Raw genomic sequence first — 61,404 nt, forward strand, 5'->3', positions numbered from 1 at the left:
TTCCTGTTCATTCTTAATCAACCTTTATCTGGTCCTGTTCATTCTTAATCTGCTCTTCTACAACCTTCTTCTGTTCCTATTCATTCTTTTTCTGTTCTTATTCAACATTAATCTGATCCCATTCATTCTTCATCAACCTTCATATGTTCCTATTCATTCTCCATCTAGATGTTTCTGTTTATCCTTCATCTGTTCCTATTTATTCTTAATCCGTTCTTATTCAACGTTTAACTTCTATTCATTCTTAATCTAAACGTTCCTTTCATCCTTATATTTTCCTATTCATGCTTAATCTGTTCCCTTTTATTATGTCATTCAGAGTATTCCAATAAAAATGGAAATTAAGTGAAGACTTCTATTTCCTCTCTGAACCGCTTGGCATTCTTAAATAAACAAAATTCCCCTTAAAATATTTAGATAATTAATTAAGTCTTGGGAATTCCAAATTTGTTCTAACTTTTACGGATTTTTTAAATAAAAACAAATCTTCTTACGCTTTTCATTTGTTTATTCCACTTCAAAAAATAACCCTCCCATAATTTGTTTTTATAAATTTCTAGACAGCTATTTGTTACATTATCTTTATTTTTAATTTGTAATAATTTAGGTCATTTTCTGTACTGAAGAGGATATAAAATATATCGAAATTAATTTCCAAACCCGAGTTTTTCTACCTGCGAGAGTAAAACCTTTTTTTTGCCCGTTTAGACAATTTACATTCTTTCAATTATCCCGTAAATTTTGAATATGCAAGGCAGATTTTCTAAAACTTCCGTCTATACTTTTATAAGCTCTTTAAACATTCAATAACTGGCGGAAATTAATGCGGCTGCAATTAGTCTTTTAATTCCCATGTTTATTGGAACACCCTGGGCATCCATGTTTTCACTGATCTCATTACATTAACTAGAAAAACTGAAAGCACTCTCATAACACACAACGATAGAAATGTTCAGACTTATAGACAGGGCTTTGAAAAGAAACTTAAAAATAGTTTTGAACTTAAATATTAACAAGATTAAAATATCAAATCTGACATAATCATTTTGAATAGTTCTAAGTGAACAATCATTGTTTACGCTTTAAAATCACTCACAAAACACTCGGAACAAAATAAATAACATTTAAGTACACAAGATTAAATCTATAATTTATCAAACAAATATACGAACTACAAAGTTACTATTTAAGACAAATAGCGCAACACAGCATCAAGTTTCGTTTGAAGCATTAAATATGAAACTTTTTCGTCTTTTTTAATTCATTTTCTTCGTTTTTTGTAACAAGACATTTAGAGATACCAGGAAGTCCCAGCTGAAGGGGTTGAGGTTGTTCAGGGAGGATAAATGGGGACTTCCTGGGCGTCCAGAATACTCATACTTATATAGGTACATTAACTCAGGTTTAAGTAGAATTCTATCCAAAAATGGTTAAATCGTGTCGTTTTATCACAGACCATACTTTTCATCATGTGTGCATTAAACATGGCTTGACTAAAAGGATACTTCCCAATACATAGAATAACTTAAAATTTGTATCAACAAAATGCATGGACAATATCTCGGCTGATGGTAATGAAAGACTAAGTAACTTGGCAAATAGTTCGAATCGCTGAGTTTACGAAGTTAATGGTTTCGAACAGGTGATGTTGCAATCGAGACATGTAGCTCCGACAACTCCATACACACAGTCTCATCAAACAGCTCCCTGTGGATCTTTGAGGGAGTAGATGTGGAGTTTGGAGCTCCTGCTCCCAGTCCGCAAATATATCCGTTATACTTCATATCATCCAGTCCTTCACTAAAGTAATCATGGTACATCTTGAAGAAGACCTCCCCTGTGAGCAGGGAGTCTGACCCTGCTTGATGCTGGGAACCAATTCGTTTCACACGGAGCTCGTTCGCTACCTTCTGCAAACCACCGTTGAGATTATCAGTAGATGCCATGAGGTATTTAATGTCATACATGTTAGGGAAATACAGTCGTAGGGTTTCTAAAAACTCAGTCTCAGATTCTGGAAGCTGCTGGCAGGTTAACTGGCTGAGTAGGTACCCGAAGTCATAAGCACTGTGGAAGGTTAACCAGGTTACATTATCCATGAGAACAAGTCCAGAGCTTAACAACATCTCGGCAAAGGCAACGGGTTCAATCCCCTCTGTGGAATGTTGCTCGAACTGTATTCCTGAATTCACCAGAAGATCAATGGAATCCTCCGCGTACAGATCGTCATTAAGAGAAAATTTAAAGTTAAATTGCCAGGTACACACACCAGGGGGCCGATTACCCTCTCCGTCAAACAGGGTCATACCCAACTGGATCATTTTTAATAGATCTACATTGCATTTGACTAGTTGATACTTGTACTCGTCCATTGTGGAAAAATTTCCGATGGGCTTGGCGACAATACCCGGAAATTCTGTGTCCATGGCGACAAATGGATAATCGCCAACAAGTCGACATATTTGCGAGAACGCGTCGTAAAGGTTGTAATTCCAGACTTCTCGGATTTCTGGAACAATAATGCTGAGATCTAGATCCTTATCACTACACTCTCCCGTCGATATGGCATCCTCGTTTTCTGACGAGGACTCACTATCGTATTCAGAAATTGTTTGGTTTTTTCTCTTGTCCAAGATTTGAATCGTCTCCTCCTCGTCGCTTTCTATCACATTAGATTTCACCATAATTGGGTCTTTATAGTCAAGCAGCATTTCAGCGTTGTCCTCTCTTGGCAGAGGTCTTCTTTGTTCTGTCCCCTTCTCCCCAGTTTTGTGGTCTAACATCGTCTTATTGGATGAAAACTGAAACTCGGGTTCTCATTGGTCAATAGGTAATCAGCTGGGAAGGTGAAGGGAACTTACAACACGGAGTTATTTGCCAAGATTTATTTTTATCACGTTGTCAAACAATATGTTCATCCTATATTAACATTTTGATATTTGTGATCTTCAGCTCATCAAAATTACTGATCGAAATTACTATATTTGAAAACATTTGAAATGTCTCAATTTAGATTTGTAAGATTTATAAACCACTGGCCATATTAATTAGTCGAAATTCATATTGATGTGCGTTATATTCTAATTTTTTTGTTTTGCAGAACAATATCCCATCCTAATATTACCGAATAAAAATAATAAGCCAAAAATTTACTTAGTAAATTTTTTATTGTTTGTGTTTTCCGCGTAAAAATTTGCAAGTTCCCTGATATGTGCGTCAATGCTTGGGCTGGGCTGCCAGCCTATCCCCTCCCCCAAGCAGCTTCACAACTTAACCTTCCTCCCCCCGTCAAAATGGGCCGTTGGTGGGGGGAGGGGATGCCACTGAAAAGGGAGGGAGAGTATAAATGCGTAAAAGTTGACACTACAACTTCTAAAATAGTAAATTTTCAAAGAACAAACTCTCAGTCTAACAAAAAATAATTAAGCAGAGTATAAAATATACCAATCATGAATTATATTACACTTTGAAGTCAATTGATAATCGTAACTCGTAGAATATAACCAATTGCACTAGATCTAATTTTCATATCATCGCGTACGGATCAAAAACTGCAGGAATTCCGCGGAATATATATATTTTTAATTAAATTATTCCAAAAAGGTTGTTTTTAAATTTTTTTTAATAAAAAAAAATTCAAAATGTTTCAAATGTATTAATAAATCTGTGGATTCAACATAATTTTCAAACCAACTACGGATAGATAAAAAGACGAAAAGGCCTTAGAATATGAAAACAGAAATTAAAAGAAATATGAATATAGACATGTCTGAATAAAGAGATGAAACGAGATATCAATAGAGAGATGTGAATAATGTATGTTGAGATGAGCAATGAGATTAAAAAAAATGCAGAAGATAACGATAAATAGGGATATTAATATATATATATATATATATATATGATCACACATTCTAGATAGATACATAGATGGATGCATATGGAACGAAAGAAAAGACATATGAATAAAAAAACAGATTTGAATATATATATATATATATTTTAGACAAATGAATAGATAAATAAACAGATATGAAAATATATATATTTTAGTTAAATGACAGAATAGATAAATAAACAGATATGAATATATATATATATATATTAGACAAATGAATAGATGAATAAACAGACCAATGAATAGATAAATAAACAGATCAATGGATAGATGAATTAACAGACCAATGGATAGATAAATAAACAGACCAATGAATACATGAATAAACAGACCAATGGATAGATGAATTGCATGCTCTACGACTACGAATAGATAGATAATTATAAAAATATTTCTATGTGTACTTTATTTCTCATGGTAAGCACGTCTCTGGCTTAAGGCCAATACAGTGCAGTCATGCTTCAGCCTAACCAAGCCTTACTGCATTTTCTAACCAGGCCATAAATAGATCGAAATATAGCAAGATAGATAGAATGAATTTAAGAACAAACAGACAGATAGAAGTATAAATAGCTAGTATATAGATATATATGCAGATAAGTAGGGTATACATGGAGGGGGACAATAGTCCTCTTGCCCCCCCCCCCCCCCCCCCCCCCCCCCGAGCATCTCAAGGTTAAAATCAGGTGTGGTGGGCAAAAAAAGAGCTTGCCCTAATCTGCAGTTTATTTTCAAATTTAACTTTATTTTTTCCCTTTTATCTAAAATCGCTACAGTTACTTGATAAACAATTATAGTTATGTAACAAATGCCTTACTCCAATAATACTTTAGTCTGTATCAATCAAGAAACAATTCTCTCTGTATTCTTAAGTATGTATCAATATAGATACAACTCGCTCTCAAACTCGAAAGTATGTATTTATCGACACACAAAGCTATAGGACTCTATAGTCTCTACCAAGCAATATTATATATAATATAGTTTTTTTTTTATATATAACTATAACAGATATATTAATAGATAAAAAGTTAGATAGATGATAAATAACTAGATAGATGATATATAGATACATAGATAGATACTAGATAGTCCATGGGGGTTCAAACGATTTGTCTCTGTGTCCAGGGGTTCGAACGATGATTAGTGCAGGAAGTGCTTAGGATCCATTTAATTTTGATACGGATCCGGATCCTGAATCCGACCTGAAAAGAAATGGATCCGGATCGAGGTCATAAACATTTCTTTAAGTTAAACTGTTTTTTTTAACAAAAAAAAATTAGCTTAAAATAATTTTTCTTCTTTTTCGTTTTTTTTTTCTGTAACTCCATGAACGGGCGCATTTCAATGTTTTCATTTACTTCACACAATTACGACGGTAAAATGCGTCAAGATTCAGCAGTGATTAGATTTCAAAATGCGTCAAGATTCAGCAGTGATTAGATTTCAAAATACAGCAATCAAACTTTAATCGGACAATATCATCTCACGTTACAAACATGAAATCGTCATTCGTTCGTGATTTAGAATTAGAAACACCCTTTTATGAAAAATGTAAAACACAAAGAGAAAAAATATTTTACATCATGTCACAAAATTTTTTAATTTACGTAGATTTTAGATGTATGATGGTATGATGATACAAAATTTATGTATATTTTTTAAAAATGGTAAAATTACCATTATTAAAAATGTGTTAACGCTAGTGGGTATGTTTTTTGTGGATATTTTTCAACAATTTTGTTATTTTATTTCTATTTCGTAAACCTGTTTCCACTAAACAATGAAACGCAAGATGAACATTACGTAGATTCTTTGTCCACATAAAACACAGTATACTCTGTATACAACTTTATATAATTAAACCCAACCAAGACTAGAGAATAATCCAGAGAGCGCAATCTCTTTTAAATCGTTGCATCCATTCCTTTCATTCCTTTGCTATTCCTTCCCATATATAAATGTAATTCATTCTTCTCATAGTCTTTCACATTTTATTTAGTCCTTTTGTTCTACCTATATTTACCTATATTTACCTGTATTTACCTATATTTACCTATATTTACCTATATTTACCTATATTTAAAGCTGGTGGCATAGATACTTTTCCTCCCATATCCTGCCTTCCTACTCTCAGTAAAATTCTTGAAAAAATTGTTGTTTCTCAACTAAATAATTACCTAAACCTTAATTATATCATTTATAAGTATCAATTTGGATTTCAATCTACACTTTCTACTTTACAACCTCTCATGCATATCCTGAAATTTATAACTGAAGCTCTGAATGAGAACGATTTTGCAGTTGCCATTTTTCTGGATCTACAAAAAGCGTTCGACTTAGTTAATCATGATATTCTGCTTCTAAAACTTGAAAAGATAGGCATTCGCGGGATACATCTTAAATGGTTTGAGAGTTATTTAAAGAACAGGAAGCAAGTTGTTATGGTTAACGGAGTTTTATCTGAATTCTACTGCAGTATTATCATGTCTGTTCTTCAAGGTTCAATCCTGGGTCCTATTCTATTTTTACTTTTCATCAATGATATGCCTTTATCTAATTCATTACTCAATATACTATTCGCAGATGATACAACTGGTTTAGTTAGAGGTCCCAATATTGCTGACCTAGCTTCTGTTATAAACCTTGAATTGCAAAAAATGGGAACCTGGCTTAGAGCTAATAAACTTTCAATTAATGCTTCTAAAACTAAAATAATGGTCTTCCATCCAAAGAACAAGTTCGTTCCTGATGTAGATTTTTTCTTCAATAATAATGACATCGGTAAATCTGGAAATCCTGATCTTATTTATCCAATTGAACGTATTCTAAACTCGTCTAAAGTTCCTGCATACAAAGTTCTTGGTGTGTATATTGACGAAAACTTGTCATTTGATTTTCATATCAGCCAATTAATCTCTAAACTTAATCGGTCTCTCTACATGATAAGAAACGCTAAAAACTTTCTCTCTCTCTCAGGTTTAAAATCTTTATACTATGCTCTTTTCCATCCTCACTTACTTTACTGTCTACCTGTCTATAGTTGTACTAGTAGCAAGATTCTTAACTTGATCCGTATTAAACAAAAGCAAGCTGTGAGAATTATCTGCAATGCTAAATATAACGCCCATACTGAACCCTTGTTCTTTAAGCTTAATATTCTGCCCCTTGATGATCTTATTTTACAGCAAAATATGATTTTTATGTTTTCTTATGATAGAAATATCTTACCAGGATTATTTTTTACAAAACTCTGAACGAGGGTTGAATCCAGGACTTAGAAATGCTGATGATTATTTTGTACCCGGAGTCAGATCTGAATTTCTTAGAAGATTCCTTTTTGTATCTGTTCCTTCTGCATGGAATAATTTTCCTGTGGTAATTAAGCAGTTCGAATCTAAAAATATTTTTAAATCTGCCTCTAAATCTAAAGCCTATCTTATTGATAAATTACAGGGGTTCACTTGTGAAAGGCTATTGTGTCCTTGTTTTTTAAACACTAGTTAAGTAGATTTTAAAATTCCAACCTTTCATGTATGTACATCTCTTTCTTCACCTAAACTTAAAAACTTGAATATAATCTTCGTGCAATAAATATTTGATTTGATTTGATTTGATTGATTTTCCCTTTCCTTAAATTCTTTCACCATGCAATCCTTTCCCCTTTCATGCAATCCTTTTCCCTTTCATTTAATCCTTTCCCCTTTCATGCAATCCTTTTCACTTTCATTTAATCCTTTCACTTTTCATGCAATCCTTTTCCCTTTCATTTTATCCTTTCCCCTTTCATTGAGTCAATGTCCACTTTATTCAATCCATTCTTTATATTCATGATCCATATTCCATACATTCAATTCCTTCTTCTTTTGTTTAATCCATTCTTCTTGCATTCAACCCCTTCTTCTTTTATATACAATCTCCTTTTATTCAATCTATTCTTTTTCATTCAATAATTCTTCTTTCATTCAATTCTTTTTCCTATCATTCAATACATTCCTCATTTAGTAAATACCCTACTCCAGAATGTTTTCTTTAACCTGTTTCTGTCCAGGTATAATCCAGTTTCACTTATCTATTAATGTCTAAAACCGGATACAATCAGGTTAACTATCAATGTCAACCAGGACTCAAACTCTTAATCGATCAACGCCGCTTGCACTGGGCACGATCTCGTACACTATCAATGTCTCAACTGGGAAACGATCTTGAGCTATCAATGCTTCAACTAGGACTCGATCTCGTAAACTATCAATGTCTCAACTAGGACACGATCTTGAGCTATCAATGCCTCAACTAGGACACGATCTCGTAAACTATCAATGTCTCAACTAGAACACGATCTTCACGACTACTTTGGCGAGGACTATCAATGTCTCAACTAGGACACGATCCTCAACCTTTTTATCAAAACAGGGAACGATTACGGAGTTACTATATCAACAAATCCACTCTTCTTTCATTCAATCCATTCTTCTTTCATTCAAACCATTCTTCTTTCATTCAATCCATTCTTCTTTCATTGTATCCATTCTTCTTTCATTGTGTCCATTCTTCTTTCATTCAATCCATTCTTCTTTCATTGTATCCATTCTTCTTTCATTGAATCCATTCTTCTTTCATTGAATCCATTCTTCTTTCATTGTATCCATTCTTCTTTCATTCAATCCATTCTTCTTTCATTGCATCCATTCTTCTTTCATTGAATCCATTCTTCTTTCATTCAATCCATTCTTCTTTCATTGTATCCATTCTTCTTTCATTGTATCCATTCTTCCTTCATTGAATCCATTCTTCTTTCATTCAATCCATTCTTTTTCATTGAATCCATTCTTCTTTCATTCAATCCATTCTTTTTCATTTAATCCACACTTCTTTCATTTATTCCATTCTTCTTTCATTGTATCCATTCTTCTTTCATTCAATCCATTCTTCTTTCATTCAATCCATTCTTCTTTCATTTCATACATTTTTCTTTCATTCAATCCATTCTTCTTTCATTCAATCCATTCTTTTTCATTTAATCCACTCTTTTTTCATTTATTCCATTCTTCTTTCATTTATTCCATTCTTCTTTCATTAAAATCATTCTTCTGTCATTCATTTCATTCTTCTTTTATACAATCAATTCTTCTTTCATTCCATCCATTCTTCTTTCATTTCATACATTTTTCTTTCATTATATCCATTCTTCTCTCATTCAATCCATTTTTCTTTCATTAAATCATGCATTGATCTTATATACAAACTTTTCTCCCTTTATTAAATCAAAGCCGCCAATGTTCCAAGTAAATTGTCTCTCTGCTGAGTATACTGGGTAAAGTGGGTGAATACTAGGTATCTATGGTTTTCTGGCTTTCATTCCAAATATTATATAGTTTGTATACAGTATACAGTGCAACTGTTTAGTGAACTTAATATATCAGCTTAATCTAGCTGATATCCTGTTACTAGGATTTTATGTAGGTGTAAAGTTGTGAATATGAAATTGAAGGAATTGATTAAAAATAATATAAAAGAATAAAAGAAGAATGGAAGAAGGAATATTAAAGAGAGGAAAAATGGAAGGATGAATATTAAAGAGAAGAAGAATGGAAGTAGGAATATTAAAGAGAAGAAGAATGGAAGGAGGAATATTAAAGAGAGGAAGAATGGAAGAAGGAATATTAAAGGGAAGAAGAATGGAAGAAGGAATATTAAAAAGAAGAAGAATGGAAGAAGGAATATTAAAGAGAAGAAGAATGGAATAAAGGGATATTAAAAACAGAAGGAGGAAAAATGCATTCTGCAGCACCACAGAATCATGCAAATTCAATTATTTATTATAAATTGAAAAATAATGATCATAATGAGTTTTATTCTTATTATTATTTTATCTATTATCTTGCAGTGAGCACTTGCATAGGGTGTACACCAAACCAAATCTTCCGTTTCAAAATTGGTAATTCCAACATTATCCAGAAATATGAACAATCCCTTTTTTCAGAAAACTTAAAGATTGCTACCGCGGTGGAGCAGGTTTGTAAATAAGTTATTTTTAAATCAGCAATTATTTCCAAACAATTTGTTAATTGAGCGATAATTTTCAAAAAAAAATCCTAATTAAAAAAGATTTTTTTTTGTATACAACAATTTTCATTTAATCCCGCCCCTTTTAAAAATAATAATAAATGATAAAAATAATTTGTAATTTTTTACTTAAGGAATGTCATTTACTCCCAGACAAATTAGAATCAATGGAAATTTAAACCCCCGAGGGATTCAATGATACGTTTTTACAATAAAAAGTCCAAAATCCAAATCCAAAACCAAATCATACAAATGTAATGATAATGAAAAAATGTGTTGATTAAAATATTTCTACTTTGAAATTAAATATGTCGAATCATCATTTCGACTAAACTTCGTATTTATATATATAGAAAATCATTTAAATAAAAAAAATCAAATATTTTAACTATTACTTTTGTGTCATCAAAATATCTTAAATTTGGTTATGAAAAGTTCAACATATGAGGCTATTTCAAATTTATTTATTTTTACTCAATATTTAAATACAGTGCGTATCATAAATTTATTTTTTCTCAACTTCTTGATTTAATAAACACATACACATTGCACACCATGCACATGATTGCATACACATTGCACCATGCACATGATTGCATACACATTGCACCATGCACATGATTGCATACACATTGCACACTGCACATGATTACATACACATTACACACTGCACATGATTGCATACACATTGCACACTGCATATGATTACATACACATTGCACACTGCATATGATTGCATACACATTGCACACTGCACATGATTGCATACACATTGCACACTGCACATGATTGCATACACATTGCACACTGCATATGATTACATACACATTGCACCATGCACATGGTTGCATACACATTGCAAACTGCACATCATTGCATACACATTGCAAACTGCATATGATTGCATACACATTGCACACTGCATATGATTACATACACATTGCACCATGCACATGGTTGCATACACATTGCACACTGCACATGATTGCATACATTTTCAATCAAGTTGCAAAAATATAATGATTATAAAGTTTGATAAAAGTATCCATTTCAGATTCTTGTGACGATTTAAAAAAAATTATATTTTTATAGTGTGAGGTGGGGAGGAGCTTGGGAGGAGGGGCAGAGATGAGAGAAAGGTAAAATGGCGGATAAACTGGTTATACAAAGACGACTTTTAGAAAAAACATTTTTATAACAGACCACTGAATTTAATTCTTTTAAACAAATGTTCAAGTTATAATTCACATTAATATTAAATTAAAACAGCATTCAGTAGAAATTAGATTTTATTTCAGATAGTTTTCTTGTCCCACTTTTTATGCCTTTTACTTATCTATATAATAAAACAAGACATTTGATATATATATAAACAAGACATATGTTGCGTAAAGCCGGCAAAACGGCTGGACCGATTGGGCTGAAATTTTTTTGTGGAGATTCATGGGTGGCCGGGAAGTTATAGGCTATAAAATTCAAAAAAAAAATTTTAAAATTTTTGTTGAATATTTTTTTTCCACGGGCAACGCCGGGTTCTTCATCTATGTAATATCACATTCAACTAAAATTTTAATTTAAAATTTTATTTAAGTTCAATTTAAGATGTATGATTAAAATCTATATAGCTCCTCTTTTTATTTAATTTAAGAGAAATTGAGATAAACTAAAATATTTGTTGTGAATTTCTAATATGAAACCGGATAAATTAGCTTTTTCTCATTCTTGTGTGCAAAATCAAAGCTAAAGGATCTACAATGTCACAAAGTTGTACTAGTATATATTCAACCTTCTCCCACTGCGCTGTTTATAGTATGCACTGATATCCCTTTTGATATAAAGAACATTAAAATAACATAATATCCCGCCATGGCAGTAAATAATGAAGAAATAATAATTAAAAGTTATTTCAATGAAAACAATCTTTTTTGTAAATTAGAAATGGCGAAACATCAACAAAATATGAGATGATCGAGAACTCACCTCCTCCCACCAGCATGGAAAATCAGATTTATTTTCATTTTCTAATAATATGCATTTTTCTTCAGATTTTAAAAACAAAGAATAATATTACCAATTAAAAATTGAATTCTAAAATCTGAATTTTGACCGAAACAGGAAGAACCAAAGGTAATCATTAAAAATCAAAAATTTCTAAAAGAATATTCCGACAAAGGCAAGCAAATATGTTAAAGCAAACATGTTCAAGCAAACATGTTAAAGCAAACATGTTAAAGCAAACATGTTAAAGCAAACATGTAAAAGCAAACATGAAGCAAAAATTAGTTTACTCTTTGCAATTTTTTTTTCAAAATCTTAACAATCCCTTCAGGGGAAAACCTAAAAAATCTAGGAACCTTATAGGGCGGAAAATTTAATACATAACTCATTATGTCAGGTTTATAGGTTGACGCCCTTTAATTCAACCTTATAAAGTATTTTGCTTTTGTATTGTTAATGTTATATTGTTATGTTTTACTTTTATTTCTGATATAATTTGTTTGATTAGGGGAAAATATACACAACAGGGGTTCCAGGAAAAGCTGTTGGACACAGAAAACTAATGAGAAAAAATAGTAGACCTAAGGTATAGAATAGTGGACCTAAGGTATAGAATAGTAGACCTAAGGTATAGAATAGTAGACCTAAGGTATAGAATAATAGACCTAAGGTATAGAATATTAGACCTAAGGTATAGAAAAGTAGACCTAAGGTATAGAATCGTAGACCTTAGGTATAGAATAGTATACCTAAGGTATAGAATAGAAGACCTAAGGTATAGAATAGTAGACCTAAGTTATAGAATAGTAGACCTAAGGTATAGAATAGTAGACCTAAGGTATAGAATAGAAGACCTAAGGTATAGAATAGTAGACCTAAGGTATAGAATAGTAGACCCAATACTCATATTGTGCTTGGCTCAATTTACTTAATCAGTAATTTAATAAGTTGCTAGTAAAAGTATTTGCTTTGTAACCACATCAAATACAATTAATACTAGCTTTAATGTCGTCTTCCTATTCTACATTTTTCTGGTTATTTCTATAAGTAAACCCAGGTTGTAAAACAATAGACCTAAGTTTCATACAACATAGAAGATCTTAGTGAACATAATTCTTGTGAATTCATGAATTTTTAGACACGGAAATATAATTTTTTTATCAGAGTTTGGGCCTTCGAGACTCTACATCTGGTAATATTGATGTTCGGAACAGGAAAATTTCAATGAAGGTTAAATATATTTTGATTAAAAGGGGCTTCAATTAGAAGATTTTATCTTAAAGTAGGAAAGTTTTATATTTCAAAATCATATTTTTTTACAGTTTTATTTTCTTCTTCAGAAATATATATAACACCTCCGAAAGCTGGTCATAAATTGACCCCCCCCCCCTCTACGTCATACAGTCGTCATCGTATATATTAATACAATGAAGATGAGTTCCGATTTAATTTTTGATTTCTACCAAGCCTTCAAACAGCATGGAAGCCTCGAGTAGCTGCCAATTACCAGATTCTCATTTTTTACTTGTAAAATTGTAATTTGAAAATAGCTTGTTTGAAATCAAAATTTAAATATAAAGGTCGTCTTCATTGCAGTGATATAAACGCCGACTACTGTAACTGAACAACCCCGACCTTATCCACTTTATCTGAGGCCAGAGGCCGAATTTAAAGAATTTAAGTCGCGGCTTAAATCCGCCAAAACCCGGTTTAAATTGAAACATTTGATACAATTTTAAGTGAAACCAATCATAATTAAGCCGCGGCTTAAATTTAAACCACGGCTCAAATTCTTAAAATTCGGCCACGGAGCTTTTAAACCTTTAAAAAATATACCCGATTTTTTGTTGGTTCGGCGGGTTAATCCCTAGATAGTCATGTCGAATCTTAATTAAGCCAAGAAAGCTCAAATTGATCAATTCTGGTCTAATACTAAAAATATTTCTAAATAAAATTACATTTAGCCCTTGGGTTTATTTCTTGATTAATTTAGACATATTAATATTTTATTTAAAACCTTAATTTTCAGGCAAAACTTGGTGCTTTTTAAATAAAAGTAAAAAAGAATTGAGTTTTTGTCAGGAACTCTGATTTTCTAATCTTTGTAACCCAATTTTGCAGACCTTTGATAATTCAAACTATAAATTTTGTTAGATCAAATCGTTAAGTTTAAAATATTAACCACTAGGTTGAAAATTTGATTTTATTGCAAAAACTAAATTGCTTTGAGATGAATTTCTGAATGTTTATTCAGGATATAAAACAAATCCTACCAACCTTTCTTATTCTACTCTTTACTCTGGTTGTCAGTCTTACCGTCATTCCATACGCATTCTCTACTGTCATTAGGTAACCTTTTAAAATAATTAGAATACTATTTGTAAAAAATTATTTTGTTATTTTACCAGTCAATTGAAAGCAGTTGAGGAGCTTGAAGCATGGCAAGCAATGAAGGCAATGAACAACTCAAATTGTTCATCAACAAATGAAGAATCTTGAAGACTAAACAGCTTTCATAATTTAAAAAATTATATATTTTAAAATAGTGCTTTAACCCTTTCGCACCCAAGAGGCCATTAATATAGTAGAAATATATAGTAACAGTGTCAGAATTTAATGAATTTGAGCGACTTCTCAAATCCCACAAAAACCGGTTTCAATTGAGCGCCGGCTTAAATCTTGAAAAATTGAATACAATTTTAAGTGGAACCAACCATATTTGAGCCCCGGCTTAAATTTAAGCCGCGGCTCAAATTCTTTAAATTCTAACTCAGGAAAGCCAAAAATTATTTTTTAGTCAAGAACAGGTTCTAGAAAACCCTAAAATGGGAAATTCTGCAACACTGGCCAAAAATAACTTTCTGGACACTAACATCCTTTTCTTCCTCGGTGCAAGAGGGTTAAATCACTCAAAACGAACTTTAAAAAATCAATTAAGCATTCCTCAAAAAACAAATGAATTTTAGTAGAAGTTAAAATGATACTTGTGGTATAGACCCAAATCTTATATTTTACATTCATCTTTTATCAATCTAACGTTAATATTTTTAGGTCAATTTAATATTTCTTCAACTGCAGTTTATGCCAAAACTTCGGAGACATCAAAAATTTTTTTAAAATGTCGATTTGAGAACACTTTAATGGCTTTTATACTATTTAAATCTCTGTTATTGTCAAAATAAATAAGTAGTCATGAAATATTCAGGATTAGTTTAAAGAGCTCCATATAATTATCTAAGTAAACAACTAAATATCTGCAGCATTTCAATATCATTAGGTTCAGAAAACGACATACTATAAATTCTTTTGATACTCCGAACTAGGTAAAACTAAGTATGTCCGGCCGCAGTTTAAGGTAGGACCTGACATCTTAAATCCAATAAACATCTTAAAATAAACCTTATATAATAAATAAAATGTCAAATAAAACTGTAAAAAATAGAAGTTATGTAAAATCTACAACACTATGGAACCTGACCTAAAGGAATCCGACCTATCGAAAAGTTTGGAGTAAATATTTGTAGAAAATATAGCGTAGTTTGTTAAAAATAGTGTAGAAAATATCGAGCAGTTTGTAGAAAATATCGAATAGTTTGAAAAAAATATCAAGTAGTTTGAAAAAAATATCGAGTAGTTTGTAGAAAATATCGAGTAATCCCCGTGCATTTTACCGATTTTAATCGACTCCCCATTATCACTACGTCACGTGGATTTGACGGTTTTGTCAATATTTCAGTAAACTGTGACATCATTTTTTAGCCTTTTTTCTTAAATACTTTTTTGCCGGCAAATACATTTTGAATAAAAAGTATATGCCAAACAAATCCGTAAGGTAAAAGATTGTTAAATTATAAACCAAAACGCGTATGATTTCAAATAGAAGAAACCGAATGCCTCTAACTCTGGTTAGTCCGGTGTGACGTATAACCCAAACCCGACTTCACCTATCTTAAATTTTAACCTACCCTTTTAAAAAATCTGATACAATTAATTAGGTCGGAAAACCCCTTGGTCGGATGAGCGGGTATTATATCTACATTTAAAATGTGGGATCGCGAAGTAATGGCTTAAACTCACTCATCTCATCTAAATAGCCGTTATATTTTTTAATACATTGCAATAAATTGTTTTATATTGTATATTGTATATTGTATATTGTATATTGTATATTGTATATTGTATATTGTATATTGTATATTGTATATTGTATATTGTATATTGTATATTGTTGTTATTTGAAAATTTGCTCAGTTTTAAATATACTCTCAAACAATTGTTTTATTTATTTATATATTTTGTATTTGTAAAAACGTGAATACATGTATTATTACTAGCTCGGGAACCCAGCTTTGCCATGAAACAAAGTTATAAAGTTTTCTTTATTAGAGTCAACCTGTTCTACTAAGAACTTTTAAATCAGGCTATGAACAATCCCTTTGGTTCTACAGAGTACCCCGATCAAGATTTGATACAAATCGGCCCAGGGGTTCCTGAGTTATGATCGAATATACAAACAATCAAACAAACAAAGATTACTACTTTATATATATATAGATGGAAATTCATTCAGAATCAACGCCATCAAACCATTTCTGGTTGTATTGATCGGCTAGCCTTCTCTGGAGAGAGAATAAGTCTCATCAGTAATCACCCCAAATGAATTGAGTCTTGCCACAAACTCAAATTTTAAAATCCTAATATTTTTTAAACCTGATGGTGTAGATTTGCTTTTAATATTTCAAACTTTGATCTATAGTTATAGTTTGAAATATCAAAGGCCTACGACATTGGGTTGCAAAGACATGATTAGAAAATCATAATTTGTGGAAAAGACTCAAATCCTCTGATTATATTCATATTTCATTATCAAAAACTTTGTTACGGAGTAAAAGTATCACATATTGATATTGAAATTTGAAATAAGAAAAAAGTATAATGATTAAGACTAAAACCAAAATTGAAAATAATCAATTTTCACAAAGAAAATTACATTTATCTCACGCATTCAGCCATAAACTTATAGGGCTACCGTTGTGAAGACGACATACCACTCGTAAGGGGACTGTACATGTACAGTCCGAAGTGAAGGAGACTATAAAAGTACAGTCCCTCGTGAAGGAGACTGTACATGCACAGTCCATCGTGAAGGAGACTGTACATGTACGGTCTCTTGTGAAGGGGACTGTACATGTACGGTCCCTCTTGAAGGGGACTGTACATATACAGTCTCTCGTGAAGGAGACTGTACTTGTACAGTCGCTCTTGATGGTGACTGTACTATACATGTACAGTTCCTCGTGAATAGGACTGTACATGTACAGTCCCTCGTGAAGGGGACTGTATATTATCTGTGTTATAAGTTCAGAAATGAATACATACATATATAATTGATGTTTTATTAACACGAAAAAAATTAATACAATTATAACGGCCAAGATATAGTAGTCGCCTGAAGCACCTTTGGACCGACCTGAAACAGAATGTGAATGTGATTATTATTCATAAATATTTGGAAGCTTACAACCGGCCATTTAACTCTGATTGTATCATCTAAACTATGCATTGGTAGAATATAAACTCTGATTATATTATCTAAACTCTGATTGTATTATCTAAATTCTGATTGTATTATCTAAATTCTGATTGTATTATCTAAACTCTGATTGTATTTATAAACTCTGATAAAATTATCTAAACTCTGATTATATTATCTANTGATTGTATATTATCTAAACTCTGCAATTGTATTATCTAAACTCTGATCTAAAATAACCTTAGCTGAGTAAAGATGAAGAAGTGCTTGATGGAGCTGGTTCTCGTAATAAACCAGGGATCCATGCGGACTGTACAACAGCTTGTAGTGCTCAACAGAATATATATATTTATTGATTAAAGGGACTGGACTAAATGATTAAATGATAGACCACATTTTGAAAATCTCAAGACCAGGCGTTTTCGATATTAGATTTTTACGCTGGAATACTGCAATAATAGTGTTTATGAAAGATGCCGCATGGATCGAAGACGGTATAAAAGTCGTCATTGAATTCCCATGTTTATTGGGACACCCTGGATATTTATCATTTATTTTTAAACAAGGGGTGCACTTAGTGAAATTGTAAAAGATTCTATTATTATTTTTAAGTTTGGCACAAGATAATCATGAAAATCTTTTTATGTTTTTAGAAATTTCATTTTAATAAAAGTACTTGTTACCTGGTCCACAATTGAAGATAAAATGTCAATAATGCTTTTCACTGAGTAATCTTTTTGCTTTAGAATTTTCTTTAGATTTTCTTCACATCTTTGTATTCGTTTGATCTAGATACAGCAGTTCATGATTACTCTGAATTATTTAGTTGACAATTGAAAAAGATTTCAAATTTTTTCCGGATAAATTTAGACCCGTAAAGGCCTTAAAAATTATAAATCATTAAAAACTTTTGGATATTAATGGCTGAAGTTTCGTAACCAAATTAAGGAAATATCAGCCTTCTATATGCTTGACAGAGCTGTGTGTAACCTGTTACGAAATGAGTTTTCCACATGGAAAAATTGTTAATGGTTTATTATACTTACGAAACATTTCCTGAAGCCTTATCTTCAGGAAATGTTTCGTAAGGCCTTTACGGGCAAAAATTTCTGAGGAAAAATTGAAAACCCTACAATTGAACCAACCTGATAATTTCTCTTGTTTTGTATTATTTAGTTGACAATTGAACCAACCTGATTATTTCTCTTGTTTTGTATTATTTAGTTAACAATTGAACCAACCTGATTATTTCTCTTGTTTTGTATTATTTAGTTGACAATTGAACCCACCTGATTGTTTATTTTGTTTACTGGAATCTTGTAAAGCTGGGATGGGAGATCATTAAGCTGTGTTGGAAGGTCTGGCAGGGTCGGCCAATTCCTCTGACAGCTGGTGCAGTTACAGGTAAAATTGTACTTCTGCAGACTCTTCTGCCGTTCCTGTTGTACGCATATGTATTAGGTATGTACAATGTGCATGTATTTATTATGTAACCATTTTACATGTATTTATTATGTATGTAAATTGTGTATGTATTTTTTTTACGAGCATAAGTTTATTTAATCATGTTTTTACATGTTGTTACAATCTGCATGATGTGCATTATGTATATATATATATATATATATATATACATGTTTTATTATCATTATCAATGTACATGTGTAACGTAAATGCAAAGAACTTGTTAAAAATAGCTCTCAGTTAAAGATGATACCTGGATATCAGATGAAGAGAATGGTTTACAATAAATATCAGATATTTCTTCACCTTTCCTAAACTCAAAAAAAGTTTCAAATTTCAATAATTTTATTTTAAAGAATTTAGTGAAGTATTATAGGGAAAATAACTATATTTTGATAATCCGCATCATTTGAACATTTGATTAAAATTACATTATTTTAAAAGAATTAATATTATCTCCAAACGTCAATCTTGTACTTAAACTTAAGATCCATATATTCTTAATCTTAAACTTGAAACTTCTACGATCTATATATTCTTAATCTTGTACTTAAAACTTCTACGATCTATATATTCTTAATCTTGTACTTAAAACTTCTACGATCTATATATTCTTAATCTTGTACTTAAAACTTCTACGATCTATATATTCTTAATCTTAAACTTAAAACTTCTACGATCTATATATTCTTAATCTTAAACTTAAAACTTCTACGATCTATATATTCTTGCCTGATAGGTTTACAAGCAAAACCAAATGTCCGAGTACTAGTTGATACTCTCCTAAAAAAAGTTTTAAAAATGTCAGTTTACTTAAATTCAAAGAAAACTATAGTACAATGAGAATTAATAAACTCTGGAATAGGAAGACGACTTTTAGACTAAAGTTATGAATAGTCCAATGAAAATGAGACACAGCATTTGTTTAAGTAGTTCCTAGTATATAAAACTATTTGCGTTGTTGCAACATCAAACACACTTAATTATTGCTTTAATGTCGTCTTCCTGTTCCTCAGTTTTCTGGTTCTCACTGTATTAATTAATATTTATCGAAAAGCAAAAGAGGGTTCAGCTGCGTAGACGTGGTTGAACAACTTCTTTTGATCTCTGATTTATGTTGAAGAGAGGTGATTCAATTTACTTTACTACTTCTTACAATCCATTAAATGTGGTCCGAAAAATATTTAGTTGTTTAACCTATAGTTAGGATCACAGGAGTGGTTGATCAGAGCAAGAGTAGGGTTGGTTACACGACCAATTCTCTGCACGTGGTTTTCATCAAACCCAGGCCCAGTCTTCTCAACCTTAACGTTCAAAAGTCACTTATATGGAAAACCACATTTAAAACTAATCAATTTTCAAACATAAAACATGCATATATGATGCATTCAAGGGTACCGTTGTGAATCGGACTCTACAACTGGAAACTCATTTGAAGCTATGTTTACTGTCCCTTTAAAGATATTTTTAAATAATTCTAACTTGAGTTATTTCGTGAGTATTGTAGAATGCCGCGCGCATAAAATGATGAAGAATGCGCGCAGCATTGATTTCGTCTTCTGAAAGTTTGAGTTCAGCTGATTCGCCTGAACCAAAATATTCTGCTACTCGTAGAACTCTAAACATTCATTCATTATTTACTGTAGGAGAAAAACAAGAAGAACGTTAACAAAAAATAAGACAAAGGAATTGAGTCTTTGCCACAAGCTCTGCTTTTCTAAACCTTATATCTTTGGATTCCAATGTCTTAGACCTTAGATATTTCAAGCTATGAATTCTCTTAGATCAAATAATGTAAGTTTGAAATATCAAAGATTTACGACATTGGGTTCCAAAGATATAGGGGTTATAAATTCAGAGTTTGTGACAAAAACTCAATTCCTTTACAATTTAAGTTTTGTTGAGACATGAATGAATCCCTGATGAGAAAAACAACCACGTGAGCTTGCATCATTAGCTCAGGAGCCTTCTTATTTGCGCTTCCATCATGGGTCACCAGGGAATGAAAGTTCAAGATGTCCTGGAGGGCAAAATTGAAAAAAATGAAAAATAAAAATTTAAAAAAATGAAATGAAATAAAAAAAGTTTGAAAATTAATAATAATTTTTTTCGAGTTGAGACCTAAAAAATCAAATATTAAAGTAATTAAAACATTTGAAAAATATCAAAATTTTTAACTTTGAATAATTAAAATGTCCGATGCTTTTAAGTTTGATCAGAACCTGAGATGAGTAAACTGCCTCCCCCTCAAGGCCTTGAAGTTCATTACGTCCGAGAAAAACATCTGAATCCAGTTCTCAATGATGATTTTATTAAAAGTGGTTGTACGCGTAATTTCAAGTGACCCTCCATGTAAATGCCCGATTTACAATGGTACCCTTGAAAGCTTTGCCTGATGTTAATATCTTAAAAAGCTGATTATTTTCAATTGCATGGTTTTTCTACAAAAGTGGCGCATTTCTAGTGCAAAAAATTATAATCAGAATTAAATACTTTAAAACCCAGAAAAACGAGAATATCCTCCACATTATTAATCAAATAAAAGTTTCAAAGGTACCGGACATCGCCATCTTTGCATGGAGGGTCACTTGAAATAACGCTTACAGTCCCTTTCACCAAATTGTTATTGTTATATTATTAAAGTGCTTTTTCTCTCCTCAAATATTAAGCATTGATTTCCTAGGTTTTCTTGAAAGTAACTCCAAGGATAGGAAGTGAGCGCTCTAAAAGCTAATCTGAAAAATAATTACTGTCATTATTTTCAACTTTTCAATGGGAGAGCACTTTGCTTCAGCGACTGATTTTGATATCCAATACGTTAACTTTTAAAATGGAGGTTGAACGCCTTAAATGGCGCCAATGAGGACGCTTAAACTCTCTCTAAGGAGTCTTGGGCTTAAGACACAAAAGTTTCCCGTTTCTTTTATAATTAAGCTATCCTAGAACTTTGAAAAGGGAAGAATTGATATAAAAATATATACCTCCAGGCACCCAGATTAGCTTGGTATAAAATATCAGTGAACATACATTCATACTTGTGATACGAACTCGTACTTATCTCCCTGAAAAAAAATTCCTCAACTTTAATTTTTTAATAAAAATAAAAATATTAGCTTACTTGCAATCGTCTGAACAAAAAATGACACCAGAGCATCTATCGCAAGGAATAGGCCTCTAAAGTATTTTATATAATTGTTCATTCACCACAAGCTATGATCGTCTAATTTATTTGTAATGTAAATATGAATTAACCTTACAACAAATGAGACAGTGCCAGCAGTGGGTTTTACTGAATTCCTAAACATTTAATTATTTAAATATACAAAAGTAAATAATTGTGATGTCAAGAACCGAATATTATGTATTGGAGAGGTTGCTGATCTACCTACCACCGGTTCAAATCCTGAATTCAAAGTTAAAGATTCATGGGTATTTAGGTAATTAATTGGAGAGTGAATAAGTGATTCAGGATTTGAACCGGCGCTAGGTAGTTCAACAACGTCCCGCGCAACTCATAAAATCCAGTCCTGCAGGTCCTAAACTCCATGAGTACCTTGTCAATAAGAGCAACAAATGCATTTTCTACAGCAATGAGTTCCCCGACCTCGATATCTCGAGCAGAGACTGCAAACCTGCCTCGACCGGCCTCAAACTTAATCTTCACTGCATCACTGAAACATTTAAATTTAAGAATTTAGAATTTTAAATTCTTTAAATCATTCTTCTCTTAGGCTTGAATTCAGAACAATATTCTTTTGAAATTGAGAATAAAAGAACAAATGATAAATGCATTCGCTACATTTGCACCAGGAAACCAAGACAGGAGGGGGGGGATTCCCATGATTTAAAGAACTGAAAACCCCCTCCCCGTATCCTAATTCGGTTAGATCAAATAGATTGCAAAAATATAGGGATTATAAAATTAAAGTGTGATGGGACACTATAGTTTCAGTGGAGGTAAATATTTCTATTTACTGATAGCACCGATTCAAGGATTCATAACTCTAATTGGATAATGAGATAGATAGAAAGATAGATGTTACCGCCATACTATTTCATTGATTCAGAATAGACAACAAACACATGACTGAATCCTGATTGGATCAGGCGCTAATGGACTCGGTATACAGGAGTGGCGTGTGCACAATGGTTAGTTCATGTGATTGGCAAAATAAACAAAATAGATTGTGTTACATGTAACAGCCCATGTCATCTTTACAAAGTGAAAATTTGTATTTTTATCCTCTTACAGATACTGTACGCATAATTTCCAGTGACCCGCCATACAAAGATGGCAATGTCTGATTTAGATCGGTACCCCTAATAAATTTGACTGATCAAGTATGAATCCATGTTTATAAATTCAAAAACTGATTATGTTCAATAATGGGTTCTCTACAGAAGTTACTCGCACATTTCCACTATACATGAAAAGTCATAGGAATTAAACAATTTTAATCCTAGAAAAACCACAATATCTTCCACAGTTTTGATCAGATTAAGGCTTCAAGGGTACCGTTCTGAATCGGACATTGTCATCTTTGCATGGAGGGTTATCTAAAATTACGCTTACAGTCCCTTTATTGTACTTAAGAAAATTGAATATACCTGAATGCGGGAAACTTTTTATTAGATGCTAGTTTTGGTAAGATATGTTCAGGACTTGGGTTTCCATCTTTTAATAGTTTACTACTATTCCTCTCCTTGCTATTCTTTAGTTTGTTCAGCACAACATCAAACTCGTTAAACTTCTTCTTCTTTTTCAGTTCGTCTAACTTTGATAGCTCAAGATACTTTTGAGCGAGCTTTATATCCTGGAAAAGTATTTAAAAATGGATTATCCGAAAGAGTAAAGATATTTTTGCAATATTTACAAACCTCTTTTGCTTCTTCTATCTTTTCCATGGCAAATCTACTTTTCGCACGTCGTTCATGAAGCTTGAATACTAGGTTATCAGGGTAACCTAGCCTTAAAAAAAAAGATTTTTTTATTCTACTAAAAATTCTGAATAATTGAGCTTGATTCTGCAAGATAATTTTACCTCATTGCTAGATCAATATCCTTTTCAACTAAATCATGTTCTCCAAGATCAAACCACAGAGCAGATCTAAGATTTAAAAATGTGAATTTAGCTTGAAAAGGGTATTTCAAAATATTTTACCTATTAGCAAGAATAAGGGCTGTATCTTCTTTTTTACTGAAATGAAACATAAGATGAAGAAATAAGTATAAAAATATCAAACTTAAATGGAAATGTCATTCTGTCTGTATGTATTGCATATGCACTATGTATCTACAGCGTCTTATTATACACTAGCTGAAGGACCCGGCGTTGCACGTGAATTTTTTTTTTGAATTTTTGCTAGCCTTTGTTACTCCCGGGATACCCTTGGGTTCCCTTTAAAAATGTCAGTCCATTCGGTACAGTACCTAGAGTACATGAGAGCTTGATTGTATTCTGTAAGTTAGTACAAAGATATGAAGTATCTAGACATGAGAGCGTTAAATTGTACTCTGTAAGTTAGTACAAAGATATGTAGTACCTGGAGTACATGAGAGCTTGATTGTACTCTGTAAGCTAGTACAAAGATATGGAGTACCTAGAGTACATGAGAGCTTGATTTTACTTTGTAAGTTAGTACAAAGATATGAAGTATCTAGAGTACATGAGAGCGTTATTGTACTCTGTAAGTTAGTAAAAAGATATGTAGTACCTGGAGTACTTGAGAGCTTGATTGTACTCTGTAAGTTAGTACAAAGATATGAAGTATCTAGACATGAGAGCGTTATTGTACTTTGTAAGTTAGTACAAAGATATGTAGTACTTGGAGTACATGAGAGCTTGATTGTACTCTGTAAGCTAGTACAAAGATATGGAGTACCTAGAGTACATGAGAGCTTGATTGTACTCTGTAAATTAGTACAAAGAATGTAGTACCTAGAGTACATGAGAGCTTGATTGTACTCTGTAAGTTATTACAAAGATATATAGTACCTAGAGTACATGAGAGCTTGATTGTACTGAGTAAGGGAGGTTAAATTATCCCCCGAACCATAGCTTTTGTTTCCCTTTTCCTTCATAGCTCGGCACAAATCAGAATTCTTCCTAAACGTAAACAAACATGTAAAAAAGTTTTCACAAACTGAATTAATGAATATATCCCGTAAACAAAAGTAAACTGTGTATAACATTGAAATCTTAAATGGTTTTAATTTTAACTCCTCTTCTTATTGGAACTATTGGAACAAAAATATTTCGAATTTGTTGTATGTAGCCAGATAAATTTGCTTTCCTCATACAATTGTTTCTAAAATCAAAACGGGAACTATGAGGTCACAAAGTCTTTGATAATATTGCATAAATTTCACCTTCTCTTTCTATCTAATAAAGTGTGACATTCTCTGTTTTTTTTCATCCAGTCAATGTTTCATATTTACTAGGAAATAAACACTCTCCATGAACTCAAATATTTCAAATATTTCAAATATTTGACCTAGCAAAACCTTTGATATTTCAAATATTTGATCTAGCAAAACCTTTGATATTTCAATTTTTTTGATCTAGCAAAACCTTTGATAATTCAAATATTTGATCTAGCAAAACCTTTGATATTTCAAATATTTGATCTAGCAAAACCTTTGATATTTCAAATATTTGATCTAGCAAAACCTTTGATATTTCAATTTTTGATCTAGCAAAACCTTTGATATTTCAAATATTTGATCTAGCAAAACTTTTAATATTTCAAATATTTGATCTAGCATAAGTTAAAGTTTGAAATATCTAAGGTTACGCCTAAAAAGTTGAAAGGATAATAAACAAATTAGAGTTTGTAAGTGCACAGTTCCTTTGTAAGTCATACGAAAACTCTAATTCGTATATAAGCTTATGGAAAATCTAAAATAATTTTGAACGGAATTGAGTCTTTGCCACAAAATCTAATTTTCTTATATTTTTATTTTTTGCTTATATCTGTTTTATTATAGGATGAACTCCTGATGATGCCAACGTTTGTGGCGAAATATATTGAGAAGAAAATGATATAATTCTAGAGAGTAGGGTTGGGATTTGTTTAAAAATGATCCAAAGTATATTTGCAAATTGATGGTGTAAACCTTTGTTTACACATCAGGTTGCAAAGATGTAGGAAATTATAAAATCTATGAATGTTAGTCATCGAAGTTTTAGACAGCCTCTACTTTAAAGCGTCGCAATTCGGCTTAGGCGTTGTTTTTACAACAGCAACTCGCTTGTACTTTTTTTTAGCCCCAGGCTTATACATTCTAAAAACGCGACGGTCTTGTTTATAGCTTAAGTTTTAAAGGAGTAATTCTTAAAATACTGTTCGATTTTTGTGTGAGAGAGGGCAATTCACACTGCATATCTCTTGGTTCACAGTGTTACAAAGACTCAATTTCTCAATATTTAACCTGTTCGAAGATCTATCTTTGTCCAGCTGAACCTTGTAAAGGGTTTCAGAAAACTCAGAAATAAATCTATTCAAAATATTTTTTACAATTGTATAATATGATTTTTTTAAATTTTTGTCATATAATAAATTCAGTGATAACATATTATGAATTCAGGGATATTATATTTCAGGGATATTATATTTTAGGGATATTATATTATGGATTCAGGGATATTATGTTATGAATTCAGGGATATTATATTATGATATTATATTATGAATTCAGGGATATTATATTATGAATTTAGGGATATTATATTATGGATTCAGGGATATTATGTTATGAATTCAGGGATATTATATTATGGATTCAGGGATATTATATTATGAATTCAGGGATATTATATTATGAATTTAGGGATATTATATTATGAATTCAGGGATATCATATTATGAATTCAGGGATATTATATTATGGATTCAGGGATATCATATTATGAATTCAGGGATATCAAATGAAAATCTTTCTCTAAGTTGTTGAAAGAAAATATTTTCCTAATTCTCTCGATATTCTTCTCCTCTGTATCTTCATCATTTTGCCACAAGTCCGGGTCTTTCTACGTAAAAAGCATCGTTAACAAACAAATATTAATCTTGAAAAACTTCTGAGAAGGGTTGGGCACGTTCCAGCTTTTTCTAGCCGTTTCGGTAACGGTTAGTTCAACCGTTTAGAAAAAGTTCAGGTAGTCGTTATTTATTAATGTAAGAACAGAAATTTCTATTTGTTAACGGTATTTTTCGTTTCGTTGACTATCTCAATTTTATTAACGGCATTACGGTTGTTTGTAGTATTAACAGCGTTAACGATTGGCCAAAACTTGAAAACTTTTTTTAAAAAATCGTTAACGGTTTATCAAATTATATTTAGGTCTCAAGCTGTTGCCAAATAGCAAAACAAATCTTAAAAAATTCCATCATATAAATAAAGGGGGAACCAATTGAAGACGACATTTAAAAACATAAAAATACAAGTTTCATGCTTTTATTCGATATCAGGAAAAAAACTCAATTTTTGTTAAACTGTATATTGGATTAGATATTATACGGTTATAGTAGGTGATTATATCAAACAATGAAGACGACCTTTTAATTAAGCTTTGATTTTTAATTAAAGAGAAGCTTTTTTCATCTACAACTTTTCTTTGTTTTCATGTTTTTGTGTATCCATGCTGTTTAAAAGCTTGAAACAAATCAAAATTGAAATCGAAAGTCGTCTTCAGTATATTGATAAAATCGCCTACCGCCGTAGGTGAGGTGACACTGATATTACGCAGCGTAAGGCAGAAAATTAATTTTGCGCCCCCCTTTTTCATTCATTTGCGGCCCCTTAAGCTTATGAAATTCCCGTAGAAAAAAAAAATAAATTTATGGTAAAATTTTACCTCTAAACTGATATCACAGAATACTTTGTGTAGAAAAGATTGATTCGTCATTTTTTCTGAAATATTTCATCATAACTTTTTTTTCAAAGGTTTGTACTAAAATTGTGTGTTCTGAGAATTTAATTCCTTTTCTACAGTAATAGAAATATTGTTGATACTTTTCATATTGTACAAAAGTATCTAAAAAAAACTGTGCTATAGGAATCATGAATATTGAGAAATCCAAATAGATAATCAAGTACAATAGGTGGCAACAGAGAAATGAACCAATTATACACAACGTCATGAGTGTCAAATATAACAAGGAAAACGAAATTGTCTCACATTAGTTGACATGTTTTCCAAGATTAAGTAAAATAGTGTAAAAACAGAAACTAAAGAACACGTAAAATTTCACTTATTATATTGTAAGAAAAGCATTTTATTCTAGAATTATCACTATTATTGATTATTTTGTTGGACACAAAAACGGAAATGACACTTATGACGTCAGAATACACTGTACTGAGAGTGTACAAATTCTATGTTGCCATCTATTGTATTAGAATCTGTTTGGAGAAATCTAATTTTTATTTGATGTTGTTATGAAGCAAAAAGTTTATCCAGTAGCTGCAGGGAAATCAACTATATATGTTTTGTGTTTACAAAAAAGTTTTTATTCAATACAATACATCTAATTATAAAATATATATTTGTGATTTAATTATAGCTTACTAATATCAGCCATGCTTTAACTTTGTTTGTAGAGATGAAACTGTGAAATATCTATGTAAGACGGCAAAGGAATCAGAGGGGGGAAAACGTGCTTTCTAACAATTCAAAAATAGTACAATATATTATACGACATCTATGTAGGCTTTCTCCTCAATCTTCACCGCCCCCCCCCCCCCTTCTACACCATAATTATTGTAAACGGGCAGATACAAGGCCGGTAATAGTGAGCAAAGGGTGGACCGTGGATGGATGGGAAGAATTTCACCTTTTTAAACTAAAAAAAAATAACGACCGCCGACCCCATAAAATATTTTTCACTTGCCCCTTACAGCAGACTAAATTAATTAGCGCAATCTCTCTCTTATTCGAATAGAGCAAGTATTTCCTTGAATGAACTCACAATATATAAATATCTTCTTTTCTGTGGTTAGGGTTGTATGGGTGTTATTGTTTGGTATGTTCTTATTTCTTTTTTTATTATTATGTAAGAATAAACAAGGGTGCATAGCGGGGGGGGGGGGGGCAGTGTCATACCATAGACTTAAAAGAAGAGGGGGAAAAAGTAGCAACCCTCCCCCCCCTAGAATTAATATATCTTTGGAATTTTTTTATTTAAAACTAAAAAATTAGAAAGAAAGAACGCTGCAAGCTTGAGGATGAGTACAAACAACTACCTAAGCTCGGCCATATTTTGTAAATAATTTTAATTTATCTTCATGTTACTTTTCGTTGTACGGTGGTTCATTAGCATCATTTATCTAATAAAAGAAGGGAAAAGTAAGAGAGGATAGAAATAAAAATTCCCAGGTAATTTATTTCAGAAAGCACTTAATTTTTCTTTAATTTGAAGAAAAAATATTCCATCTTTTACACATAATATTGGTTACAAAAATTAGATTTAGTTCCTATTTTTCTTCTCTTTTTTCCTTCTTACTTTCAATTTTTGTTTCCTTTTTTTCATGTTCTTCTTTTTTTAGTCTCAGATGCGTGTCCCCCTGTGCCCCCCTTCGAGGGTAAAAGGGTGATGGGCACATGCCCCTGTGCTACAGGCCTGCTCTAGATATTTGGAAGATCTTGTGGAATACGATTCCAGCTTTTGAAATATTATATTCGTTATACAGGGGATGTAAAAAAAGTGAAATTGTCCAAATATCGGGATTGGAAGTTACCATAGATAAAGATAGATTGCGCATAAGACGACATTTTTCATCTTGAAAGATATAAATGTACAGAGATGTTTTAAAGATATTCCTAATATATAGATTAACTAAGTCGGTTGTGAACATTGGCTGTTCTTATGTCATTGAGTACTTGTGGTGTACATGAGTTCTGTAGAAAGAAATTTAAGTTAGTTTATGATATATTGCTCAGTGAAATATTGTTGTTCAAATAGTTCCATTCCCGGAGTTATTTTACACTCTATTATGAAATCCATTAAAACACCAAACCACCCCGCTCATCATTGAAGTACACTTTGACCCCTAGAAGTATGAGTTCGCGGACTGTATTCATGGTGATTTTGCGTACATAAGCTATCTATGTTTATTTATTTATCTATGAAAGTTACTTATGAGCCTCCTTAAGCAGAGAAAGATTAACATTGCTGGAGATAATTAATTTCTTTATTAAATATCTTTAATGGCTCCAGCCATTTACGGTCTATTACATTATTAACAACGCGAACCGCCGGTTTATGGAACGGTTTATTTCGGTATTAACAGTGCAGAGCGGCAAAAAAAATTCGTTAACTGTTTAAAAACTGTAAAAACAGAAGACGACATTTAAAAACATCAAAGCACTTACAAATATTTTTTATAAGCTAACACATTTTTAAGCAGGAAAAAAACGTAATTCACTCTTTTTTTAAAAATTCGTTTCGTTTTCAATCGTTTATTTTTTTAAAACGGCTGATCCGTTTCGTAAACGATTAAAAACTTAACAGTTTTTGGCGTTCGTTAACGGATTCTTCTGTTAGATTTCGAAAACCTCCATTCCGTTAACGTTACTTTGTAGTCCTAAATAGCCAACTTTCTCCGGAGCACAACATTATCCAGAGCTAAACCTTGAACCAGCATCTAGAGCCAACTTTCTCTGGAGCACAACATTATCCAGAGCTAAACCTTAAATCTACATCTAGAGCCAACCTTCTCTGGAGCACAACATTTTTTTCAGAACTAAACCTTGAACTAGCATCTAGAGCCAACCTTCTCTGGAGCACAGCATTTTTTCAGAGCGAAACCTTGAACCTGCATCTAGAGACAACCTTCTCCGGAGCACAATGAACCTTGAACCTACATCTAGAGCCAACCTTCTCCGGAGCACAACATTATACAGAGCTGAATCTTGAACCTTCGTCTAGAACCAACCTTCTCCGGAGCACAATGGACCTTGAACCTGCATCTAGAGCCAACACTAGATATTTGCAGATCCAATCCTTTCTTGAGTAAACCATAAACCTTAACTTATAGCTAACTTTTCTATGGTAAAACCCAATCTGTAGCTGAATCTGAAACCTGACCTTGAAGCCATTCTTCTCCGGAACAAATCCTTATCTGAAACTAGAACCTGAACTTGGAGTCAAAACTCAAAAAGCTCTAGAGCACAACCTTATCCGGAGCCGAAGCTTTGATCCTCAAAGCCATTCTTCTTCTAAGCAAAACACAATTCTTAACTGAAGATGAAACCTTGACTTAAAAACTAACTTTCTCTTGAACCTGCAGTACTTAAAGCCGACTTTTTGCAGAGTATAACTTAATATCCGGAGCTCAACCTTACACTGTACTTGAAAATTGAACCTTCTCCTAAGGAAAATTTGTTCCGGAAATAATAACACTTTATAATATCAAGCCAACATTATCCGGAGAGAAAGAACCTTATCAGCAACTGAGGATAACATCAACCCAACATTCTCCAGAGAGAAAGAACTTTATCAGCTACTGAGGATAACATCAAGCCAACATTCTCCAGAGAGAAAGAACTTTATCAGCTACTGAGGATAACATCAAGCCAACATTCTCCAGAGAGAAAGAACCTTATCAGCAACTGAGGATAACATCAAGCCAACATTCTCCAGAGGAAAAGAACCTTATCAGCAACTGAGGATAACATCAAGCTAACATTCTCCAGAGAGAAAGAACCTTATCAGCAACTGAGGATAACATTAAGCCAACATTCTCCAGAGAGAAAGAACTTTATCAGCAACTGAGGATAACATCAAGCGAACATTCTCCAGAGAGAAAGAACCTTATCAGCAACTGAGGATAACATAAACCCAACATTCCCCGGAGAGAAAGAACCTTATCAGCAACTGAGGAAATCCTTACAAATTATGAAACCTATATGCCGAACTGAAACTGGAACCTGGACCGGAGCCAAACCTGCAAAACCATATTTATGAATTTAACTTAAAAGAACTGCAAAGCGAAATTTCAAGTGACCCCACCATGCAAAGATGGCATTTCCCGATTCACAACGGAACGGTACCTTGACTGCTATGTTTGATATAGTATGAATTAGATATCAATATATTTACAATTTCAAAAACTGATTTTTTTATTTTCAGGTTCTCGAATAAAGTGACTTGCGATAATTGGTAATATATCAGAATTCAACACTTCTAATCAAATAAATCAAATGATAACGACAATACCTTTCACATTATTCATCATATAAAAGTTTCAAGGATACCGTTGTGAATTGTACATTACCAGGTTTATATGGAGGGTCACTTGAATTTACGCTTACAGTCCCTTTAATCGGAAATAACACGAATTTGGAACCAGCTGTGCCATGAGCAACATCAGATCTATTAAGTAGTACCGCAGGTTATATATTCATCATTTATATTTGTCTAAAGCAAAATTTCATTAAACAATATAAAAGTTTACAATTTAATGTTAATACTCTTTTATCTGGATATCGCATTTTATGATTGACCGGGTTTGCCAAAAAAAACAGGTGCCATATAGTGCAGTACAGCTACATGTACTCTACGGTACAGCACAGTAGCTGTACCCATAAAGAAATTGAGTCATTGTCACAATCTCTAATTTTCTAATCCTTATTTCTTTGCAACCACTTCGTGTACACCTTTGATATTTCAAACTCAGATTATTTGATCTATAAAAGAATTTATAGTTTGAAATATATGAGGTCTACAAGTTACAACATGGGGTTGAAAAAGATATAGGGATTAGAACATCAGAGTTTGTGACAAAGACTCAATTCATTTAGAATTCAAGAATCAAGATCAGTTCAAGATCAGTTCAAGATCAGTTCAAGATCAGTTCCACATCAGTTCAAGATCAGTTCAAGATCAGTTCAAGATCAGTTTAAGATCAGTTCAAGATCAGTTCAAGATGGTTGACGTTTTTCGTCTAGCATGCAATTTTAAAATAGGATTTTCATCTTAGATTCTTGTGTCTCCTTTAAAAAGTTGAAAACGATGAAGATCTGTATATCTGTATATCTGTGTATCTGTATAATCTGAGAACAAACTACATTAAGCCTCACTGTGAGAGGTAAATTGGGCCATGCCAGGGTTGATATGGTATTTTGTTTGAAGGAAATCTAAAATGTTTCAACTTTAGACAATCTGATTTCAATAAACAGTGATAAATAGAAAACTGTAGAAGACGACATTATACCAAACATGAAGTGCATCAAAGTGAATAAATACTTAAATCACTTTGGAAGTGCATTTGAATTTTGATTTTGTTTCTAAGAAAATAGCTTTACTGTTAAGTTATTTTATTAATTATTAAGTGAAATGGGTCTGTTTACATTGCAAAAGTACGGTGTCTCATGCCTCTTGAACTATTAAAAGTCCTAACTTGAGTTTAAAAGTCGACTTCCTATTCCAGAGTTTTATGGTTATCAATACTGTATAAAATTTTATTTAAGGGAAAAAATGTCTTGGTTCCCTTTTTTGTTTAAAGAAACAAATGTTTGTATATTTCAAGAAAAATCTCACTTACACATACGAATAAATAGCAAGAGCGCATGAAATGTCGTCTTGAAATTTATTTAAAGTTTATGACAGAGCCCGTTCTCTCTATAGATAGTGGTCGTGTAGTACGCGTACTTTGGGGGACGATATGTTGGCCTCTAGATGTCTCATGCTGAATTCTTATCTGATAGATAAAAAATTTCTCCGTACACTTGACTACCAATATAGGAGACGTCAAGTTGTCGACCTATAATGTAGTTAATGGAAGGAACGGCGTCATATACTTTATGCTTAACATCATTGTTCTGCATAAAAGAATACATCGTAAAAATTCATATATCTGGGATTCACTGTAGATAATCCCTTTGTATATTTCAAGAAGAAAAGATATTCCATTTTTAAAGGAATAAATCGATTTTCCCTTTTTGTATTTTTCAAGAAAAATAGATATTCCATTATTAAAGGGAATAAATCGATTTTCCCTTTTTGTATATTTCAAGAAAATATTTCATTTTTAAATGAAAAAATCTATATTCACTTTTTTGTATATTTCAAGAAAAAAAAAATTTCCTTTTTTGTATATTTAAAGGAATAAATGGATGGGCTCCTTTTTTGTATATTTAAAGGAATAAATTGATAGGTTTTCTCTTTGCATATTTAAAGGAATAAATGTATAGGTTTTCTTTTTATATATTTAAAGGAATAAATAAATGGTTTTTCTTTTTCGTTTATTTAAAAGAATAAATGGATGGGCGCTACGACATCTGCTCTATTTCCATTTGCTCTAAGGCCATTTGCTCTAGTGCCATTTGCTCTATTAACCACTTGCTCTATAGCTCATAGATCACGACGTTTGCTCTGTATGTCATCTGCTTTATACGTCAATTGATCTATGACATAACACGTCATTTGCTCTATAACCATTTTTATGACTGTGATGGTCCAATTGCTCTACTCAACATTTGCTCTATGAATAAACACGTCATTTGCTCTATAACCATTTTTATGACTGTGATGGTCCAATTGCTCTACTCAACATTTGCTCTATGAATAAACACGTCATTTGCTCTATAAACATATTTTACAAATATCTAATCATATTAAAACTATATTTTTACAATTTTACATTTTATAGTTCTTCCTACAGTTTCATTATTCCGCCAACTTCCTGGAGATAGTTTTGTTTGTCTAGTATTTGTGCATATTGTGAGACCAAGCTAAATATAGTTTTCACCACATATCAGGTTTTTTTACCCCTCTTATTATTAAGCAGTCTCTCTGTCATGATGAACTTTGAAGAACTGATTAAAACTGCAATTTGCGAATTTCATAGTCAAGTTACGCTTAGGAATTCCAATAAAAGCTATTTTATAGTGTATTTTTAGGTTATAGAGCAAATGACGTGTTTAGTCATAGAGCAAATGAGGTATAGAGCAGACTGAATATAGAGCAAATGACGTATAGAGCAAATGACTTGATAGATCAAACGGAACTAGAGCAAATGACCATAGAGCAAATGGAAATAGAGCAGATGTCGTAGCGCCTTTTCTTTTTGTATATTTAAAGGAATAAATGGACAGGTTTCTTCTCTGTATATATTTAAATGAATAAATGGATGGGTTTCCTCTCTGTATATATTTAAATGAATAAATGGATGGGTTTTCTCTTTGTATATTTAAAGAATTAAATGTCCGGAAGGGATTCCTTTTAAAGAAATAAATTCCAGTTTTGTGTTAAGAAAAATGGATAGTTCTTTTTTCTATATTTATTTCTATATGGACAGGACTAGTCGGTGCAACAAGGTTGACACGGTCAGACTTTATGCTTCATATAGGTTGAATTTACTTTTACTAAAGGGGCAGAGGTCAGGTGCGTGACAGAGATACTTTTGTTATTTTATTAAAGACTTGACAGTTTTTAAATTTTTAAAAACAGGTTCAGAATTTTCTCTAGATTTGGAACTGAGTTTTTGCCACAAACTCAAATATTCTAATCCCTAAATCTTTGCACCGAGTGGTGTAAACATTCAAACTTGGAATATTTTACCATAAGAATTCAAAGTTTGATATCTACGAGTACTCTATAAACTCAACACAAATAAAATACAGTTCATAACTTTTTTTTACATTAAATGTTTACAATAGCCTTTAGCCTTGAGAATTGAGAAAGATAAAAATATTCTTTTTAAAACTAACTATAGTATAATACAATTTCTACAATAACTCTATTGGTTTTCTTATTCCTGTGATACTGATTTTCGCCATTCTTTCTTTCTTTTCACTCTGCAGAGGGGGGCGCGCCCCCCCCTCTCAGGTGCTAAATGAGGGCGCGCGCTGAAAAGGGGTATAGGCTTAATGCGATAAAAAAGCGCTTTTGTCGCTTCTAATCTTACTTCTATCTGTTGCGTCTATAAGGAGAAAATTGTTAAAAACGACTAATACCGAAGAACGTAGTATCCATACAAATTCAAAAAACATACGACTTAGACCGTAAAAAAATCTATTTAATTTCAAACAAATCATTCAGATATTACACCCTATGGTCATCGATTATCTTTCGCCACATTTGTATATAGTTGATTCTTCATAATATGTTTTAATTGTTATGATCTGAGAGTTACTTATAAAAACATTTATTCCTGTTTCGAGGATTTTTGGTAATGAAGACGACATTTTAGTATTTTCCAGGAATGTTCGAAAACAAGTTGGAAGCTAAATGTTATTTTAAAACATAAAATCATAACAGAATGAACGAATTTTTTCACCAATTTTTTTTCTCAAATAAATGTCACTTTGTTAGTATTTTGACTATATAACTTTTTCAAATATTACCAAGAATGTAATCTGATTTTTGTAATCGATTCTTTTCTTTTTCAGACAGACCTCACTTTTAATAACTAACACGTTATATTCATATAATCATCATATTTAAAGGATTTATTAAACATCATCAGTACAAAATTCTTTACAATTTTAAAAATTTCATTGACCCATAACCAATAGTACAATTCGTGTAACAGTAATTTTTTGGTTTCTAATAAATTTTTAAATAAATTCTAGATTATCTAATAAAATTCGACAGTTTCTATAAAATCATACACATTCAAATGTTTAAAATATAACAATAATAAAATTAAAATATAATAGTTTAACATATTGATAATATTACATTATATTTATCCTAAAAAGAATTGGCTAAAGTGTGTGTGTGTGTGTGTTTTTGACTGTTTGTTTGTCATGAAATTGTGATGCTTTGCCCCACATGAATGAGCGGATGAATAGATGAATTGATCTGACATTTCTAATCAATATATTGAGTTTTGTTGTGTAGATACACGAATATTGTTTCTATGCATGCTTTGTATAAAAGTCAGTCTGTAAACTTAATATAAACTAATACTAGATATAAAGTATGCGTGAAGCCCCTTCTTCCCTCTGCTGTAGAAATCCACCGAATTTAGTTTGGCGTTGGTAAACTTCTAGCGAGGGACGCGGGCTCATCACTATTCAATGGTTATAGTCTCATTTCGTACACACTTCTTCTTCAGATCCTGCGACGGGGTTTTCGTGGAGGGGGAGATAGTGACGGCGGTGGCGGTACTGCCCGGCGATCCTTCACAAAGTTTTCTTTTCCTTGATCGTGTGATCGGTCCGTAGCAGTGGCACTCAGGGGTGCAGAGAACAGAGTGACTAGGGGTAGAGGAGGGAGCTATCACAGGCGAAGATATTATACTAAGAGAGACCCCACTGTTCCCCAGCGGGAAAGGGAACGGCTGCGGCGGGTATGAAAGCAGCGGCGGTGGGGCGGGCAGGGTGTGACTAGAGAAAGAAGAGACCTGGACTGTCAAGGGAAGAGTGAGTGGGGAGCAGTATGAGGGGAGAGGAACTGGAATGCCAGGGAAGGAGGATAGGTACTCGGATACTTGATGACCTTTAAAGCTGAACACATCCGACTCCTTGGGCTTCAATTGGTTAACGGATCCGCCCCATAGTTTAGCAGAGGAGTTTGTCAGGCTTCCGGAGCTACCGGAGGAAGATTTGGATCCGAAACTGGATCTATCGGAGGAACTAGATATGGTGGTTTCAGTGGAAACCGACTGTTTGAGTTTCCGCTTTTGAAGAAGTTTGCTCCCTGAGCTTGCAACCGGGAAGAGACGGAATCCTTCTCTGGTAGCGTTGTGGAATGCTGCGTAGGTCTGCTTGATGCAGAGTTCCATGGTTGGATCTGCGATCAGAAGGGCCGGGGTCATCAAAGGATTTACATTGGCAGTGGTTTGTGATAACCAAGGAGCGGAATGGAGCTGATCCATTGAGATCCGTTTACGGGGGTCTACGGTCAGCAGACCCTTGCATAGAGTCTTGGCAGTGTTGCTGACGCATTTCCAGGCGTCACCGTCAAACCGGAAGTCACCATCCTTAATCCGACGCATGATTGAACTGGCGGTGTCAACGCGGGGTCTGGAGTAGAAGGGAGCAGTTCCGCCCAGCATTGCATACTGAAATAATAAATAGGAATTAAACCTTTTTATCTTTTGACAATAATTTTAGAAGGGAAAAAATACTCAATTTACATAAAATGGGCTGTCCCTCCCTGCCTTTGTTCTAACAAAGACCCTGGCACATCAACCCTACATTACTGCGCAACAAAGTTCATAAAAAATGCATTGAAATAATAATTTGCAACTTGGAATTGCAAACGTCCTTGCAATTTCATCCAGAGGATGATCTTTAAATTAAAAGAATTTACAATTAAAAACAAGACTAACAGGTTGGTAATCAATTATCCTATTTACCGAACAAAATACTGTATACTGGAAACACTGTTAAAAAAACCCTAAATGAGAATAAAAGTAGAATCAGTAAAAACTTACCAATATAACTCCGAGACTCCACATATCACAACTCTCATTGTATCCTTCGTTGCTTGTTCTCATGGCTACCTCCAGCACCTCAGGAGCAGCATAAGGTAATGTAAAGCACGGGGTGAGCATCCCAGACTCAAGTTCGGGTTTAAGACGGGCAAATCCAAAATCCACAACCTTGAGTTGAGCATTCTCCTCCATGGTATCGAAGAGTAGGTTCTCTGGTTTCAGATCTCTATGCACTAGTCCCAGGGAGTGAAGGTAGCTTATGGTTGAGGTAAGAGAACGAAGGATGCGGCTAGCTTCTTCTTCAGTAAACCTCCGCTTCTTTTTTATCCTGTGGAACAGTTCACCACCCCTGAGGAGCTCAGTGACGATGTAGGTGTGGCAGGCGTCCATGATCACCTCCACCAGACGGACAACCCCTGGATGTCCCTGAGCTAGTTTGAGCAGTTTAATCTCGTTGCTTGCATCTATTCGTCGGCTGATAATTTTCACGGCATAACTCTCGCCGCTCTGCTTATCAGTGCATCGCCGACAGACGGAGTAACTTCCGTCGCCGAGAATCTTCTCCTTAAAATCAATCTCGTATTTGTAGAAAAACTCCGATTTTCGTATCTTCATCCCAACAAGGTTTGATATACTGGGACGTTTATCCGGAGAAGGTTTAAATATATCTTCGCTCACAAGGTTCTCGGAGAAAAGAACGGAAGGAGCGACGTAAGAATATCCTTTGAAAACCATTTCTACATTAGGTGGGGTGATGGCTGGACTGTCAGCAGCTCTCATGTTTGTGAACTCCTCGGAGAAGTTGGATACATCGTACTCATTGCTAATCTTTGGAATAAAAGGAGCAGGAATGTTTTTCTTCAACAGATCGTCCCAGCTAATATTTCGGAACCAAGGATGCGCCTTAATCTCTTCCGCGTCAGTCACTCCGCCACCCATCCGCCGGCTGGGGTCCTTAATCAGTAGTCGGAGGATAAAATCCCGAACATCACCGCATAGCCAGTCCGGCATTGGAGGTTCAGTTCTGAGGATACGTTTGCTGATATCTTGTTGGCTGTTCTTCTCTCCGTCAATGGTGAAGGGTGAAGCCCCAGTTAGGAGTTCATAGCAGAGTACTCCTATACTCCACCAGTCAACAGCCTGAAATATTTAAAATAGACAATATACAATATACAATATAGATAAATGTATATGATTTTTTTTTATTGGAAAACACATGATGAAAAGAGGAAAATATCTACATGTAAAGAAACAAAACAAAAATCAGATAATAACTGAAAAAGCGTTACAAAGTTCCCTGGACGCCTAGCTTGAAATGTTAGATATATTTATACATATATAGATAGATATATATGAAAACTAAATAGTTTATATAGATAATAAAGATACAGGATGTGTTTAAACTGTCACAATTTAACACATTGTCTAAAACAGACCGATAAGCTCCTCTAGGATTACATAAAAATATCTTCAAATTATAAAAAAATATGTCGTCACAGTTTTAAAAAGCTGTTGTTTGTTAAAACTAAAAGAGGGTGAACCTCCATCACAATATAAAACACCCCCCCCCCCCCCGAGCCCCTCCCCTCCATGATATATTTTACATAAAATATTTGTCATTCCTGACAAACAATCAAGGTCAAAGTTTTAACATTTAAATTGGTTTAACCTAAATCTAGGTTGAACCTGAAACGAAGGAAATGTCAACAAGAAGAATGGAAAGTTACATAAAAACCACATACTAAGGGATTAAAGATAAAACAGAAAAAAAATGTAAAAAATCAATTAGAATAAAAATTGTAAAATGCAAAGATAGTTTTAAAGGAACTGTATAGGGGCGGACACAGGGGGGGGGGGCGTCATGAGATTTCGGGATAGCTTATCAATAGCAATTAAGGAAAGAAAACCTAGTTGAAAACAGGAAAAATATATATCTTAAAATAATTTTTGTCTTTTTGATCCTAAATCTGCATTTTTTTGTTCCGAAATAAATTTAGCACCCCCATCACTTAAATCCTGTATCCGCCCTTGTGGAGAGCCAATAAAATTTCAGGCGACCTTTTGTTCAAATGTTACACTTTAACGGAACAGAGTCTTTGCCGCAAACTCAAATTTTATAACCACTATATATTCGCAACCTGATGGCGAAGATATTTGATATTTCAAAATTAAAATAATTGATTTATATCAAAGGTATACGACATTGGGTTGCAAAGATTTTGTGGCAAAAACTCAATTCCTCTATAACTGAATATTAAAAACTCAATTCCTCTATAACTGAATATTAAAAACGATGAGAAAGAATTGGGCAATGGCATGCACTTTTTACTTTTATCACTTGAAAAAACGTCAATAGTATTTTTAACAAAAAAAGCCAACTTACCACATTGTGACCGTGGTTTCCTCCCATGACCACCTCTGGAGCCATATACTCGATAGTACCACAGAAAGAGTAGGCACGACGCTCCTTTTCTAACGGAGAAAATTCCCTAAACATAGAGAGTTAAACAGATAAATAGATAGTTAGATAAATAGATATTTTCATATTTTTTATTCAAATACAAAGCATGAGATAGATAGATAGATAGATTCGAACTCTTCTAAGCAGTTTGCAGCCTTGGCTAAATTAATGCCAAATCAAGAAAAAAAACATTGAAAAACAAAATTTGAATATTTGAACAAAGAAACAAAGAACAAGAAAGAAAGAGGGAGAAAAAGGCAACTAATGTTTCATCAAAATGTATATTTATTTGTTTATCAAAATATAAAGAAAAAATGGATCGACTTAATAATGAATTCTACTTTTTATAGAATGAATTGTGCTTTTTCTATATTAACTACGTGCTTTATTATATTCAATGTATGTTTTCATTTTGAGAAAACACCTTTCCTTTCAGACTTATATAAGTTCTAGACATGAATATCATAAAAATAAGAAGTCTTTAAAGTGATCAGAAAGGAATTAAGTCTGTGGTACAAGCTCGAATTTTCTAATCCCTATATATTTGCAACCTAGATTATTTGATATTACAGAATTTATGGTTTGATATATCTAAGGTCTACAACATTGGTTTGCAAAGATGAATTAGAAACTCAGAGTTTGTGGTAAAGACTCAATTTCTTTACAAATATTTGATATAAAAGTATGTCAGAATGAAGCTCAGATAAGTTCCAACGACGACGACAAAATATACTTTAAACGTCCTATCTAAAATTAAAAAAAAACTTTTTACAAATCTTTAATTTTTTAAAACTCTATATCAAACAGAAACCACTTAAATACTCATTAATCCTTGCTAAGCAATTTGAATTTAAAGTAAATCATGATTTTTATAAACATTATTAAAAGTTTTTCTTGAAAAGAAAATACTGTACCTAGAAAGTCCAAAGTCTGTAAGTGCAATATGTCCTCCAGAATCCAGCAATATATTCTCTAACTTTATATCTCGATAAATAATCCCGTTCTGGAATAAAAACAAAAATTATAAAATGCAAAAATCAATAAACGATGAGATTCAATATTATTATAAAAACTAGCAGGGGTTGAAACTTTTGTATGAGATTAATTTTAAGCGGATGATCTCTTTATATTTACAGCTGAAACTTTTGATTTAAAAGCGGTTAGGTGCTTAATCCAGAATTGGTCCAACGTTTTCAGCATCTTTAGAAATATCGAAAAGGAATCAATTCAATCCGTCCGGAACAAAAAAGATATGGATGAACTATTAAAATTCCGACCTAATTAGTATCAATCAACAAAGTACAAAAAAGTTCAATATTTTTTTTGGTTTAAAAGGATGGAGGGGGGTAAGTATTTAACGTATGTAAGTGCTCCAAATATTGGAAAATGGGAGGGAAGGTTAAATGTTCACCTTATGTAAGTGCTCCAAAGGATGGAAAAAGGGGAGGATAAATGTTCACCTTATGTAAGTGCTCCAAAGGATAGAAAAGGGGAGGGGAGAGTAAATGTTCATCTTATGTAAGTGCTCCAAAGGATGGAACAAGGGGAGGGTAAATGTTCATCTTATGTAAGTGCTCCAAAGGATAGAAAAGGGGAGGGGAGGGTAAATGTTCATCTTATGTAAGTGCTCCAAAGGATAGAAAAGGGGAGGGTAAATGTTCATCTTATGTAAGTGCTCCAAAGGATGGAACAAGGGGAGGGTAAATTTTCACCTTATGTAAGTGCTCCAAAGCTAAAACTATCTCTGCAATATATATTCTGACTTCTGACTCCTTGAACTTCTCTCGTTGGTAAAGATGAGTAAAAAGTTCACCTCCACTCACATAGTCTAACAAAAAACATTTGAAAATAATTAAAACTCGAATTAAAAAAAAATAATAACTGCAGACTTAATAAAAAATTATCGTACTCTTTTTTAAAAAAGTAACTACTCACCACAAACTTTAATTTAGAATTCTTTATTTTCTTTCTGAATTGGTGTAAACCTTTGTAATTTCAAATTTTGCCTACTATGAAACAAAGTTAAGAACGCTTTTAAAAACTAAACATTCTTTCGGGAGACAAGGGTATTTGCGTTTAAAGATTAAATATGCGTACCTAGTACAAGATGTAGTTTAGCTGGAGTCTGGAATGCGTAATGCATTGTGACTAGGAAAGGAGATTGACGCACAGTTTCCAAAACCTAGAATGATAAATTTTGAAAATAAAATAATGATGGTCAACTCACTGCTTACTTGACAAAAGCTTATGTCAAATTTATGCGATATTACTGCTGCGACTTTGTGACCTTCAGGTTACAAATTGTTAGAATTTTTAAATTTGTTTAGTTCTTCTCAATAGCTCTGCATGAGGAGCTACAGGGTGTCCCACGAAACATGACAGTTGGTAAATAGTTTTAAAGGTCTTCATCCTTAATTTATGACGTTATTTTATACCAAAGAGAATGATAAAGAATATCATATGGCATAAAGTATAAAGAAGACATTTCGAAAAATGCTTGATATTATAGTAACATCTATTTTAAAGTAATTAAATTGGAATTTAAGATCTTTTTTGGCGAAATAAACTGCAATAAATCTTTAATATCTGATACAGTATCTGGAAAACGAAATTCAAAAATATTTACCAACTGTCATGTTTCATGGGATACCCTGTAAAATTAAAAACATAAAATATTTCAATCTTAGTTTGGAATGTAGATTAGTTTCATGTGTAAAATTGAAAAACAAAAAATAAAAGTACGGAATAAATAAATTATTAAATAAAAATTAATAAATTATTAAATCAAACCTGTCGTTCTGTTTTGGTATGTTCGGTCGTCTTCTTCTTCTGAACAATGTTAGACTTTTTCAGCACCTTCATCGCGTAAAGCTGACCGCGGTCAGGACCGCGAACTTTTCGAACCATGAACACCTTCCCGTACGCTGAAAATAAACATTTTTGGGCTTAATTATTAAAAAAAGGACACAAAACTCGAAATTAGTTGTGCATTTTAGATAAGGAACTAAATACCTTATAAATTTTAAATCAGATCTCGTAGACCTTCGATATTTCAAACTGTGAATGCTGCTAAATTAAATTCTTTAAGTTTGAAATATCAAAGGTTTACACCATCAGGTTAAAAAGATATAGAGATTAGAAAATTACAGTTCCTTCTATACTCAAGCATGTTTGATTTATAAGATATTAGTATTGTTAGAATAATGGATATAACATTGAAGTTGAATGTATTGTATGAACTCATGGGTGTAACAGTTGTTATCCAGTACTTTGCTCACGTGTTTTAGAAACCTCACAACTTAATTTTTTTATTTTTCATTTAAAGAGATATCTTGATTTTTGTTTCTAATACTGTCGCGGAATGTCTAAGTTCAGATTAGCGGATTTTGACACCAAGAAGATGTAAAAAAAATGGCCGACATTTTGTCTTATAGTTGAGCAAATAAACAAATTAAGTTTATTGATGCTAATGAAAATCGTTGATGGCACTCTTATATTAAAGGGACTATAAGTGTAATTTAAAGTGACCCTGCATGCAAATATGGCATTGTTCAATTAACAACAGTACCCTTAAAAGCTTTGTCTGATCAAGTATAAATTATACATCAATGTTTCTAATTTTAAAATCTTTTTTTTTTCAATTGTGGTTTCTCTTAAAAAATGACGCATTTTTACAGGAGGAAACGCATAAAGTAATTTTCATGTTTTAACACCTTTATAAAACGACGATATCTTCCACGTATTAATCAGATTAGGGTTTTAAGGGTATCGTTATAAAACGGGCAATGCCATCTTTGTACGCAGGGTCACTTAAACTTACGCGTACAGTCCCTTTATAGGATTAAATTACGTTGACAATTCCTTTATAATATACAGTTTTAACTCTCATATAATTCATATAATAAGAGGCCTGCTGCAATTAAAGCTAAACATATCTGGCCNCATTTCAATTTCGAATTTTTTAAACTGTTAAATAAACTTTATAATGAATTAGGTGAATAAAAACATCATTTGATTTATAGTTATAACGGAAAATCATCGTTTGTAAAGTGGAAGGCATGAGTCTATGTGAAATGATCATTGGTCAATTATGAAACCAGCCTATTTCACAATTTGGTTTTCTTTTAACAATAATTTTAGATTTTCTATAAAATGATATTCCAGGGCCCAACAGTTTATATAGCAAGTACACCTGCAGTATGGAAACAGTACAACAAAATGGCCGTTTTACACTTTTTTCTAGTAAATTCCTCTCTATATATTCTATTCTCTATGGTAATGAAATATTCAATGTGTACATTAATTATTTAATTTTTACCAACTTTTTTCCTCGTTTTCTTGCAACATTGAAAAAAATACAATTTTCTTATAATTTATAAAATTATAAAAATAAATCCATCATTACTAATAGAAGGGATGAACACTATATTTCCCTATATATAAACTCCATCCTTAAACCATAAACTCCATCCTTAAACAATAAACGTTATCTTGAAACAATAAACTCCATTCTGAAACCATAAACTCCATCGCAAGGTTCCCGAATGTTGCAACAAATGCAAAAACAAGTTTTGGTTACGTTGCTAAAATTCTGCTCATCCGACAGCCCTGCCTCTCAATACAGGCACTGTACAAGAATTAGGATAGACGCGGCAATAAGAGACAGACAAAAAAATATTCTTAACTTTGAAACATTTTAGAGAAAAAATAGTTTTAAAAACCGTAATTGAAGATAGATAGATAAACAGACAGGCGTACATACAGATAGACAGATAGATATTATATAGATAGATAGATAGATAGATATATATTAGATAGATAGATAGATTAATATATAGATGGTTAAATACGCCTATGCGGAAGAGCTTGAACGTTGCACACATTTGTACACAGTAGAGATCTTAAAGTTCTTCCAAAAATATCCAATTCTGCGCATTTTTATCAGCAGATAAACAGATTAACATCAGCAGACAAACAGATTAACATCAGCAGATAAACAGATTAATATCAGCAGATAAACTAAAAATTTCAAAACAAAGAATCTGTTTTCAGTCTTGCAGTAAAATTAAGTTAGGAATTTAAAAAAAGGTTTAAAACTACAAATTTAGCTAACTCTGAAATATTGCTAAATTTTTGCACATCACTTGCATTCAGTGCAGTCAGTCTGCAATGGGAAGATGCAATTTTGTCTCGACTGGGAAGACGTTTTCTAGATATTAAATTTGCAACAGTTTTGAAAATCGATCCCAAACTGCTCATGCACTCAAAACAAATTATAATATCTGCACATCCGCAAAGATTCTGCAATAAAGATAATTCGTGCAATGAAATATAGAGATCGTATTTACTTTGTAGGTACAATGTTACCCACAATCACAAAGGATGAGACTTCAGAGACGACTTTACGAAATTTATACTGTCTTTTTCCATAAATTCCTGATTCCTTCAAACTGTAAACTTGTTTCTTTCTTTGTCTAATCATCAAACCAACCTTTACAAAACTATACCCAAGACAGAAGGCTTAATTTATCGTCTTATTTTAAGAGTTTTAGATCGCCTTTACAGTCTCATCCATTGAGGGCAACCCTTCACCTAGCAGATATGCAGCGCGCAGTGAAATGTACTGTACATGTACAGTGTACTACATAGTACACACAAACAGTAAAGAGTAATGTACAGTATAAAATTATACAATTGCGTGGTAGCAATTAGCAACCAATTCCTTCTCTTAGTTCCGAGATTGTTCAGCTAATAAACCTCCCCCTGCCCCTCCCTCCCTCCTCGCCCCCTCCCTTCTCCTAGCCGACCTTGAGGAGGCCCGCCTCAACCCTTTTTAGCCTCATACTCCCTTCTCATACTCTGGCCTCCACCAAAATGGCATTTGATGCTTTTTATATCCTGGTAAGAATATATTTTACCAGATAACTGATTAAAGTAATATATGGTTAAATTATCAATTTATTTCTAATGAATGTATAAATCAATTAAATTATTAGTCGTAAATTAATTCATTTATTTATGATTAATAAATAAATAAATTAATGATTAAATTGAATCTTTGCGACAAACTCAGATTTTTATATACTTATATCTTTGCAAACTCGACGCCGTAAACCTTCGATGTTTCAAAACAAAAAGTCTAAGAATAAAAATTCGAAGGTTAAAACCATCAAGTTGAAAAGATATAAAGTTCCTTTATGAATATTGAAATTACCTCCAGTGCCAAGTACTTTCAGAATATCAAAATCCTTCATTGAAACTCCAAACTTCTTTCCACTGCATTCAGTCGCGGAACAATCTGAAATAAATCATTTTTAATAAAAAACTAAAAAACTAAATGTTTGTTAACTAGGCCAATGTTTATGCTAAATTATATAATTAATATAATGTAAGCTGAACTAGGTTACATGATCTATAAAGATTATTTTAACGAATAAGGTTCAATGATTCTTTTCTAGAACTGGGCCAATGCCAAACAAACTTTTCCTTTCTTTATTCAATACAAGAATACCACAGATACAAAAAGTTAGTAGAATTAATGGTATTACCAGGGGGGGGGGAGGCTCTACCAACCTCACAAATATTTTTACAATTCACCCTGTTAAAAAAGTTAATAAATTGTTGGTATAAATTAAACATATCTTTAGAAACTTAAAAAATTAATCTCTATAAAAATTATAAATATATTAATAGAAGTGAATTGAACGTAAAAAATATATTGTTTGAATGATATAATGAATTGTTCGAACAGAATAAATATACATGTTTTGTTTGTATCTCATCGACTGCTTTCTACAAAGCTAAATTATACAATGTATACTTTTCTATTTAAAAAAAGTAACATTTACATATGCATGTCACAGCTTTGTGGGTCCTTAAATAAAGGATCCCTTGTTCTACTTTTTCAAGAAAAAAGTAAATTTAAAAAATATTTTTTTTTTAATCGTGAAAAAAACCAAAACAAAAATCACGTGAACAAAGAATCCTAATGTTTAAAGAAGAATTGAAAACTTTAAGAATCTGTTTTCTCGTCACGTGTATTTACTCTTTTCTCTCGGCGGACATGTTTTTACTGTCAAGATTCTATTTCTATGATTCCTATTTCTAATTTTAGATCTGCAGATCTTAGAATCTCTAAAAATAATTCTCTATCGTCAAGGCTAGGTAAAGCAAAATTTAGAGCAAATCTGAGATTCAAGAAATAGAGAATACACGAAAGTAATCTTTTTTAAAAAAATTTTCAATCTTTTTCTTCTTTCCTTCCTTCCTTTATTTTCTAGTCTTTTAAACAATCATTATTTCTCTCTGACTGCAATCCATTAAACAAACTGTATGCTCTGTCTGTTATGCAATGAACGCTTGGTTCAGGCAGTATTCTTAAATCTGTGTATCCTTTTTTAGATCCTTTCCCCTCGAACCATCTCTGATCTTTAATTATTCTCACGGCTTTACTCCTGAACTCTCAAGGTTAGATCTAATCCGTCAATCTTTTAACATATAACTCAATAAGATACGTTTAAACTCTAAACACACAAAAAATGACTTAAGCGGAACCATAAAAATGTAGAATAGGAAGACGACTTTTAGACCCAAAGAACATGAAACACAGCACAGGCTTATTTCACAAAGTAAGTACTGATACTTTAAAACAACATCAAATGCAACAAGATTGCTTAAATGTTGGCTGTAGGTTCCACTTTATGATAAAAAATATCCTGTCCTCCCCCTCCCCCTCCCCCTCNCCACCCCTAACCGGCCTCTCTGCACTCAATGCATAACAACACAATCCTTCTGATATCTCAACAGCTGCCGATCAGCTGAATGATCTCAAAATTCGATCATAATGATCAAACAAATGTTAACCTTTCATCCCCCGCCTAACCCAATTATCTTAACAAATTTTAATGCAAATGTTTAAACATTAATTACAAAAATAATGAAATTGTTTACTTTTTAATTTTTCATAATTAAAGAATGATGAAGCAACAAGAAAGCAGCAATCAAATATCTGACCGAAAAGGGTAAAATTGGAATTTAAAAATAAAGTGTGAAAAAAAGATTAAGAAAATAAAGAGACCCAAACATATAAAAATGAGATTATCAAGCTCTAGGTTTAAGGACTAGTTCAGCGGAGTAATCTGATATTAGATTGATTAGTGTGTATAGTGTGTACACAACAAACTATAGGGGTTGCAAATATATCATTCCTTAAACTTGGTTAATCATAATATTTCTGGACGAAGAGAATTATTTAGAACTTCCAAATGAATAAAATGAATGAGTAAAAATTTCAGTTTTCAAGTACATCTTTTATCATTTAACGACTGACAATTCATGGTTGAAAAATTATATATTTTTTTCTTAAGATCAATATCTTTTATTTCAAGTCGTATATCCTTGAAGTATATTAAACACTATCTATCTATCTATTTATCTATATATCTGTCTAAACTGTATCTATTTATCTATCTATATGCTGTATCTATCTATCTATCTAGCTGGATTCAAGGCTATCACAGCTGATTTGAATTTTGCAACTTTTCGCTCTGCACTCTGCAGTTCTGTAAAACTTAAATGCAAAGTACAACAGAACTAAACTAAACCTTTCTTTTGTTTGCAAAATCTTAGAATAAATAAAAGAAAATTCAAAAGAAATTTATTCCATCCTGAAACCATAAACTCCATCCATAAACTTCATTTGTAAACTCGAGCCTTCATCTTAAAATCCTAAACTCTTTTTTTTGAAACCAAAACTCCATCTTAAAACCATAAACTTCATCCTTAAACCATAAATTCCATCATTAAACCATAAACTCCATCCTTAAACCATAAACTCCATCGTAAAACCATAAACTCTATCTTGAAACCATAAACTCCATCCTTAAATCATAAACTCCATCTTAAAACCATAAACTCTATCTTGAAACCATAAACGCCATCTTGAAACCATAAACTCCATCCTAAAACCATAAACTCTATCTTAAAGCCGTAAACTTCATCTTGAAACTAAAACTCCATCCTTAAGCCATAAACTCCATCCTTAAACAATAAACGTTATCTTGAAACAATAAACTCCATTCTGAAACCATAAACTCCATCCTAAAACCATAAACTTCATCCCCATCCTTAAACCATAAACTTCATCCTTTGCCCATAGAATCCACCCTAAAATCTTTAACTCCATTCTTAAACCACGATCTTGAAACCTTAAACTCCACCTTTAAACCTTAAACTCCATCCTTAAACCATAAACTCCATCCTAAAATCATAAACTCTATCCGAAATAAAAAAATTCATCCTCAAACCATAAACTTCATCATTGAACCATAAAATCCATCATTAAACCATAAACTCCATTATTCAACCATAAACTCCATCGTTAAACCATAAACTCCATCCTTAAACAATAAACGTTATCTTATAACAATAAACTCCACTCTTAAACCACCACCTTGAAACCCTAAACTCCATCTTTAAACCTTAAACTCCATCCTTAAACCCTAAACTCCATCCTAAAATCATAAACTCTATCCGAAATCATAAACTTCATCATTGAACCATAAAATCCATCATTAAACCATAAACTTCATCATTAAACCATAAACTCCATCCTAAAACCCTAAACTTTATCCTTAAACCGTAAACTCCAGCTTGAAGCAAAAACTCCATTCTTGATCCATAAACTTCATCCTTAAACCATAAACTCCATTCTGTAACCACAAACTTCATCCTGATAAAAAACTCAGCCTGAAAGCTAAATATCCATCCGGAATTAGGAATCTATCAAAAAAATCTTTTCTCAGAAAACTCCGGGTTAAAACGCTGCCTATAGAGCAGACAATCCCTGAACCCTGGATCCTTGACTTGGAATGATACTGGTACTCCAAACTAGGACTAGGAGACTGGGCGGGGATGAGGAAAGATTCTGTTGGCCTTGATTCATCACCAATCAGTAATTGTACACAAACTTGAACAGACACCCACGTTTTCTCCTTTATTGTACAATACAAAAACAATACTGTATACTGTACAGTGTACGTGTCGTGCAGTGTACAGTTCAGTTTCCTGTACTACATCAAAATAGAACACCATTACACATTGCAGAGATACAAAATTCTAAGATTCAAAATTAAAAAATACTTCTGAAAAAACGAGGAAAAAAATTGAAAAAAAAAAAAATTTTGAAAAAGGTTTGAAGAATGTTGCATTCTCTTTAGAATAATATGGTAACATTTTAGGTATAAAAAGGAAAAAAATTCTTAAGGAACTAATCTCCTGATCGAAGACTTGTTTGTCGATGTCACATAAAGATATATAGATATATAGATAGATAGATAGATAGATAGACAAATATCAGTGTGAAAGATAAAAAGGTTTAAAAAAATTATAAGTTTATCCATTATATACAAGGAAAATATTTGTTATGTTTTTTAAATTTTATTTTTTAATCTTGCATAGCTTGTTTTTGTTGATATTCAAGGTTGTAAATAGAAAATTTTTAATTTTTCAACATATTATGCAAGATTCAGTTTTCAATCTATTATATATATAGAGCTACGGATGACCTAATTTCCACTGTACTAATATCATTCTCAGCACTACCAGATTCCCAAACAACAAAATTACAAATTAATGGCATCCATTTTATGCAAACAAACATGCTGCCGCAGTACAGCAAATAAATATCAAATCAAGATTTGAATTCCTAAGACTGGTTTTTTAGAAAAGTGACGGCGTTGACATTTTTACAGGTTGAATCCAAACATATTCGTGACCCACTGCACCCTAACATAATTTCCCAAACTTTCGCCGGAGCGCAGCATGCCGCGCCGTCAACTCAGGCAAACCAGCGCCATCTTGAATTTCTCCAGATTTTCTCTCTGCACACTTGCATGGTTTCGGCCTAGTTTCCATCAGATGATAGATAGATAGATCTTCAGGGCCGGAAAAATAACATTCCAGAATGAATTAAACGCGAAGAAGATCTTAGTCAATTTGTTTGTTCAAAGGTTTTCTCTAATCTAAAAACTTCATCATCTCTGGCATTTTTAAAACATGATTAAAATGTAATATTTACAAAAACATGTCAATGAATATTAGAATTTACAAATGGAACGCTAAAAAGAGGGTGCATAAGTTAATTTCAGATATTTCTTTTAGTTTATTTTAAAAAAGCGTCATAAGCAAACAAACAAAAAACATTATTTACAATCTACCAATATAAACCAACCAACTTCCTAGGTATCAGTAAATAAAAATAATATCAGAGCTTTTAGTTGAAAATAAAAATGGCAATACTTTTGATTTCCTTTTAGTTTTAAAACAATCGAGAATTTAGATAAAATGCAATAGTTTGTCGGTGCGAGTAATTTGGTCTTAGAATAGAAATTATACAATTAGCTGTATGAGCTGTATACTAGAGAGAAACCGAACCGTGATGGACACGCTGAAATTTGTTTAACGGAAAAGTCGGAATCTAAAATGATGAATTCCAGTTCCCATGGTCCGCCTGTCGTCTTCAAAATTCGTAATTAAAACATTGCCTCTCGGGAAAGAGTTGAAAACAAAAAAGATCAAAATTATGAAACTGTTTTAGTTGATTATGATAAAATTGTGAAATATAAGTTGCTCTGTAAAGTACAGGTAAAATCACGGTTAGAATGCTTCTGCCTACAGCTTTGGTATTGGCCTAGTGAGCATAAAGATAGATGGATAGACAGATAAATATATAGATAGATAAACAGATAGATATATAGATAGAAAAACAGATAAATAGATAGATAGATAGACAATAAATATATAGATAGATAAACAGACAGATATATAGATATATATATAGATAGATAGATAGATAAACAGATAGATAAAAAATAGGTAAACAATAAAATTTTTTTTATAGATATGTTCGCGGTTAAAAGCGGGAAAAATAAGCAGGCTTTTAAAAATAATTTAGAATGGTAGACAAATAGATGGTTTTTTAAATGTACATTGTACATACAGATAGATAGATAGATAGATAGATTACTTGCAGCCAAACATCCGGTGGTATTATGATAATTGAGAGCTAGGAAGTGAGAAACTAGAAAATAGCCTAGATTTATGTTTCGCGCAGCCATTATGTACTTTCTATAGGGCGGAAAACTGTAGACGATTATAGTTATGTACACAAGGTTCTTGAAACCAGGTTTTGAGCGGAAAAACTGGGTTTCAGAATCCAGGTTTTAAGCTGATAAACTGGATTCTAGAAACCAGTTTTCAAGCCAAAAAAACTGGGTTCTTGAAACCAGGTTTTAAGCTGATAAACTGGGTACTAGAAACCTGGTTTGGTAAGATAAAGCCGATGTTTTTTTTCGCGTATGATGAGTATAATTGTGTAATGTGAGTATGATTGTGTGATGAGAGCTTAGTTGTGTGATGTAAGCATCATTGTGTGATGTGATGTGAGTAGAAGTATGATAAAATTGGTTGTGTGATGTGATGTGAGTAGAAGTATGATAAATTTGGTTGTGTGATGTAATGTGAGTAGAAGCATGATAAATTTGGTTGTGTGATGTGATGTGAGTAGAAGTATGATAAATTTGGTTGTGTGATGTGATGTGAGTAGAAGTATGATAAAATTGGTTGTGTGATGTGATGTGATTAGAGGTATGATAAATTTGGTTGTGTGATGTGATGTGAGGAGAAGTGTGATAAAATTGGTTGTGTGATGTGATGTGAGTAGAAGTATGATAAATTTGATTGTGTGATGTGATGTGATGTGATGTGATGTAATGTGATGTGAGTAGAAGAATGATAAATTTGGTTGTGTGATTGGATAGATTCTAGTAGTATTCTCACAAATCCCAAATCGATTAGTTGCTTTATAGAACCTACAGTGGAGGAAATATAGTGAGGGTAAGGTGGGGAAATACAGGGAAAGTTGGGGAAATACAGGGAAAGGTGGGGAAATTGTCGAACAAGGTGGGGAAACACAACAGAAGAAAACACTGAGTAGGATAAAGTAGAAGAAACAAAGTAGACGAAATACAGTAGAATAAATACATCAGAAGAATACAGTAGAAGAAATACAGTAGAAGAAATACAGTAGAAGAAATACAGTATAGATAAAATACAGTAGAATAAATACATCAGACGAAATACAGTAGAAGAAATACAGTATAGATAAAATACAGTAGAAGAAATACAGTGTTGACAAAATACAGTAGAATAAATACATCAGAAGAAATATAATAAAAGAAATACAGTTAGACAAAATACAGTATAGACAAAATACAGTAGAAGAAATACATCAGAAGAAATACAGTAGAAGGAGACAGTTGACGAAATACATCAGAAGAAATACAGTAGAAGAAATGCAGCAGAAGAATACAGTAGAAGAAATACAGTATAGACAAAATACAGTAGAATAAATACAGTATCGACAAAATACAGTAGAAGAAATACATCAGAAGAAATACAGTATAGACAAAATACAGTAGAATAAATAGTAAATGTAAAAAAGCTATTGTAAATCGAAAATCAAAATATTAAAAATAAAGATAACAAGCATGGCAGATTAAATTGAGGCAATTTTTCTCGGCATAATTTTCTCTGAACTGAACCAAGGCTAGATCTACCGTTATCCAAACATAGTAAAATTGAAATTTCTTAATTTCCTAAATCTGAATTTCCAACCTCTAAACCCTAGTAACTGCAGTCAGTTCATCCCACCCTCGTATAAACCCTTTGTTACCAACCTCTCTTGAATGCAATATCCCCCTCCCTCCTGTAAAACTGAAGTTATTCACCTCACTAGACAGCTGTAGTATACTCTAGACTACTACAGGTTCCAGCTGATCTCAATCTTGGGGGTTTAATAACCCCTCCCTCGTATACATGCACTGCATAGCGGGGGGGGGGGGGGTCACATTCAACACATTTTTAGACCCCCCCAGCACGTGAGTATTTGGGATTTATAATTGGGAATCATTACGGATATTGTTTGTTATGGAACAGGAAGTACTTTTATCTAGAAATCTTAATTCTTATCCAAAATGTCAACTTTGATCCGATAGAGTTGTCAGATTTGCGCATTGTTATAAACAAGTTCATAATCTTTTTGTGCTTCTAGAAGGCAAATAAACTTACATCTTACAAAACAAGTTTTCTGAAACATTTAAATCTTGTCTTTGACCCTCTAGACTCACACTGTAAATTATCATCATCATTAACATCAATAACAAACTTCTTTACTTATCCTATTTTTCCATTCTGCTCTTTCTTTCGTTCCTAGATCTGACATTTTTTTCCCATGTAAGGCAATTTTTTGTAATTATCTCAGTATTAATACTCCAAAACCGTTCTATCTCAGTATTAATTCTTCCAAACAAATCTCAGTAATATTAATCTTAAACCGTCCCTTCTCAGTATGAATTCTCCCAAACCATCTCAGTATTATTATTCCCCAACCGTCCTGTCTCAGTATTAATACTCACAAACCGTCCTGTCCCAGTATTAATACTCACAAACCGTCCTGTCTCAGTATTATTACTTCCAAACCTCCTATCTCAGGATGAATAATCCCAAACTGTCCTGTTTCAGTATTAATAGTCCCCAAACGTCCTATATCAGTATTAATTAATTGATTGTTCCGTCCTACAGCCCTTCCGAGCTCCCTCATAGAATCTTCCGAACCACTCTGTCTGCAACCTGTCCTAGACCCCTCCTAGATTTTTCCAAACCACTCTTCCTGCAACCCGTCCTAGCCACCTCAATGATTGTTCCGAACCACCCTTCTTGCAACCCGTCCTTGCCCCTTCAATGATTGTTCAGAACAACCCTTCCTGCGAACCGTCCTTGCCCTCTCATAGATTGTTCCGAACCACATTCCTGCAATCCGTCCTAGCCCCCTCATAGATTGTTCCGAACCACCCATCTTGCAACCCGTCATAGTCCCCTCATAGATTGATCCGAACCACCCTTCCTGCAACCCGTCCTAGCTTGTTCCAAACCACCCTTCCTGCAATCCGTCCTAGCCCTCTCAATGATTGTTCAGAACAACCCTTCCTGCAACCCGTCCTTGCCCTCTCATAGATTGTTCCGAACCACATTCCTGCAATCCGTCCTAGCCCCCTCATAGATTGTTCCGAACCACCCATCCTGCAACCCGTCATAGTCCCCTCATAGATAGTTCCAAACCACCCTTCCTGCAACCCGTCCTAGCCCCCTCATAGATTGTTCCGAACAACCCTTCCTGCAGTCCGTCCTAGCCCCCTCATAGATTGTTCCGAACCACCCTTCCTGCAATCCGTCCTAGCCCCCTCATAGATTGTTCTGAACCACCCTTCCTGCAACCCGTCCTACCCTTCTCATAGATTTTTCCAAAACACCCTTCCTGCAACCCGTCCTAGCTTGTTCCAAACCACCCTTCCTGCAATCCGTCCTAGCCCCCTCAATGATTGTTCAGAACAACCCTTCCTGCAACCCGTCCTTGCCCTCTCATAGATTGTTCCGAACCACATTCCTGCAATCCGTCCTAGCCCCCTCATAGATTGTTCCGAACCACCCATCCTCCAACCCGCCATAGTACCCTCATAGATTTTCCGAACCACCCTTCCTGCAAACCGTCCTAGCCTCCTCATAGATTGATCCGAACCACCCTTCCTGCAACACCACGCGAACATGTGAACCCATGAACAGGTTTATATCTAGTTGCATAAAAACACTGGTCTACGCCCTTTATTCAATTCATTCATTTGTGTGCAATCATTCCAATTGTTAAGATTCACTTTTCAAATCAATCAGAACTAATCCTTAACCTAATATTTCTGAAGAGGTTTAATTTTTGAATCTATCCAATATCTATCTATCCTAATCTATTTTGTATATTTTATTCACAAATCTATTCATTTATTCATTCATCCCTCCATCTATTTATCTATTCATCTCATGAGATGATTTTTATCCTTCCTTATCCTTGAGTAAAACATGGCGCGCGAGAGCTACATGCATACACCATCCAACCACGGGCACGCTATTCAAGGCCACTAACTTAGAGTCAATTTTAGCACGATAAAATATGTTTCAACTTTTAAACCTACATTCTATGTTTAACCTAACATTGCTAACTTTTTTCTTTCTTTAAATAAAGTAGAAACTTACAAATTATATCCTAAACCATGGGAAAAGTTTGAATTGAAATCACAACATAAATAAATCGCTGGATTTCGACTGAAAGTGATCTTGACCTGGAAAAAGAAGATGCTAGAATGTTTCCAATCCAGCAGAAAATCATTCTGACATTCCAGAATATTTAAAAACCGATATTGTGGTCGAGAAAGTATAGTTACACGAAATGCGCATACACAGTTGGTGGGTTTTGCACTTTACATAAAAAATTGGTGTATGTACATAAACAGTTGTTTTATGTACAGAAACAGCTGTTGTATAAAGAAACAGATGGTTCTGCACAATAACATTTGGTTTACAGATAGAAACGCAGGAAAACTGGTACATAAATTGAAACAGAAAGGCTTAAGAAAAAAGTGTAATTTATATGAGATAAATCAAAAATATATATTTATCTATAAAAAGCCATCCAATTACCTGACCTAACCTCAAAAAGCATAGTTTCTTGAGTATACTTCAATCAATTGATTTAACAGACATTTTTTTAACAGAAAGTTCAACTTGGTATCCCTTGTGAATGTCCTGTAGAATAAACAGGTTCTAACTGGACGTCAACAAGATATCCATGTAAACAGGTAATTTGATAAAGGATATAGCAGATTAAAATTAAACAATATCCGGACTAGACCCCCCCCCCCCCCCGAATACCAGGGGGGGGGGGGGGGGGGGGTCAAATGGACAGGTTATTGAAATGAAATTAGATAAGCAACTCCTTGGACTATATAGAGGAAATGTATTACGTATCTTTAACTTTTATATGTAGCTCTAGAATGACTTCTTTACAGGATCAGTTTTTGAGACATTTACGTCATATCTAGTCATTGCTGACCTTATTAGAACAGGAATACGTTAATAAAAAAGGAGAAAAAATACTGAAGAAAGATTGAAAAATATTTTACGACTAAAAATGCGCTGATTTCATTATGAATAAGTGTTAATGCAATAGATTACAAATTCCACTTGGATACAAGGATTTCATCACGGTAAGAAATGTTTTATTTTTCTTATGAAAAAGTAATATTTGGGCTATCGGGCGAGAAAGTACAAACAAAAAGAGGAATATCTGAAAATTTCTTATTTTTGGGAAAGAATTTAAATTCTTTTAGACGTAATCTTCAAAGTTTATAAATAAATGCATTGGTGTCGCAGTAGAGGCCATTTTTGGGTACAAATATACAGTACAGCTTTACAGAAAAAGGAGTGCAAAAGAGAAGGTGTAGAGATAATGGAGTACAGAACTACAATTAAATATGAGTACAGGATTACAAGAGTACAACGTAAAGTATGAAACGGGTGTAAGTTTACAGGAGAACAAAAGTGCAGGAGTATAAGATTAAAAGTACAGGGTTTGAGATGTACAAGAGTACTAAAGCACAGTATTATGTGTTTAGGATTACAGGAGTAAAAGATTACAAGTGTATGGAAGTACCGGAAAACAGGATATGTACAGTTGTGTAGATTCTAAATACTAGTAAATGTTTCCACAAATTTAGCTGAAATACATGAATACAGCCAGGTTCGAAATACGTGAATACAAAAGTATAGTAATACAGCCATGAAATACATGACTACAGAAGTACAGGAATACAGCTGAAATACATGAATACAGCCAGGTTTGAACTACTTGAATGCAAAAGTACAGTAATTCAGCCATGGGTACATGACTACAGAAGTACAGGAATACAGCTGAAATATATGAAAACAGTCAGCTGATCTACGTGAATACAGAAATAACAGGAATACAGCCATGGAATACATAAATACAGAAGTACAGGTGTTGTAAGAACAAAGTACAAGAAGTTGAGGAGAACAAAACGTTTTTATACTTAAGTTAGAAAATGAAAAGATTGTACAATGAAAATTGTGTTTATTTTAGTACAGAGAAGTACAATGAAAAATAGCCAATGAGTAAACAGTGAGTAAATTAATTTATATTATAAAACTAATGAATCGTAAATAAGATTATATTATTATATAATACAATATTTCACAATTTTTCTGGTTTCCGTCAAAATTGTTTAGTTCATTAGTCTCCATTTCTTAACTTTTTGTAAAATATAATAATATTATTTTTATAGTTTATATTTTATCTTATTCTATCTCTATCTCTCTCTCTACCTCCCACTCATTTTGCTTTTAAACCAGTTTGAAAATTGCAAATCGGCAAGATTTGAAACATTCTTTGTTTTACAAGAAAAAAAGCTCACCAAACCTTTAAAGTAGGCGCCTGCCTTTATATTACAGATGTTGACTGAAACCCAAAATATGGGATTTGGAAAACAGATGTTCGAGTTTTTTTATTAAAGTTATTTACTTTCACGATTTGAAAGAAGGAAACATGTTATCAGAAAAACTAAAAATGGTAAAAAATCGATGATTACAACTTAAAAACTGGGTTATAAACTTAAAAAAGAATGATTTTAAATCTGCATTTCATAAATACCTGAATTAGGTTTTCCATCTGCTCCTAGATTGTTATTTGAAGCATTTTTATCAAAAATAATTTCAACGCTCTCCTCTCGATGTAGAGTTTCCTCTTCACCCTCGAAATATCCAGAGTCACTATTCAGAGGTTCAGTTTTGGCCTCTTTATCCCCCTGGGCTTTTCTGGTAGGGGAGGGGGATTTATTTCCCCCCTTCCCATTGGATTCCTGGATATCTATACGAGCCATGGTTGAAGGCCTGGTTTAGGCCTGGAATTCAAGGTCTTCTAGACGAGGAAACCTTTCGTTCGTTCTTTTCTACGCCTCGCCAATCATATCAAGGACAAACCGTGTTTTGTGTTCCGACAATATACATATACGCGCTAGCAGAGTTATATTCTCCCAAACTGTTGGGATGATTATTTTCCCAAACTGTAGAGGAACAAAAAGAATTTGTCCCAATTTAGAGTTTGTATTTTCGTCTCTGGATTGCACAAAATAGCTATCTCCGAGAATTTAATTTTAAGAAAATGACAATTAATCACTGAATAAGTCTTGTTTTTTACAAATAGGGCTAAATGGGGGGAACTGTTTTTTATTCCCTGGCCCAAATCAGACTTTCCCCAGGAGGGGAAAGTGTTTGAATATCAGCTGTTTTTAAGTAGGTCAATCTAACGTTGTAGTAGGTAGAGTTCATCTTCTTATACAGTGGGAACCTATTTACACACCAATATGTCCACTTAGAATTCCCATATTTTTTATTCTTCACCCTATAGAGGTTACGCAATGTTTTTTAGATCCGAAAGTATAGTTGATATTATCCAAGGCTGGGGATGGATGCTAGAGCTAGCCTGTAGGAATAAATTACTGAGTAACCTTGCCTCTTATACATTCACTGTTTGTAGATTAAGTAAATTTAGGAATAGAACCAAGTCCGAAATGTAAATTTATAGAGGAAATGTTTTAAATTTTGTATCACATTTTTGAAAATATTTTGCTGGGCGCTAGCGTCAGCTCCCCTCGGTCTCACGGTTCGATACTAACTGACAGCTAGTGGAAATAGGGAAAGGGAATGAAATACAGCTGACTGCCAAACAGTTGGCTTTGTTTGCGCATGCGCAGTTGATCTTTAAACGGTACTGCGCAGGCCTCAAGCTGTTTACACTCTGGAAACGGGATTTCGATCCAGCTGTTAGTGAAGTACAATGTAGAACAGATGATTAGATGGATCAGATGGGAAGGGGGGGGGGGCATTATTGGAGAGAAAATGTTCACGGGAGTTGGGAACTTCAGGGGAGGAATAAATTGCAAAAAAGGTAAGAAAAGAAATGATAAAAATCTGGTGCGAAGAGAAGTATAATAGGAAAAGGAGAGAAACTATGCATATTTGGGAGTAAAATATTCCCAGAGGGGAGGGCCGGGGATTATAAGATCCAAAGAAAAGAGACACATGTTTATCATGCGGAAAAGGAAATCTTTAGTTGATGTTTTCTCTTAGACATAAATAGCGACCAGGCGCATTCAGGGGGGGCTATGGGGCTAAGCCCCCCCTGGACTAGTGAAATATATTGATTTCAGGGGGTTTTCAGGCCCCAACGGGTGCTGAGTCCCTGATAGCGACATGATTATAAACAATTTGTAATGATGTCAGAAAACAGCAATTTAATGATAATAATAGTATTAGTAGTAATAATAGAAGCAACTAGTAGCAATAGAAGTAGCAATCAGGGGCGTAATCAGAAATTTGTCCAGGGGGGTCTCAATATTTTTTATTTGAAAACAATAGATTTTACTGGTCCATAGCCCCCCTAAATAGGCCCCTGGTAGCAAAAGTTGTAGCAATAGTAGTAGCAATAGTTGTAGGAATAGTAGAAGGAATAGTAGTAGCAATAGTAGTAGGAATAGTAGTAGGAATAGTAATTGGAATAGGAAAAGAAATAGTAGTAGGAATAGGAATAGTAATATTATTACTAGTGACACTGACATTGATAATGATAGTGAAAATGA

The 61,404-nt window shown here is 33.0% G+C and overlaps 4 protein-coding genes across 4 annotated transcripts; 1 reads left to right on the forward strand and 3 right to left on the reverse strand.

Moving 5' to 3' along the window:
- Positions 1-1,129: 1,129 nt before the first annotated feature.
- On the reverse strand, positions 1,130-2,798 carry LOC111710119 (CCR4-NOT transcription complex subunit 7). The gene has a single exon (XM_023484153.1). The coding sequence runs from the start codon at positions 2,781-2,783 to the stop codon at positions 1,626-1,628; it is 1,158 nt and encodes a 385-aa protein (XP_023339921.1). The 5' UTR covers positions 2,784-2,798; the 3' UTR covers positions 1,130-1,625.
- Positions 2,799-9,734: 6,936 nt separating this feature from the next.
- LOC111710113 (uncharacterized) lies at positions 9,735-14,644 on the forward strand. Its single transcript, XM_023484142.1, has 8 exons — positions 9,735-9,913; positions 11,057-11,103; positions 11,901-11,961; positions 12,080-12,091; positions 12,471-12,548; positions 13,127-13,192; positions 14,217-14,311; positions 14,371-14,644. The coding sequence occupies exons 2-8, from the start codon at positions 11,093-11,095 to the stop codon at positions 14,459-14,461; spliced, it is 414 nt and encodes a 137-aa protein (XP_023339910.1). The 5' UTR covers positions 9,735-9,913; positions 11,057-11,092; the 3' UTR covers positions 14,462-14,644.
- Positions 14,645-17,344: 2,700 nt separating this feature from the next.
- On the reverse strand, positions 17,345-27,866 carry LOC111710120 (SET and MYND domain-containing protein 4). Its single transcript, XM_023484154.1, has 23 exons — positions 27,815-27,866; positions 26,928-26,989; positions 26,392-26,457; positions 24,956-25,066; positions 24,122-24,157; positions 24,002-24,067; positions 23,838-23,928; positions 23,568-23,773; positions 22,513-22,630; positions 22,212-22,256; positions 22,078-22,133; positions 21,941-22,021; positions 21,639-21,694; positions 21,182-21,243; positions 20,879-20,979; positions 20,442-20,577; positions 20,157-20,263; positions 19,692-19,742; positions 19,213-19,270; positions 18,785-18,934; positions 18,179-18,283; positions 17,736-17,825; positions 17,345-17,432 (listed from the first exon to the last, which is right to left on the reverse strand). Exons 1-23 carry the CDS (start codon positions 27,863-27,865, stop codon positions 17,385-17,387), a joined length of 1,953 nt encoding a protein of 650 aa, XP_023339922.1. The 5' UTR covers position 27,866; the 3' UTR covers positions 17,345-17,384.
- Positions 27,867-36,780: 8,914 nt separating this feature from the next.
- Positions 36,781-60,520, reverse strand: LOC111710116 (ribosomal protein S6 kinase alpha-5). The gene is made up of 9 exons (XM_023484148.1): positions 59,418-60,520; positions 47,022-47,105; positions 43,598-43,731; positions 42,905-42,989; positions 42,520-42,635; positions 41,722-41,810; positions 40,730-40,835; positions 38,347-39,486; positions 36,781-37,971 (listed from the first exon to the last, which is right to left on the reverse strand). Exons 1-9 carry the CDS (start codon positions 59,644-59,646, stop codon positions 36,979-36,981), a joined length of 2,976 nt encoding a protein of 991 aa, XP_023339916.1. The 5' UTR covers positions 59,647-60,520; the 3' UTR covers positions 36,781-36,978.
- Between the last annotated feature and the right edge of the window lie 884 nt (positions 60,521-61,404).

The sequence above is a fragment of the Eurytemora carolleeae genome, unplaced genomic scaffold, assembly GCF_000591075.1.
Source record: "Eurytemora carolleeae unplaced genomic scaffold, Eaff_2.0 scaffold1029, whole genome shotgun sequence".
Lineage (NCBI taxonomy): Eukaryota > Metazoa > Arthropoda > Copepoda > Calanoida > Temoridae > Eurytemora > Eurytemora carolleeae.

Bases quoted from the DNA above. Each gene is read 5' to 3' on its own strand.
- LOC111710120 (XM_023484154.1), bottom strand. From the start codon at position 27,865: ATGACGAATCAATCTTTTCTACACAAAGTATTCTGTGATATCAGTTTA. The intron at 22,631-23,567 runs GTATATTCAATT...TAAATGTTTCAG, and splicing joins AAAAAGTTTCCCGCATTCAG to TGATGCAGTGAAGATTAAGT. The intron at 20,980-21,181 runs GTTCTGATCAAA...TTTGCCCTCCAG, and splicing joins AGGCAGTTTACTCATCTCAG to GACATCTTGAACTTTCATTC.
- LOC111710116 (XM_023484148.1), bottom strand. From the start codon at position 59,646: ATGGCTCGTATAGATATCCAGGAATCCAATGGGAAGGGGGGAAATAAA. The intron at 43,732-47,021 runs GTAATTTCAATA...GTTTATTTTCAG, and splicing joins GAAAGTACTTGGCACTGGAG to CGTACGGGAAGGTGTTCATG. The intron at 42,636-42,904 runs GTACGCATATTT...GTTTTTTGTTAG, and splicing joins TAAACTACATCTTGTACTAG to ACTATGTGAGTGGAGGTGAA.
- LOC111710119 (XM_023484153.1), bottom strand. From the start codon at position 2,783: ATGTTAGACCACAAAACTGGGGAGAAGGGGACAGAACAAAGAAGACCT.
- LOC111710113 (XM_023484142.1), top strand. The intron at 12,549-13,126 runs GTATAGAATAGT...TTTTTTTATCAG, and splicing joins GAAAAAATAGTAGACCTAAG to AGTTTGGGCCTTCGAGACTC. The intron at 14,312-14,370 runs GTAACCTTTTAA...TTATTTTACCAG, and splicing joins GCATTCTCTACTGTCATTAG to TCAATTGAAAGCAGTTGAGG.